Here is a 70,567-nt window from a genome sequence, read left to right on the forward strand (position 1 = left end):
AAGCTCTTATCAGCCCTATCACCGCGTTTACAATGTTATTAATAGTGGATACTTTCATGCGCTTCCATGTCCAAGTGTCTGCTATCAGACCCGTTGAAGTGCAGTTTCTGTTCATGTGTGCTAGTGTGTTAACCCTATAGCCTACCCTACATACAGTTAGGGCGAAATACATGACTTAAAATGTGATATTGTCCGCACACCTCTTGCGTTTCGTTTGGTCACACACCACAAGGTGTAACTGTGGCCTCAAAGCTTCAGCACTGCCACTCTGAGCTCGATTGCTGATGCCTGAGGTAAAACACGCCCCCCTTTTTTAGCATACGGACAAAGAAATGTGGAAATAAATAAATGTGGAAATAAATAAATGTGGAAATAAATAAATGTATAAATAAATAAATGTGAAAATAAATAAATGTAGACATAAAAACATATATACATAAATGAATGTGGAAATAAATAAAAGTGGAAATAAATAAATTAATAAATGTATAAATAAAAAAATAAAAAAATGTGTGAAAAAATACAATTATACATAAATAATAGGGCTGTAACGATACGCGATATAAAATCGAAATCGCGATACTCAGGTCCACGATCCTGTATCGCGATGTGAGAAGGCAGAATCGCGATCACACCCCTTCCAACTCCCAGAGTTATCCTTCCTACCACATCTTTAAATTACTATTAGTATTATTTGAAGTTAACATTATAAAATACGTAGACCTACACCACAAAACTAGTTGAGGATAAATTATTTAAAATTTGGCAATTTCATGGACGTGAAATTTGCAGCCAAAACTTGAAATATAAATTCTCAGAAAGTGCATTAAATTAATCCTCAATTGACCGGCAACACGTCCAACATGCAGATGCATATCCTACGGCACCATCCCGAAATCAATTTAGTTGGAGTAAAGAACACAACCCAAAAGCAGCAGCCTACACTGCCTAGTATAGTTTAATAATTTGCATAGGTATTATTGTTATTTGGTGTTTAGATTATACAGGTTTTTCCTAATGTTATTTAATAAAAATACCGGTATTTTTTCTTCTTCTCTCAAAATCTCTTTTTTTCACCACAAGCCCCGCCCCCTCAAGCCCCGCCCCCGTGATAGAATCGCGATACGAATCGAATCGTGGGTCAAAAATCGTGATACGAATCGAATCGTGGGTTTGGTGTATCGTTACAGCCCTAATAAATAAGGAAATAAAAGTATAAATACTCATTTATTTGTGCTTTTTTACATTTCTTTGTATATTTATTTATGTATTTTTGCTTTTTTACATTTATTCGTATATTTATTTATGTATTTATTTATTTTTAATTAAGTCAGCTTTGGCATTCCATAAGTGGCAGCTCCGGGCAGCTCGCGTACCCCTGAAAGCCTGGCCACTCCACAAATGATACGATTAATGATACCAAAGATCGCCCGTTAGATATACACAAGACGAATTATATCTCATGTTTAACCACTACTAGAGACGCCAGAAGCACTGGCAGAGGAAAGGCTGTTCCAGGCGGGGTGCAGAGCGCTGAGACCCGGTGAAAGACTGGTCCTCACAACTCCGAAAACGTCAGATCAAACTTTTAAATAGGCGCTATCTTTATAAATAAACCACAGATTTGAGCTTTAAACAACTACATTGTCGACTGAAAAACTATTAAAACTACATTTCGTGACACAATAACAGTAGTATTTTTAAATTTCGCGGCTTCTCTCGTCTTTCTTTTACTGTCTATGGAGAAAGCACCAGTGAATGAAGGATTGCCGTAAAGCAGGTTTCTGGTCGTACGTTGTGTATGACGTCATTGACATTTTAAAAGACTTTTTAAAGCAAATAATTGACTCTAAAAAAATCTAACACCCAGTAATGTGTAATTTTGTTGCATCTTCTTTCGAATACAACATTCAAATTACTAGACAAAAAATTATATCCTGAGAAAAGTGGATTTTTAGGGGTATTGCTCCATAGACCTCCATTCATTCTGCACTCCGCCTGTGAGCGCCCTCATATGGACATAAGGATTGCAGAGTGGAACTGCAACCAGTTCAGACCCCGGAAGTTTAATGTGAGTGGGAGTTCTCCCCATATTAGACATTCTCTGTCTAAACTCTGTCCCAAATGGCACACTTTGGACTTGTGGACTTCCTCAGAGTCCACACTTTGGTGACGTCATGTAGTGCAGACTTATAGTACTTTCGCAAGGTTTCCTGGGTAGTTAAAGTGTGTGGAGCCTGCATCCATGTGGGCTTCGCGGAAGACCGCTTCAAGGGTACAAAGGGGGCGCTGCTGAGCACAGCAGCACACTTTCAGAGCGATAAAGTGATTAATGGGACGGCCTACGGACTCGTAGACTCAGCAAGCACGCGCAATTTAAGTCCAGGAGTCCGAAAGTCCACATGAAGTGCGCCATTTGGGACAGGGCCTTCCCGGTTGCCAAGCCCCACTGTTCTCAACTCCTCCCTACCGGTGGAGGCAAATTTCCTACATCTGTATGTCTGTCTGTGTAAAGGTTAATCTCACCGGTGTAGCAGTCGATTCTGTTCATCATGCGTAGCAGATGCATCAAAGCACAACTGGAAGTACGGAAAGCGTAGATAAAAATAAGCTAGATTGAAATGACAGTACAGGAAAAACTCGCTTAGCCTATAATAATAACTTTTTTTTGTTAAAAAAATAATACTTTTTTAACCTTTTGGCTTCCCCTACATCCAGTTGTGCTTCTTGTCGTATTCAATTCTGATGGTACGTATGTTAACCTGATGGTAAAGCGGCAACTACGCACGATTTGTAGTATAATTGCGTAAAGGGAACAGGAATTCCGGAAGGGAACAGAATCGACTGCTTCACCGGCCCTAAGCGGAACAAGCTTCGAACTTATTTGACAACACTTCACCAGAACGTCCTGCTCCATTTGTATTTTCATAATTTGATGCTTACTGAAGATGGCCACAAAATGAGGTGGGTTTGTTTGTTGGATTAATGTTGAGATAAATGTTTTAGGAATGGTATGCCTGGAAACAGCAGACACAAACCTGCGTCTTTGAAAATTAATTGTTAAACCTATGTTTTTTTAGACGAGCTCATGGTGTAATTATGAATGCTTTTAGATTTTTGTATATCCTGTAAGTGGTTATTGGCTGTTGTCTGCTACATGTCTATATTTCGTCACAGGCTGTTTTACTTTCGAATTTTGAATTTTATATATATATATATATATATATATTGTATGTATGTATATATATATATATATATATATATATATATATATATATATACACACACACACACCTATTTTATATATATAAACAATATTATTTAAACCATGCTCTATTATTGTGTGTTTGTGTTTAAATGTGGTGTCTTTCTGTGTGCATTCATGTAAATGTATCTGAAAAGAACTCCTCCCAGAAACTGGAAAAAAACAGCTCTTCATGTTTACAGCAGTGGAAGTTTCAGTTTATTTTACAGTAGCCTACGTGTTACAGTGCTCATACCTTAGAAAGTACTGGGTAATATAAGGTAACATTGGTTAAGGTTAGGTTAACTATTATTATTATTACACAGTAACACGGACACCTTAAAATAAAGTAACCAAAATTTCTTTAGTGCTTTAGTGTTTCACACCGTGTGCACACTGTGACATACTGCTACAAAACTACAGTACATGACTCATATAAATAGAGTTTGTTTAAGTCATTTGTCTCAGCTTTTCTTCTTTTTTCAGTCTTGAAGGTGTTTTAAAAACCAAACTGCTTCAGCAGGAGTGCCATTTTACTTGGTCTCTAAGAGAAGAAGACTTTGTTCTCTGTGATTTACTGAATCGTCTGGAGGAACAGATTCAGTTGGAGTTGGAATCTAACGAGGCGAGAGTAACACGATCTTACAGCAGCTTTGGATTTGTTCAGTATCTTTATGGCAACCATCAGGAAGCACTTGCAAATCTGCAGAAATCTGTGCAGCTCGCAAAGGAATACTACAAAGACAGTGATGAAGTTCTTATTGTTACCTATGGAGACCTTGCCTGGTTGCATTATCATATGAATGATTTTTCTACATCTCAAGAGTACTTGAGAGAGTTAGAGAGGATCCATAGAAAATGTTCTGAAGGATTCACTCATATTGTTGATGTACTTAGAGAAAAGGGTTGGGCTTTTCTTAAATTCTCTCACAAATACTACAATGCTGCAAAGGAATGCTTTAGACAGGCCCTTGAAAAGAACCCTGATGACAGTGATTTAAATACAGGCTATGCTATTGCCCTGTACCGCACGACCAATGAGACATCTGACCCTTCAGACTCGCCAACAATAAAACAGCTGGAAAGAGCTATAGAGCTTAATCCAGATGATGGTGTACTATTAGTGTTGCTAGCACTGAGAATGCTGCATAACAGAGATGATATGAAGATGCTCAAAACTGCACAGCTGAAAGTGATTATGGCTCTGGTGATGTCCCCTGAAAACCCCCATGTCACAAGATATGCAGCCAAATTTTTCCGCCAATTAGGAGACACGGACGCTGCAATTTCTCTACTGAAAGAAGCCCTGCAGGCTACCCCAAACTCAGCCTTTATACACCATCAGTTGGCTATGTGTTTCAAAAACAAAAAAATATTTCTGGAAAAGAAATATAGGACACCTGGTAAAAAGGAACTTGATGTTAAAGAGTCGTATGAAAAACAGCAATACCTGGAGAAGTGCATCTATCATCTGGACATGGCAGTTTCCCTAAAGCCCTCTTTCGTTATTGCCATGGCAGATTTAGCACTGCATTACGGACAACTGCACAGACGTGGCAGCTTAAAAGCTGAGAGACTGTTTGAAGAAGCATTTAAAAAGGCTAATGAAAAGCAACACCTACAGGCAGTCAATTGGTTTTATGGCCAATACCAGCTCTACACCAAAAGATCTGAAAAACTGGCCATCTATTATTTCATGCAAGGTCTGAGGCTGCAGCCGAATTCAGAGCAAGGCCGGTCGTGTGAGGAGAACCTGAAGAAGGTGATTGAACGTCGTATGAAAAGGGTGAAAAACCCGAAAGACAGCAAGGTGTGTGCTATACAAGGATTCATTCATGAAGTGAAGAATGAAAAACTCAAGGCCGAAGAGTTTTATGAGCGAGCCCTAATAAGTGGGCTTGATTTTGGTAAATATTTTATACGTTTATATCCTTTTTTTACATTAAGGAATTTGATTACATGAAATACACTGGTCTGTTAAAAGAAAACGGAAATCCCAAAGGTACTAGAATATACACATCTCATCTATCTATCTATCTATCTATCTATCTATCTATCTATCTATCTATCTATCTATCTATCTATCTATCTATCTATCTATATATATATATATATATATATATATATAAATATACACAAAATGAAGGCATATGACTTTAAATATCTAGTTTTCAATATTTCAGATAATCTTGGAGTTCAACTATTTAATAATGTATTACAGTTTTTTTCAATTGTTTACACGCAATTTTGAAAACCGGGTTCTTTTTTTCAAAATATAATCACAATTATCCAAACACCACACTCAATTTCATAATTCCTAGATTGTTTGCAAAATGACACACTTCTGTCAAAACATACACACTTCAGTCAAAAAATATACACATATTTGTGAAAATGCTATTAGTTTTCATTTAACCAACACAGTCCTCAATGATCAGACACTATTGCAGCCAGTTTCACACGGCTGTGATAAATAAAAAACACATTTGTAAAAAAATTTGTTTTTAGGAAATAGCATGTGCTAGATTTTTGGCCAGACATTGTTATGTAAGGGATCATTTAGATGAAAAAAAAAATAGTGACAAACCCACAACATTCTTCATGATTAGTTTGAGATATAGGGAGAATGTACACAAATAGGCCTACTATAAACTTGCCAAGCACTGCACAACACTGATTTCTGCAGACTCATATTTCAAGTATTTATTTACAGTATTTCTTACCATAATCAGTTACAGTAATAAACCAACCAAGAAATCAATGAAAAAAATAAAATCTGTAGACAAATAAAAATTACTGCATGAAGTACATACAGTTTGACTCTGTAGAAAAACTACTGTAAAAGCAAAAAGAATACTGTAACTATTCAGTTACAGTATCAACCAGAGATTTGGTTGATCTCTTTGTCCAGCTTCCATCAGTGTCAGTCTATGGTTGATAACATGATCAATAAGTGTTGCACGGATTTCTTGAGTCAAATTTGGTCCTCGTCTTCTTTGTTCAGGTTCTATCAACTCTTCAAGTCCTTCTCTATCTCTTCCTCTACCTAGGCCTCTTCCTCTATCTCCTTCTTCTCCTCTTCCTCTATCTCCTTCTTCTCCTCTTCCTCTACCTCCTTCTCCTCTTCCTCTACCTCCTTCACCTCTTCCTCTACCTCCTTCACCTCTTCCTCCACCTCCTCTTCCTCTACCTCCTTCTCCTCTTCCTCTACCTCCTTCTCCTCCTCCTCTACCTCCTTCACCTCTTCCTCTACCTCCTTCTCCTCTTCCTCTACCTCCTTCTCCTCTTCCTCTACCTCCTTCTCCTCTTCCTCTACCTCCTTCTCCTCTCTCTCTACCTCCTCCTCTTCCTCTACCTCCTTCACCTCTTCCTCTACCTCCTTCACCTCTTCCTCTACCTCCTTCACCTCTTCCTCTACCTCCTTCTCCTCCTCCTCTACCTCCTTCACCTCTTCCTCTACCTCCTTCTCCTCTTCCTCTACCTCCTTCACCTCTTCCTCTACCTCCTTCACCTCTTCCTCTACCTCCTTCTCCTCTTCCTCTACCTCCTTCACCTCTTCCTCTACCTCCTTCTCCTCTTCCTCTACCTCCTTCACCTCTTCCTCTACCTCCTTCTCCTCTTCCTCTACCTCCTTCTCCTCTTCCTCTACCTCCTTCTCCTCTTCCTCCTTCTCCTCTTCCTCTACCTCCTTCTCCTCTTCCTCTACCTCCTTCACCTCTTCCTCTACCTCCTTCTCCTCTTCCTCTACCTCCTTCTCCTTCACCTCTTCCTCTACCTCCTTCTCCTCCTCCTCTACCTCCTTCACCTCTTCCTCTACCTCCTTCACCTCTTCCTCTACCTCCTTCTCCTCTTCCTCTACCTCCTTCTCCTCTTCCTCTACCTCCTTCACCTCTTCCTCTACCTCCTTCTCCTCTTCCTCTACCTCCTTCATCTCCTCTTTGAGCTCCCCCTCTTATTCTCACTCTTCTTCTTCTTCTTCTAGCTCCTTCCATTTTTGTTGAAGACAGGTGAACTCACCTGCTGCCTTTTATAGCACACCTGAGTGCTGCGTTTTCAAATTAGCACATGTGTGCTTCCACACCTGGTGGATGTGCATATCCAATTCATTCATTAGTGTGGTCAATGGCAAACCGGGGCTTTGTAATGACAAGGAAGTAACCTCACAATCCTTAACTGTGTCTAAGGTGTGAAAATGTGTGTAGAGTTTTACAAATTACTGTGTGTAATGTTTTGCAAAAAGGGTGAAGCTGACAACGTGCTTACAATTGTGCAAATCTAGGCTGGTGTTTTTGCTCCTTGAGTGTAAGGTTTTGCTAATAGTGGGAAAGTTTTCATTTTAGTGTGTAAGCAATTGAAAAAAACTGTAATGGACTTAGAAATTATATTAGACATTTTTATATTTTATATTTAACAATATCATTACAACATTTCTTTCCTGTTGTCTCTGTAAAGCTGCATTGAAACAATCTGTATTGTAAAAAGCGCTTTATAAATAAAGGTGACTTGACATCTTGAACATTTATGTTAAAATTCTTATGATCCATAACCTATTGATTAAGAATGTTGTCAAGTGTTATAGGAATGTTTCAATTATTCCAAACCAACATTTTCACATTTCTTAAAGAAATGTGTAGGAGTTTTCCCAATTTTGGCTACCATGATCACATTTTTCCTGCTGTAAAGTGTTTGATTAGTTGTTGGCTTTCTGAACGAATGGCTTCTAAACCGAGATCTTCAGATGAAACGCTTAAAGCTTATAGTGTTATGTATATTGGAAAAAATAAATGGTTTAAACAAGTATTTTTGAATGTCCTGGAACATCACAACCTTTTGCTATTTATGTCAGGACTTTGACCTGGTGATACAACAATATAGAAACTCTTCTGTTACATCCATTTTTTGATCAATTATATGTGAAATTATTTCATAGACTACACCGTCTTTTGTGGAATTTACAATGCATCATTTATTGGTTCCTTGATGAATAAAGTTTAGTTGTGGTAATTTTTTAATACAAAACACAGCAGGCATTTACAAAATAATTAAACTGTTTTCTATTCTTCCATAAAATTTTGTCCAGGTCAAACCTAAACAAATGACTCTCTTTTAAAGAAGCCATTGTCCTGAATAATTTATGCTGCATAGGCCTATTTATTATTGCTAAATCAATTTATTCAAGATCTTTAAACATGATTGGACTGTGAAATATAAGATTTAAGATTACATATTAGTAGTCATTCATGCAAAAAGCAAAATAAGTATTTTCAAAGTAATAAAAAGTTGTCCGTGTTTTAGGAAAGCATTCAGTGTATGCAAATTGAATGTAATTTAGGCATTTACATTAACATTGTCATGTTTTATGATACCATCTGTAGTTTTTTGTCACTGGTCATATCTCCTATGTGGAATTAAAAGATTAATTTTCCCATTAAAAAAGCAAGTTAATTAAGCCTCAGTAACGTGTAATTTATACAAATGTTTGTTTGTCTTAGGTGAAAGCTGTCTTCTAACAGAGATGAGGATTTGGCTCATGAGTTTCAGTGAAACAGAAAAATCCATCCTAAACCGGATTTTTGATGGAGGAAGTTATGATGAAGTTGGCAGTGGTAGGCTTAAGAGTTTCAAAGGTTCAATGAACAAGAAGATTGTGCACTTGGTTGATATTGATATTTGCAATGCCAAGAGGATTCTTAGATGGGAAAATCTGACTCCTGGACCTCATGCCATTCTGCTTACATTTTCTCTGCATGATGGCCAATTCACAGACCAGACCAAAGAGATTCTTGAAACCTTAGAGTTTCTTAGAGAGAAATTTTGGAATCACGTTGTTGTAGTATTTATAGAGGGAGACTGTAGTATAAACGATTATACTGGATCTCAAAGAAGCGTATTGGAGTGGCTTCATGAAAAATGTGGACACAAAACCTACATCTGTGGCTCTGAACCAGAAACTGCAGAAAGGAGAGAACTTTCAGAGAGGATACGGAGGATGATCTGGAGAAATAATTCAATGCATCTGGTCTTACCAGAAATTTCAGATGGAGATTCTCAGTCACCTTCAGACATTTTGAGGGTAGGTCACAGATTAATTTATTTTAAGATGATCTTTGCGGATGCAAATGTGGTTTTATGACTTATTTGTAACTTACAAAACAATTAAAAAGCACTTAAGCACTTTTTATTTTTCACAGAAGCTAGATGTAAGAGATTATTACTTCACTCCTGAGGTCATCTTTCAGGAGGGGCAAAGTAAATACAGGTATCTGTACTATATCCGCAAACAGGTGAAGTAAGCTAGTGTATCCGTTTGCATTCATATTTGATATTTTCTTTGAAATAGGTTACAGAGCAGCCATGCAGGCTGGTTCCACTGTGAGTTTACAAAGCTTGGTTTTAACATGAAGGGGGAAGGGGAGGTGCTGTACAACACTGTTCTTCAGGATAGCGACTGTCCAGTCCCTGCCAACCATTACCAAGCAGGACCCCTGTATGATATCAAATGTGTTCAGGGTGAGCTGTCTCAACTCAGTCTACCTCACTGTGAGACCTCCATTGGTGAGTTGGCAATCTTATTAACATTATGAGAGATAATGAATGTAATCTGTGAATAATGCAAAGTCCAAAAAAATCTACTTTAAATGTATATAAATATAACACTAACTTGCGTACATATTTAAAAATTTACTAAATGTAAAAGACGTAGCAAAACATTTGAAATGTTTTCTTTAATTATTTCAGAGGATGCCTACCACTTCATGTCCGCTATACATTACTCTAATCAGATTGTTGATATTATGAAACCTCAGGATATCACAAGCACACATGTTACAGTGAGCATCCCAGGAACATCAAAGTTTTTACTTTTGAAAACACAAAACTGGTTTACGGATCATTGGTTTAAGATATGTGGCCAAGTGATGCTGTTCTACATAAAGAAAGTACATAAGCTGCATGTGTTTCTACAGCCACGCAATGTGGACCCCAGAGAAGTATGTTTAATGTGTTAATGTGTTCATTTATCACCTTATTTTGGCTGACTTTATAAACAAATTACATTTTCTCTGGGGTTTTTTTCAGGTGAGAAAATGTAATGAAGATTATACACCAATCCAGTCAGCTTGTGAATGCATGCTCACATATAACTGTGAATACAGCATGTCCTGTGATCCTGTTGAGGAACATGAACTTTCAGAGAGGCCAGTATCAATGATACAACCGTTGGTCAGTATGATTCCATGGTGAACGCTTTTTTTTCTCTTTTACATTTTCTAAGGAATCATGGGGGAATCATGTATCAAATAGTTTATATACAACCCCATTTCCAGAAAATTTTTGAGATTCTATAAAATGCATTAAAATCAAGAATCTGTGAATTCTTTGTCAATTCTCTTGAACCTTGTTCAAAGAAAATATTTCCAATGTTTTCACTGACCAACTTTATTGTATTTTGTAAATAGAAACACATTTTTGGCTACAACACACTCCAAAAAATATGGGTCAGAAGCTAAATAAAAGTGAAGAGATTAGAATATCCAAGTTAAACTGTTTTAAAACAGTCCAGTAATGATTGGGTAGGAGCATCTCAGTTTTGCAAGCAAAGATGGGTCATGGCTCTCACCACTTTGTGACAAATTTCATGAGAGAATTGTCAAACAATTCAAAAATCACATTTCTAAATGCATGTTAACAAAGAATGTAGGTCTTTCATATTGTCAAATATTTCAGGGAATCCAGAGATATACCAGTACATGTAGGGCAAGGCAGGAAACCTCTGTTGAATGTGTGTGACCTTCAAGCCCTCAGACGACATTACATGAGAAACCATCATGCTACTGTGTTAAATACAGCCAGATGTGCGCGGGAATACTTAGGAAAACCATGGTCACTTAAAGGGATATTTCACCCAAAAATGAAAATTCTGTCATTAATTACTCACCCTCATGTCGTTCCAAACCGGTGAGACTTTCGTTCATCTTCGGAACACAAATGAAGATATTTTTGATGAAATCTGAGAGCTTTCTGTCCCTCCATGACGCTTTAAAAAGTTCATAAAGAGATTGTAAAACTAATTCATATGAATCAAGCGGTTTAGTTCAATAAGTGACTCGATCACTTTATATGATCAACAGATTGAATTTAAGCTTTTATTCACATATAAACATTCCTCAACTAACACATCAGTTGTGATAAACAGAAGCTCAAGCATGTTCACTTGATGTGTGAGAACCAATGAGGTTCACTCTCGTGTTGTGCAGCACATTTGAGCTTCTGAAAGAGGTTTGTTCTTTTGTGTCAAGCAGGTTCGGTTGAGCTTCTGTTTATGTTTGCTGATCAATGTTTATATGTGAATAAAAACCTAAATTTAATCTTTATATGTGGCTTTATATTTATTATTACAACTACAACAGACCCTCAATATCCCCAAACCCTTGATTATTTCAGCAGCAATATTATGGACCTGTTAAATATCACTATAGTAGTAATGTCTGTGTTATGTAACATACATTGCCTTAATCAAAAATGTTCATTAACTGGAACATTGAGTGATAAATTGAGGGAAAAGTGATCATTTTGATAGAAAATAAATATTGTATTACTTATTGTATTTATAGGTATTAGAAGTGTGAAGGGGAGACAATTACATTTTAAAGTTGCACTAAGCGATGTCACACGTTTTTTAGGCCAAATTTTTTTTTGTCACATACAGCAAACATCTCCTCACTATCCCCTAACTGCCTGTCCCCTGAAAACACTGTAAAAAGACGCGGTCTACCCAGGCTCCACAAACGGCAACAAAAACAAACTGGGCTAACCCGCACCGTCCACGAAACATAACAAACTGTTCCAGCCAATAACCGACAAGAACTGTTTGGGGGGTTAGTGCGCGGATGAGGAGGAGGGAGGGTCTAGCTAGCCTCCGTTTTGTTTGACAATATTAGAACGTCAACAAGAAGTGACGTCACCCGACATCGCTTAGAGCACCTTTAAAGCATCCACGTGAAAACAAACCTGTAAAGAGACTGAGGATTTGAGTTCATTCTAGTGAATCATTTATGGGATATATCGTAAATTTAATCGGGACAGCAGACCACAAATGTTGTATTTTTTCATACTGTTACAGCGGTATACAAAGGAAAAAAGAAAACAATCAGGCAGAATAGAAATGCAGTGTCTGAAAAGAGCTCTTGCCATAGATATTCTTGTTATACCAAGTCACATTAAAATACCAAGCATTATGTTATTCTCTTGACGTCTTGAACATGAAGGACATTTGACATACTGACGGATAAGGATTATTTGTTACACGACCTTATGATTTGAAATAATTTATTTAGGTCTAATTTTAAGCCTTTAAGCAAATATCTCTACAAAAGGTATCTCTTAGAAATGACCACATGCTCCTGCTTTTTTAAGTTAAGACTGTCTATGTATTGTATTTCATTGATGTAATCAAATGATACAATTATCAGTATAACAATTAACAGGTTTTTGAGTCTTGTTACAGTGCCTTTTAACATTTAAACTCGTTTGACCTCTCTTTCCTTTGTAAGCGTACAAAGCTTCGTTACACTAAGCAGTGGAAACCTTTCTATCCAACATTCGATATAAAGTTACCAAATGGCGTGATGAATGTGGGATTATGCCTGAAAAAGAAAAAGCACAAGAATGGAGAGCTTAAAGTTGAATGGAGTCTTAACATACCACTGGCAGGTAAATAAGATGTTTCTTACTGGAAATGTAGAAGGGTTTAGGAAGTAAATAACTGACAGTAATGTCCATCAAAGCCATTGGATACTCTTTATGTGTTCAATATAGGCCTACATGCTAGACTGCAAAAATATGAGCACTGCACAATGTAAAATCTGCATGAATTGTTTAATGATTATACTCATCGTTTAAATCAAGGGATTTATAGTTAATCTCTAAAGAGTTTAAATGAAGACATTACCAACTTTTTATCTTACAGACTATACAGCAGAAACCAGCGGACTGACATCAACCGATGAGCGTAAGAACATACATTTAACACAACTGTTTTATTTACATTTGCTATTTTTTAGTAGTCCCACTTATAAAAGCAAGTCATTAATTCGAAACCTAATATTGTTTTCATTCGGTTTTTGAAAGTTTCATTTTCACACAAGCAGAAGTTTCAAAACTAAACCGTCAATGTAAAATCTGCATGAATTGTTTAATGATTATACTCATTGTTTAAATCAAGGGATTTATATTTACAGTTAATCTCTAAAGTGCTGAAAATGAAGACATTACCAACTTTTTATCTTACAGCAGAAAACAGCGGACTGAAGCTGTCACCCGATGAGCGTAAGCACATTAAAAAAAAACAGAACAAAATATTAACTTTATTCTATCTTACAATCATTTGAATATACTATATTATTAATGATTGTTGACTATTCTACAGGTGTTTCCTTTCTGAAAAGCAATAGAAAAACCCTCATCCAAAGGGTGGGAAATGTTAAAGCTATTATAGATGGCCTTGTTGGCATCATTGCAAGCGAACTATTAAGTGAAATCAAGGCAATGCCAACATCTCAAAGTAAAATGAGGAGCATCTTTGAGATCATAGAAAAACAAGGTTTTTCGTCACAACTGATATTTTTCAACTCGCTTTGTGAAGTCGAAAAGGCTCTAATAGAAGACATAAGACAGAGACCAGAAAACAACTAAAGCAACAAATGCATGTGAGATGAACAACAGACTGTAATAATTTATGTTCAAACTTCTGCTATAACATTTGTCAAAAAAAAAGTAATATTGTCATTGATCAGTGAACCTGACAGTCTTTTAATATTTTGGGGTGTAATGCTACTGCTTTAAAGGGATATTTCACCCAAAAATAGAAATTCTATCATCATTTACTCGCCCTCATGTAGTTCTAAACCTGTATGAGTTTCTTTGTTCTGCTGAACACAAAAGAAGATATTTTGCAGAATGTTGATAACCAAATAGTTGTGGGGCTCCATTGACTTCCATAGTATGGAAAAAATATGGAAGTCAATGGTGCCCCACAACTATTTGGTTATCAACATTTTTCAAAATATCATCCTTTGTGATTAGCAGAAAAAAGTAAATGTATACAGGTTTGGAACAAATTAAGGGCGAGTAAATGATGACAGAATTTTTAGGTGAACTGACACTTTGTGTAATGTAGATTGTGATGATGGGTTTGTCCAGTACAATCACTTGTAAATAATTGCAATAATTAATTGAGTAAGTAATTGAGTAATTAATTCAGAAGTAGAAGTGAAATTTACAAATCCTATTCTGCTTCAATAAAAAGTTGCTGGTGATTTTTTAAATGATAAATGTTGATAACTCATATGTATATAACGTTATCAAGTTTGAAGAAACGATGTGTACACCGCTGAGAATGTGTTTTTATATTTTGTTCAGATATTTTTGCATTCATATTTGTAATTGAAACAAACAAAACTGATCTACCTGTTATTTTTTGGGACATTGTGTGGTTTATTCATTCAATAATTTGAATAGGCTAAATATAAAAACAAGTTCTTCAATGTTTCATTCATAAAGGCAGATGTCCCACTGTACTGAGGATCCTCAAGCCAATAAATGATGTTATGATTCTTTTTAGATAAAAATATAATATTTTTTTAAACCATTTTTAACCGTATTTAATTTTGTTGTTATCGAATTTGTACGCATGTGCATGTTTTTGTGTCATCGTTACATGGTTTGAATGCGATTAAAACAACAACTCTGTTTCCAGTGTCACCGGTGTGTTCAATGCGAAAACAAAACTCAATTTCCCATGAACCTCACAATCACGTTCAACCCCGGAAGTAGATTCTTCTCTTAGCATGCCGCAAATGAATACTTTTCTATAATAATTGCTACGACTGGTGAATTTGCAACTAAGTGAATTATAAGAATATGTAATTCCAACGTGAGAAGTTATCAAAAGAAGTTCTGAGTAAGGTAAAGTACGTTTTGTGCTTTTTAACTATCCATGCCTAAAATATTGGTAGCGTCAGTGCTAACCGACAGGTTTTAACTCAGAATTTGATTTCCCCACAGTTTACAGAATTTAAAAGGATTTCTCTTGAGTAAGTTGGATTTCTCTGTCATACTCATTTACTAAAGATGCTATTTTATGACAGCCAGGAAGCCTGTTTTATAAGATTAAGTCATCTAGCTACCATTAGTCCAATTCTGTATGAGAAATCAACAAGCAATTTTTTTTACTCATTTTCATTTTTTCAATATGTAACGTTACTAGTTCTAAAATTATTTCAGCACCTTTATCTGCATCATGGTCAGTGTTTCCCCGACCATTTGCCTCGCTTAGCTGTATTACCTCAGGTAACGTTCACGTTACATTTCTGAAACTCCAAACTAACTTACTAGCAGCTAGTCCCACTTGTAAAAGCGAGTAACGTTAATTCATTCAAAACCTAATATTGTTTTCATTCGGTTTGAACATGTTTCATTTTCACACAAGCGCAAGTTTCAAAACATAAGACAACTGAAACATGTAATGACACAATTTGAATTTACTAATAATTCCAGCAATCGTCTCTTTTTGCAATAAAATACTGTAAGTGTACTGTTTAATGTTACATTACATTACCTCATTAAATCATGCTCTAATATCAGAAAAAATGTCATTTAATCCCAGTGGCTGTGCACTTGTGTACTGTAAAAGTACAGAGCATCTCGCATAATTACTAGTATTCTTGCCTAAATAATCGTATGGCTTAATTTACCTTTGTAGACTAGGGCAAACTCAGTTGGCAATCTATGCCATGATAAATCTTCAGTTTACCACATGGTCAAAGTTCATTAGACACACCTCAGATGTCTGCTTCTTTGACAGTTCATGCTCACCTCTCTGACGGGTTTCTTGTTTCGGCTTGTATTGGTTTGTGCTCTATTTATTAAGTCAAGACACCACAGGTGTATATGGTAAACAGGTTTTACAGAGGGGGGAAACATGGTAGATGTTTTACAGCAGTAGCTGTATTAACATTAAGTGACAGGGAAATCTCTTTTCATCACTATATAAATCGACAGTCAGAAAATAAATTCTTTAGGATTTTATTTTAATAAAAAATATTAGGAATAAAATGTTAAAAGAAATGTTATTTGAAAGATATATTAACTCCTCTATAAAAACCTTGAAAATAATAATAAATAAAGAACAAAACTGTACAGTTTGGTGGTACTTAAGTAGAGATTTCTGAATCAGTGCACGAGGGGAAAAAGACTAATTTTGGGAAAACGGGCTTTAAAGATATGTATTGTAAATTGCAATATACAGACAAAGTGTAATGTAATAAACACTTGAATGTGTATTTTGGTTTTAGTTTAGTTTTCTTTACACTAGTCACTAGTAATGTTATGGAAGCAAAATAGCCCAAAATCTCAAAATTGATCAGTGCAAGTCGAGAACAAAATGGTTGCAGCATCTTGCTTTAAGAGAGGTTTGATAAAATGATGATCAGTTCTATTTAATTTACTAAGAATGTAAGAAAATGAAAAGTGGATTGTATTGTGAAAAGATGACAGGTATTTCTAGATCAAGCACTGCTTAGATGGTTTTTGTTTTTTAAACAGGGAATTCTTTTAGGGGATATTATTTATTTTATTATTATTGAGCATATTCCTCAATGTTCTGTATGTGATATGGAAAACAAACATAACACATGTTAATGTTTGAAGAAAAAGATTATTAGTGAGTTTTGTAATGTAGTATGATAATTGTTCTAAATGAAGAATGTAGTGTGAGTTAAATTTATCTTCCAGCCTCCAGTTAAATGGCTGCTGTTGTTGTTCACCATGACTTTACATGAGATCCAAGTAATATAAAATTAAACTATTTGCAAAATATAAATTATGCTCACCCTTTTTCTTCATGTTAATTTAGAAATTAAAGTCGATAGTCTTTTCTCTATTGTGAAACAGCTTCCTGAACAAGCAAAAATGTGGAGCGGGACTTAATTTTGTCCTTGGGGAATTGATTGGTTCACTGGATGTTTGTTGTTTGCTATTGGTGGATCTCATGTGATTGACAAGTTGATTAAAGATTATGAGGGCATATAAAAAAAGTAAAAAAATAAATGTGCACGAATAAATCATTTATAATAAATGCTGTAATATTCTATAAAAAAAAAAGGACCATGTTGTTTTCTTGTTGACTTCAACCATCTGTGAACCTTCAATGAAGACCTGTCATTCTCTTTTCTTTAGATTTGTTCATAATGGCGTCAGGCGTGGGAGAACAAGCACGCGGTGGCACGAGCTCCCAGTTATTCAGCAATGAGGAAGACACAGCCTTAGACATGACCACCAGCGAGAAGGTAACACACTGGCTATCATTACTCATTACTGAGGAACAGCACTAGTTATTGCTGTTTTTTTGTTTGTTGGAAATGTGACATTTGGCATGGATTACATTTTTCCATCAGGTGGTGGAATTGCTAAACCAGGCGGCCCTCATCTCTACAGAGGAAAAGCTTATTGTCCTCAAACAGGTTTTAAAATCCTTTCCATATTGTCATAAATATAAAAATCAAATGTTTAGTGTTCATGTTTATGTAGTTATGTCCTTTTATTATTAGGTGCAGGAGCTGATTATCAACAAGGACCCTTCATTGCTTGATAATTTTCTGGATGTAAGTTTCATAATCCATACAATCTTCACCAGCTTGTGTAAATGTTCCCTACACAGAAATTAAATGAATGTTTTCTGCTTTTATCCATTCTCAACAGGAAATCATCGCATTTCAGACTGACAAGTCAATAGAGGTGCGAAAGTTTGTCATCGGGTTCATTGAGGAGGCAAGGTGAGTGTTGGCTGGTGCGCTTGTAAGCATCCAGTACGTAATACTTTGACCAATACTTCATGACCAGTTGCTTTTTGTTAATTCAGCAAAAGAGACAATGAGCTTCTGCTGAGGCTGATTGCCAACCTGAACATGCTGATGAGAGATGATAGTGTGAATGTGGTGAAAAAGGCCATTCTGACGCTCACTCAGCTATATAAAGTGGCTTTACAGGTATCAAGTCGTTACACAGTTTTTATTGTTAAGCTGGGCTGATATTTTTAGGTGCCTGACATTGTCTTTATTTGTTCTGTTAGTGGCTAGTGCGAACTAAGAGTTTGACGGACATGCAGGAGCCATGCTGGGATATGGTGACCCAGATGAAAGAGGATGTTCTGGCATTGCTGGATTCCGATAACGACGGAGTCCGCACTCACGCCATCAAATTCACAGAGTCCCTCATCATCACCCTTTCACCACGGACACCCGACTCCGACACGCCCAAGAAGCAGGAGGGAGACATCAGCCTGGACAAAATCCCCAAAGACCACTCATATATTCGATATGGTTAGAGCAGAGCATCATTAATAAAATCAAATTCACACAGTCATACAGGGCTCTACGATCAATCGAAATGATAAAGAAATCGCGATATTGCTTTCAATATGATTATTAGAGCTGTGTGATTAATCATTAAAAGATGGTGATCTCGATTCAAACCCCCGCGTAATCTTATTCCCAAATGACAACACTTCGCCTGTGTCTATTAAACCTTTGACAAGGAGAGCTGTTGTCACGTATAAGTATGAAGATTCATTCATTCCAACCGATTTAAAAAAAATTATTCATTCAGGTTAATTAAACATTTTGGTAACACTTTATTTTAAGGTGACGTAGTTAACACGTTACTACATGTACTTGTAATGTAAATTATGCATAATTAAAAGTAACCCTAAACCAAACCCTAACTGTAACTCTATTGTAAGTACATGTAGTTGATTAATATTACTCAGTACAATCTAACTACGTCACTTTAAATAAAGTGTAACTAACAGTTTAAATTGACTGCAGCATTTAAAATATTTTCAGAACCTCTAGTAAATTACATGTTATTTTGTTTAGTTGTCTGTTCAGATTCATGGGAGAATCACAATCTCTTTTTTAAACAAAAAAAAACAATTTATTCAGAATTATGCAGCTCTAATGATTATCAATTTATTTAACTAAACACATGAGCTGCATGTTTCAGAGTGAAGCGTGGCACGCATGCAGTTCATGATCCAGTGTTTGCAGTGTGAAAGAGCGCCTCGGTTCACAGTAAATTATGCTTTACTTCAACTCTGGTTTACTTATAGCGTGCATTTGGGAGCATAACACACCATACAACCATAGAACCATTTCCTCCCCCAAACCATTTCCCCAAATGTTTGATGATGATTTAACATGTAGAAATTAGGACAGCCATAAATAGTAGATTTGTAATTTTACAGTTGTACTGAGTTGTGTGTTGATGCGCTAGATGTAAAAGATATTTTTTTTGTTTTCCTGTCAAAACAGAGTTCATTTGGAATTATTCAGCCTTTAATAGCATGCAAAAGCCACTGCCGGTTTCTTTGTTAGTGGGCAGAACTAATGCGCAAGCGCTCACCTATTACCGTCCCTGTTTTGATTTCAGCAAATCAGTTTGATCGAACACAGACCAATGTGATTAAAAAGTACGTTTTACAAATATATTTTAATTCTCTCCTCCTGCTTCCTTTGTTTCCCTTTTCTTCTCTCCTCATCTTCCTCACTTCCTCCTGTCCTGCTCTAAGACACTTTATGTGAGGAGGGTAAGTCGGCTTTGGAGCAGTTGTTAAAGTTCATGGTGCACCCTGCCATCTCCAGCATTAATCTAACCACTGCACTGGGATCACTGGCTACTCTGGCCAGACAGCGGCCCATGTTCATGTCTGAGGTGGTGCAGGCCTATGAGACGCTACATGGTGAGTTCTGTTTACTATCTTTATTCAGAGCTTTGAACTCAAATCTAATCATTTCTTTTGTTCTTAATCTCTTTTACTGTGTTCCCCAGCTAACCTGCCCCCGACTCTGGCTAAGTCTCAAGTGAGCAGTGTGCGCAAGAACCTGAAGCTGCATCTGGTGGCGGTGCTAAAGCACCCCAGCAGCGTGGACTTCCAGGGCCAGATTTCCACTCTGCTGCAGGACCTCGGCATGTCTCAGAGCGAGATCACCCGCTGCACGCCAGCCATCGTACAACCCCGTAAGAGACTCCACCATGAGCCCTATGTTGAGGGCAAGAGGATCAAGATGGGTGAGTGGCTGTTTTAATGAGCTGGATTGCTCGTTGTTTGGTGTGGATCAAACAGTTGGTATTGATTTTGAAAAAGAAGGGGAATAATGCCTTGTTTGTGCTTGCAGAGGGCGCTCTAGTGGAGGATGATGAGGATAAGGAGGAACCAGCTCCCGTGGTCACTCCAAAACCATCCTCCTCCGTTGGCACCCAATCAGCCATCGATCTCACTGCTGAGTTCCTGTTGCCTCTGCTGTCCCCAGAGAACGTGGCCAACCTGGTGCGTACTGTGGCTAATCTGCTCGGTCCATAACATGTCTGGTCTGAAATACAGTTAGCAAGTGTGTTGTTCCTCTTGAATTTTGTGTGTGGTAGGTTTGGTTTAGGAACTAAAAATGTGTTTCTTCAAATGCTAAAATAATAGTAAGAATAGTTTTTATATTATTATTATTAGTAGTAGTAGTAGTAAATAAATGTATACATTTTAATATTTTTTTTAATTATAAAATTATAATGTAATTATAAAAAATTAACAGTGCAATATATTTCTATTGAAATAATACAGTTGTACTTTAAAATGGAAAAATAAATATTACATTTTTAATAAAAAAATGTCACTACAAGTTAAAATACTAAAATGTCTTAAAATATTCCCTTTCAAATGTTAAATCTTCAAGTTATTTTTGTGGAAAACTGCAGGTTTTCTGGTTAGTTTAAGTTGATGCTTCTTGTTACAAATGGTAAAATGCAGAACATTTTTGGAAATTATATGAATGTGAAAATAAGTGACATGCAGAGATGGAGTTTGTGTGGAGCAACATTTCTTTTCCATTATTTTTATTATATTTTAACTGCACACATGTATACTTATGCATTTAAATATAACAGAAAGAACAGGAACAAAACAAGACAAAAAAACTCAGTACTTTACATTAATATTTATTCAGTACCACCTCTATTCTTAGTCGTCTGTTAGCACCTCACCAACTGTGTGGCTTTTACTGTGAACCGGGTGAACACAGTGCCACGCTTCACTCTGAAACATGCAGCGCAACAAACCAGTTTACAGCCGTTTTAAATGTAAAAATCGCACCAATGTGGCCAACCTGGTGGCCACATTATCACAATTTCAGTTTTATTTTGATTAATTGTGTAACAACTTTTTTCAACTTTTTTTAAACATTTTGACTTTTAAAAAGAACAACCATTTAAATCTAATTCAAAATAGAAAATCAATTTGTCAAAAAAGTCTTGGAACTCTGTGTTGAGTAGCAAACAAGTCTTATTACTGCAACTTGCATGTGTGTTAACTTTGCACATGTTCTGCTTCCTTTCGATGCAGGTGCTCATCAGTATGGTTTACCTGCCTGAAGTGATGCCAGCCTCTTTCCAGGCCACCTACACGCCTGTGGAATCGGCCGGCACTGACGCTCAGATCAAACATTTAGCCAGGATGATGGCCACACAGATGACTGGGGCTGGGCTGGGACCAGGTGAGGTGATGGATATTTTGAAGGAAGGAGAGAGAAACTCATTTAGTTCCTGTCAGCACAGCTGTAAAGATGGTGAGGGGGTTTGTGCATACTAGTGTAGCATTGCATGTTGAACAGCATCTCCTCTTACACAGGGCTGGAGCTGTGTAAGGCTCGAGATGAAGAGGTGAAGGAGGAAGAGGGAGGAGCGGCTGAGTCCAGCTCCAAAGATCCTCTCATCATCCGCAAGCTGTCTGCAGTGTCTCTCGGTCAAGCCATCTCAGTGCTGGGGGCGGTGGCTGCCTACAAGAGCCCTGTCACTGAAGATGCACCTCAGATCAAGAAGCTTCCAGAGCCCATATTGCCCACCTCACAGCCCAAGTAAGAGTGTTCCCATAGCACAACATATACACACACACTAGGGATGCTATATGCGCCAACTCACATTCTATGATTTGATCGGTAGTCACTAAATTTGCCCGATCTTACGAACCGATTCCCATTCGATTCGATTTAGCGCCACAGTCACCTGTCATGTTTTAAAGAAATATCACTCTCTATAGGGGCTTTCGCACCGGAGGAACCTTTTCATAGTTCCTAGAACTATTGTCGGAAGTACCCGGATTTTGGCATGTTTGCACGCAGCAACTAGGAGCGATTTTTAGTTCTAGGAACTCCTTTTGGAGGAACTAATTTAGCTCCTACTTCAGAGTAGGGTCTAAACCAGGATTATAGGAACTACCAGTGAGTAGTTCTACCAGCGAGCAGAACGTACGCGAAACACCGGCACTCGTCATTTTAAAAAAAAGCTGTGTAAACACACAGATTATAGCCTATATATTTACTCCACAAACTACATGAACATGAAAAACAGTGATAGATGGGCTTCTTAACCTTTACGCTAAGGAGAAAATCCAACGCAACTTTGGGGGGACCAAGCCAAACATGATTATGTATTTCTGCTCAGCTAGCAACACTGCAAACGCTAATACCTTTTCATATACTGTCTACTTTCTATGTATAACAGTTCTATCCAATAACGTATTAGACAGGACTTTTAGACAGATCGTAAACTAATGAACACGGGGAATGCGAGCACTGTGTGCTCAGGGTCTGGCGTTTCTCAGCGCAGTCAAAATAAAAGTCACAACAACAAGCGCGGCTTACATCACTTCAGAGTTCCTACTGGCGGTGCGAATGCAATCAGGAAAATTTTCCTACGGGAACCACCCTGATGACTAGTAAGTTCCTAGAACTACCTGGTGCGAAAGCCCCTTATGTCATGCCCCTTACCATAACCGCTAGTTTCAACACACTTGTAACACAACTCAGGCCACGGCCCTTTATTCTGCGTATGCCTTGGGTCTTTGCAGACCTTTTTCATGCTCAAGCAGTAAAATTACACCCTGTCGAAAGCATAATAGGTTGTCTTTAAATGCTGTCTAGTTTGGGGCTCACTACATTTTGAAACAGAAACATGTATTTGTGTGGTTTAATTGTCTCTTTGTTTTCCTCCCCATTAACCCTCATTCAGAGCTCTTGGTGCCAGTGGCAGAAAAAAAGTGTTCAAATTGGCGGACGTGGTGCAGCCATTTTCAGCGGCTCAGATCGAGAAACTTACCAACATGGCCATTAAGAGGATCCTCCTGTCAGAAAAGGCCATTGCACAGACTGGGATGTCCCATGTGAGTCTGCTTTTGGGGACTTTTCTATGCATAGTCTCAACCACTGTATCCATTCAACAGAGTCATCTGTGTGTTTTATCTTCTCCCAGGTCCGTGTGAAGCTGCTTGCACGCTTGGTGACCCAGTTTGAGGGAGGGAAGAAAAAGGACTTGTTGCAGTTTATCTTGGAGGATATGCGGAGCAGAAGTGAGCTGGCCTTTTCCCTGCTGTACCATGAGTACAATGAATACCTGAGTCTGGAGCCCTCCGGCTCTCTGGACAGCTATGAGCACTGTCTGTTCACACTTCTGTCTGGCCTGCAGGAGAAACCTGAGCAGAGGGATGGGTGAGAATCACCTCATAACATCACAAATTATTTATCAACTTGATACAATCAGTGAAATAAAATAGTTCATCAAAATGTTCACCGTGCAGTTTTTGTTTGTTTCTCTTACCGATACAATGTTGTTATACATTAGGGATTCTCAAACTTTTGTCAGACCTAAAATATTTAAGTTAATTTTTCAATATTTTAACAACACATTCACATGTTCACAATTCTCTGACATTGGTTAATGGTCACATGATATGCTGGTAAACGTAAAATAGTTCATCTTATTTTGGTGTTTTATTTTGATTTGTTTAAATTTTTTAATTATTTGTTTATTTTCACTTTACATATCTATTAATTAATTATTAGCGTTTCATTAACTCAATAACCCCAGTTAAACCTTGTCATACATTATACTGAACTAAACGTTTTCGGTTATCAATGCAGTTGTAGATATGCAGGCATCTTTGTTACCCATTATTCATTTTTTCCACTACTAAATGTATTGGATTATTGAGATGTATATAAATAAAACAAGTACCGTAGTACTCGACTGTTTATGTGATCTCAGCATGGCTGCCATCTTAAATGTGGATATTTTTTATAATCCACTGATATGATTGTAGTCAAAATAACATTTTAGGGAGAAAATTACTTGGCCAATTTATCTCTAAATGGGTAACATTCAAAGATGCATAATTTTTTTTTAATTACCTTGGAAGATTTTAGGTTAAGTTTAGTATCGTATTAAGGAAAGGGCATATTCTATTTCGTCGTTTTTAATTGCCTTCGTTAGTTAATTTTAAATGGTCCTGCATTGACAAATGAATTTTTTAAAAGTACAAATATTCCAGGTAGTCTCCCAATTAATTAGCATTTTGGCAACTATTTCTTCTGGATGCAGATTCTGTTTATAATAGTTTTGGATGTTTACATGTACTTGCAGGACATTTCACAAATGTTTCATTGTCAGCTATCCAAATTCAATGCATGTTTTTATGTGAACTAGAAAAATGAAACTTTGCAAGACTGTCTTTAACCTGTATATTCTGGCATGCTTAATATATCTGCACTATTCCTGAATTTCATTTGTCTCAGGCTTTTCACCAAGCTTGTGTTGGAGGCTCCGGTGATTACAGACTCGGCACTGGAGGTGATTCAACGCTACTGTGAGGATGAGGTCAGCCGTTCTTCTACACTAACACCCATAAGTTTCTGAAGCCATCATTTAAAAAGTTCTCGTGGAGCATCACATTTAAAATCATTGTTTCCTCACTTGTCTTCCAGTCGCGTGTTTACCTGGGTATGTCCACGTTAAAGGAGCTCATTCTCAAACGCCCCTCCAGACAGTACCAGTACCTCAATGTCCTTCTGAACCTCAGCTCTCATGAAAAAGAAAAGGTTAACCTCTAATCATCTGTCTTTCATTGTTGCATTAATTCGTTTCATAGTAGTATAATAACAATCCCAATGATGTTTAGGTGCGGTCCACCGCTCTCAGCTTCATCAAGCGCATGTATGAGAAGGAACATCTGAAGGACTGTATCGAGAAATTCGCTCTCACCTACATGCAGTTTCTGGTCCACCCAAATCCACCGTCTCTTCTGTTTGGAGCAACAGAGGATACAGGTTTGAAGACTTTTCCTACAATTACACCCAATTTAGGATATAATTGTACTTAAGTCTATGTGCTCATATATCAACTTTATTCAAGACACAGAGGTCCATCCATAGAGACAACACAGTACAGATATAAATATAAAAACAATACAAAACAATTAAGAATGATGCGGATGAGGCATCATTTATAGAACATATACAGGCTTCGGGTCCAATGTTTCCAAAAGCAAGATGTATACCTTGTGTCACTCTTAGAAACATCAGCTATGGACACAATGATCATATTCGTAGACCCTGTCAGTCTGCACATGAATCTATACCAGGGTTCTCAAGTCTCACGCATTGGCCGTGAGACACAAGCAATTCAAACAGTTCACACGCTCACACGCCACACCATGTATTTCTCACGCTGAAAAGGCAATGCCAACCAAGTTGTCCTGCAAGCTTTATATAACGTTGTATACGAGGCGCAGGCACACAAAGTGAAGTTTCCTGCTGCCAGCGCGTCCGTATCTCGGCCAGATTGCGTTCGTTACTGGGCAACATAGATGCACGAACACAGGGAAGTTGACGGAACATTCTCGGCCATCGCGCAAACGTACCATAGACAGTAAAAGAAATGGACACAGCGACCCCGTTGATTTCAACAGAGAGAGTTGAAGCCACACATGGGCACTCACTTCCTGATAGCCAAGCGTTCTGCGCAGGCTCAAACTGAGCTTGACGACGTAGTTGTCACGTGAGCAACCGTTCTGACCTTCTAGTAGCTGTGCCGGGACAAATCTGAATTGAAATCTGAAACAAATCTGTTGTTGAAATATTTTGTCCCGTTGCTTTTATGAACTCTCTATCTATGGGCTTCTCCCTTGACTTTATGCCTCCATGTCCAAGCGGCAACATTCTAATCTGAAAAATGAAGCGTACCCGGAAGTGCGAAAAACTGCAATACATTGAAAATCCGCTAGAGGGAGGTCCCAAAAGGGAGCAAATCTCCATAGACCCGCATGTTAAAATGTCAGTTTTCACAGCATAAATTCATGTTTTTACAGGTTGGTCCCATGGACTTTTATTGTATTTTTCGATAGGTTCCGAGTGCCTGACAACTGTGAGGGGGGTGAATTTTTTTCTAACTCGGTAGTTTAGATCGTATTTAGATATAAAATGTATGACAAATAAGCGCATGATTGACAGCTGATAACGGGCTGCGCCGAGTGGAATTCCTGAAATTTGACGTCTCGGCCATGATCTGACACAACACATCATACCACCTCTGTATCCTTTCTGAACATTTGTATTTGAAATATCGTAAGATTTTACAAGATGGCACCGCCCATACCCCCCACAAACAGCCTCAAAACAGTTCTTCAGAAAGTCTATGGGTGACGTCACAGACGCTTTGTCCATATTTTTTACAGTCTATGCTCCATGTCCACCCGATTGCCTCATAGACAGTAAACGATTGCTGACAAGCTTCTACTTCTGTCTATACGGTAATTTCTCTACTGTGCGACAGAGCGTCCCGTGGTTATGACGCAATCGTTAGCCTATTTTTTACAAGAATGGCTTCTACGGGGCCATAACGTAAGATACAAAGTAATGGAGCCTTTTATACACTGTCGTGTTTCTTTAGAAATAAATAATGGACAAATGGAGTCTTTGGACGCCTCAGATGTAAAGTTATTTGCTGTCAAAGTGACGCCAAAATGAATGGGAGTCAATGGGATGCTAACAGCAGTTGATAGCCAGCTACAATGGCGGCCCCAGGAGGTAGCTTCAACGCACACACATTCTCGGCCACCGTACGTTCGTTACTAGGTAACCAACAATATCGCGCGAACACACGTCGTGATCATAGGTCGTGATGGAGAAGGTAAGTTGGAAGAAAGCTCGTCTAACATTTTTAGGCTAGAACATTTAATATATAGCCAATTGTATACATTATTATTGATGCAGTCAAAAACTCTACAACTAATTTGCAACCAAGCCAGAAGCTTTTGCTAAGGGAAATGTTAGTGGGTATGGGAAGGAATTAAGTTTATTGAAGAATTAAATTTTATTTTAAATTATATATTATACTGTATTAATAGTCTTTCTAGTTACATTAAGGCTACATGTATTAAGGCAGAGTGCTCTGGGTAATATGTTATATCCTGTCAAAACATACATTAATCATTGCCATTGCATTTGTATTTTTCAAAGATGTCAGGGAAAATGCAAAAAGATTTGTTTTTCCAAACTGTTTGGAGTAATTTGTTATATTTTAGTAATTTTGAAATATAACATTAAAGAGTATATTTGATGTGATGAATTGCTCTGTCATTTATCAGATTTACCAATTGTTATAATTTTAATTTGTGCTGGTTGATTATGAACAATGGGTAAAATTGGGGGGCGGGTCTCCACTGGGGCTCCTCCCCTTTGGCTCCTCCCCTAACCGCATGTGATCTCACTCCAAGCTTTTGATAAAACTTGAGAACCCTGCTATACATAAAATTTCTTAAAACAGCGTTTAAAGTGGGCACATTGTTAGACACAAACATTTCACTGGCACTACTCCACCTAGGAATTTTAAGCACAATTCTCAGTGCATCATTATAAGCCACTTGAAGTTTTTTCATTTTCGACTCACTAAAATTACACCACAGGTGGGCAGTATATAGTGGAGTGCAATAGGTTTTTCATACTAGTTCACAGAAAAATTAACATTATCTCATATTGTTCCAAACCGATAAGATGTTTGTTCATCTTTGAAACACAAATGAAGATGTTTTTAATGAAATCTTGTAGATTTCTGTCCCTCCATTGAAACTCTGACAAAAATGTCTTCATTTGTGTTTCGAAGATGAATGTCTTTGGGTTTGGAACGACATGAGGGTAAATGATGACAGAATTTGTATTTTTGGGTGAACTAACCCTTTAAGTTTCCTTAATTGAGAAAGAAACTTTGTTACTCAAATTTTAACTAGTGTAAATAAACTCAATGGTGTACTGTGCTCTAAAATAATGGTGACTTCTCAATCCTGCTGTGTCCTCAGAGGTAGCATCTCCCTGGACAGAAGAGAGTGTGCGGCAGTGCCTTTACCTCTATCTGTCTCTCCTGCCCGTCAACCATCGCCTGGTGCACGAGCTGGCTTCTGTTTACACCGAGGCCATCGCCGACATCAAGCGCAGTGTGCTCAGGGTCATCGAACAGCCTGTAAGACCTTCTCGCCCTCTAGAGACCCCCATATAATCACTGCAAAGTTTATTTTTGTTCTTTGCTTAGGGGTAAAAAGGAGTTTGAAGTGCATGACCAGCAGCACACTGTTAGTGAAACATCCTGACAGTGCCTACTATAGCTGTTTGTGCCACGTCACCATGTAACATATTTGCATAATACCTGCTGGCTCAAACTAAGGACATTTTAAGATCAGGAAGAATTTATTGCTATGTCAAGGAAACAGTTTCTTTTCTCTGTGAGGGCAAAACATCATTATATGGACTTGGGAATTGAAGAACCAATAGTTAAATTTTTTTTAAACAATATTCCTCAGCAAGCAGTACAACCACAACCTGTGTTCTCACCATTTTTCTAATGACTGCTTCCTGAACCATGCATTTCAGTGTTTTAAAGGAGGAATGACACATCTGAAATGTAAGAAAAATACGACTGTGGAACGTGGTGTGAAGTCATGCTTGCAAAAGTGGTTCTGGTCGTTCAGCTTATTCTTCTTGACATTGTTAGTGGTCATCATAGCGTAGTTACAGTAGTTTTTACTGCACCTGTTTACAGCACTGGGAGCTGAAATGCAGCAGTTATGGTAAAGGGGCGTTACAGTTCCGACACACGCTCTAAGTGGTTGACCAGACTGCGCTTTTCAGAGATGAGTTTTAAAGAAACTTAAACAGAGCAGTCAGACAGAGAGTGAAAACAGGATAAGAAAAGTGTTTTTTAACATTAAATCATGTAACATTCTAGTAGACCCACTAAACAAAATTATTAACCTAAGTGAGCATAACTAAGTTAAGTTAAACAAGTTGTTTTTCCATCTAATATTTAGATTTTTTTTTCAGCTTCACTTCAATTACCTAATGATTTTTAATCGTTTTAGTTGAAGTGCCACTATTGTGCTATTCTCCTAAAATAGGTTTACATGCATCCAAGGTAAAAAAACAAACACTTTAATTTTCTCATAATATGCATTGCAGCATCACTTTTCTCACAGTGTCTGAAACTTCCATAAAGGATTTGGTCTTTCTAAACCCCTCCTTTCCTAGAGCATATTCTTCTCTGATTGGTTAGCTGGACCAGTCTATTGTGATTGGTCTACCACTTACTGTGTGTGTCGGAAATGAAACGCCCATTACTAAATCTGAATTTCAGCTCTTCCTCAGGACTCGTATACACAGTGACACATAGAGTCCTGATCTTTTTGAAGTGCATGCAAAGTGGATTTGCTTTCGCAGCGCAGAAAACAGGATCTTCTTGACATGTCCACAACATGAATCAAACTCTTCCAGTCTCAGCTACAACTAGTGTTTCAGGGTCAGCTACAACTAGTGTTTCAGGGTCAAAGTAGACGTTGTTCTCGGCCAGCCAATGAAGACCATAGACTGGCATTATGCAAATGTGGAATGAGACTCGAATTACTGATGATTTCGTTTTGGTAGTTCAGAATCAAATCTTTATTTTAGGAGACAATAGCTTTATATGTTTTGAATTGTTTTTTAAAACTTTTACACACTACATCCAAGGTGATACTAGAAAAAGGGTATATGGGTATATTATTAACAATAACAGCATTGGTATTCTAGCATATAACTGGCTTCACAGCTAACAGACAATTTTATTTATTGCGTTCTTCATTTAAAATGGTTCAATATGATGATTTTAATTGTTTTGTTTAATCAATGTTTTTTCTATAGATAAGAGGAATGGGAATGAGCTCTCCTGACCTGCTGCTCCTGGTGGAGAACTGTCCTAAAGGAGCAGAGACGCTGGTCACTCGCTGTCTGCACATACTCACTGATAAAGGTGTGTGTGTGTGAAAGAGAGAAAGAGTGTGTCTGTATATGCATCTCTGAATAATAAGTGTAGATTGTATTGTCTATATATTTTTGGATTGTATCGTTTCCACAGTGCCTCCATCTCCTGAGTTGGTGGAGAGGGTGAGGGATCTTTATCATAAGCGAGTGCCAGATGTTCGTTTCCTCATTCCAGTTATCAACGGCCTGGAGAAGGTTTGTCTCATCTCATCTGATTCTGTCCTAATTATCAGAGCGAATCACAAATACACAGCATTGGTGAAATAATTAAGGCCCAAGATTCTGTGTGTTTGCCATAGTTTAGGTGTTGTTATGTGTTGTTGTTGTGCCTGCAACTCTTTTACACATGATAAAAACAATAACTCACGGCCTTGGGAGTTTAAAGTCACTCTGAACAAGGCTCAAACGCTTATATTTTAGAGCCAGAACAAGTCTGTCGATCTGTTAAAAAAATTATTATTTGTACAGATTTTTGGTATTAATCGCACCTAAGATTAACATTTGTAATCATAACCGCTGCAGTGATGTGTATTTTTGTAGGCCAACCTGGAAATCCTGACCTAAACGTCAAATTATCAGATTTTTTAAAATCTATAATTTCTTATTAATTACAGAATATTAAAAGTATTTCAAAACTTTAACATGGTCAGTTAATTTTTCCCTACTTTCAATTTTATTTTACGTATCCATTGTCACAACAACAAGTAATACATTTATTAGTTAAAACATCAGCATCGCTATTATTGGTACTTGCACACACACCTGCATGCTGTAATCCCTGAGACAAGCAAGTTACTGACAGGATCAAAAACAGGCAGTCTTAAAATGTGTGAGCATCCTAGATCAGAATAGCTACTTCAGGAAGTGAAAAAAATTATTCCTGTGGTTATTGTTACTTTTAATTACTTTTAATCCTAGATCAGCATAGCTAGTTCAGCACAGCATAGTTACTTTTAATCTCAGAAATGAACACATTAACTGCCACATTGCACTTTAAAAGGCAGTTAAAATGGCTCTGTGCAGACTGCATTGATAATGGTATCTTGATTGTGTCGAACAGAACGAAGTGATCCAGGCTCTACCCAAACTCATCAAACTCAATCCCATCGTGGTGAAGGAGGTGTTCAACAGACTGCTGGGCACTCAACACAGTAATACCTGCTATCTCTCTTGTGCATGGTGCATGTTTTGATATTGATAAAAACAAAATTACGTGGTTTTCTTCGTATTTTATGTATTATAAGTTCTTTTGAGAATGATGTCATTTCAGTGTCATGTTTAGCTGTAGATCAGTAGAATTGTAGTGAACTAAAGGGATTGTCTGTTCTGTAGGCGAGGGCAGTTCCTCCATGTCTCCACTCACTCCTGGAGAGCTCCTCATCTCCTTACACAACATTGACTCCTCCAAGTGTGACATGAAGTCAATCATCAAAGGTATCCCTGTCCAGTCTTTTACACAATTTTTTTAAATTAAAATATATAGTCAAATGCTTCGTTCGTTACTGATTTCATCTCTTTTATATACATTTATTTATTTATAATAATTATAATTTATGTCTGGCCTGGGACAATGTATTCAAATATTGCTTAAAAAAAAGATTTTGTAAGCATTTTGCGTAGTTGTGCTTGGAGTCAACCGTTTTATTTGTGATGCACTTTTTCTGTATAGTTAAATCAACCCTGTAGCTGTTTTTGCTAAATAATTTTGTTAGATAAATAATACCTTTACCAAGTTTAGGCCCAGATTTACTAAACAGGGCAAAGTAGTTTGAGAGCGCAATTCCATAAAAGCGCTGATGGGAGTGGAAAGTTCTGCACATGATTTACTTACAAATTAAAGAACACAGACTCAGCCGGATAATTTCCATAACGACCAACGCAATCTACCAAGAGCAGCGCAAATTAGCGTCAGGTTTAAGACGTGCTTTTTTTGGGCGGTAAATAATGGCGCAAACACCAGTAAATTGACAAGCGCAAACCTTAGCAAATCACAAACTAAATTAGTAATTTAAAAAATTCTCTCCTCCCATAAATGTTGCGTCTGAAAGGGAAACTCCTACAAATGCATATGCAATAATGTCAGCCGCAAAAATAACCGTGTCCACACCTTTTCAGCGCTCATTTTTCACTGCGGCTGTAGTAAATCCTGACTAGTTTTTTAACGACAAAAGAGGGTTTGCGCTGGAGCAAGCTGTTAGTAAATCTGGCCCTTTGTGTTTTGTTCTTCCCTCATATTTAAAATTGATTTTAAATAAAGAAAATGGTCAATTCGGACATCACTTTTGATCGCTACTCGATATATGAATGTGTGGCTATATACTGTATGTATGAATGTTTAATTAGTTGAATTTAGTGTAGTTTAAATGACATTTCATATATTAATAATCAAAATGTGAAAAGATGCCCATTAAATGGCTCCAATGTGGAGAGAACGCTTTCATTCCCTCTTTTGCTTTTCTTCTCACCCTTTTTAATGTTTTTTGCTGTTGTTCTTTCCCCCTGGTCTGTAGCCACGAACCTGTGTTTTGGGGAGAAGAACGTGTACACGTCCGAGGTGCTGGCGGTGGTGATGCAGCAGTTGATGGAGCAGACTCCTCTCCCCATACTGCTGATGCGTACGGTCATCCAGTCCCTCACTATGTACCCTCGCCTGGCTGGCTTCGTCATGAACATCCTAGCTCGACTCATCCTCAAACAGGTCAACGGACAGAACCCTTCACACACTCACAACCGGCACAGTTATTGGCCAATGCCAGTAATCTCAGACTCACCTCTCATGTTATAATCTTGTGCTGATAAACCTGTACACTGATTGACTGTTGGTTGATTGTACAGGTGTGGAAGTATCCTAAAGTGTGGGAGGGCTTTGTGAAGTGCTGCCAGCGCACCAAACCCCAGTCCTACAATGTTCTCCTCCAGCTGCCTCCTCCACAATTGGCCAGTGTGTTCGAGCGCTGCCCGGAGATGAGGGAGCCCCTCCTGCAGCACGTGCACTCCTTCACCCCTCACCAAGTGCGTATCACGAGAGTGTCAGGGTTTGTCCCAAATATGTGCCATTTGGGAAATTAATGGCTACTGAGACTGAAATCATAAATATATACACTGTTGAATAAAAGTATTCATTCATTTAATTAAATATCACTTACCCCAAACAGTGGAATGCTGGTGCATCATTGTTTTCACAAAAAAAAAAAAATTAAACTGTATCAACTGTTTTCAACATTGATGATAATAAGAAATATTTTGAGGCCCAAATCAGCATATTAGCATGATTTCTGAAGGATCATGTGACGCTGAAGACTGGAGTAATGATTATGATGAAAATTCAGCTTTGCATAACTGGAATAAATTACATTTTAAATATATTAAAATAGGAAACTTAATATTTTACATTATTACTTTTTTACCATACTTTTATTTTAAAAAATGCAGTCTTGGTGAGCATACGAGAGACTTTAAAAAAAACATTAAAAACATTTATTATTCTTAACTTGACTTTTAGTGTGTGTGATATTAAACTAAAACTGAAATAAAATAAAGCTAAATTAAAATATAAAAATTATAATGAAAAAATGACAAAAGAACATAATATTATTTAAACTGAAAATAACACTAAAATTATTTTTAAAAAGTCAAAATATTGGTAAATAATACTAAAATAACACTGTTGCTTCATACATGAAACATGCACAGCATGCAAAATATTTGTTTCAAATTGTATTATAATGCTATTCCAAAACATTGATATGAATATATGACAAGTGGCAAAAGTTTGTGCATTCAGTGTTTTAGATGAGAACTTCAGTTATTAAAATTTTACTTCAAAATAATTTTAATTATAAAATATTTTACTGTTTCTGTAGCAAGCCCACATTCCAACATCTATAATGACCGTTCTGGAGGCCAACAACAGGAAGCCGGAGCCAGAGCCGGAGCCAGAACCACAACCACAACCTGAACTTCAACATCCAGAAGTCATTGAAGAGAGAGCGAGAGAGCGAGAGGTATCATGTTATGATGAAACTGGAGTAGTGACAGATCTTTTCTTCTATATTGTGACGTACATCTGCGTGTAAGAGATTATCAACGAAGAAAAAATGGTTCTATTCATTGATTGTTGATTGGATTTTGAGATGTGGGCGTTGCACTTAAATGTGAATGCAAGATGGCAGTTGATTGTAGAGGGGCCGGGTTAAAGCAAACTAAGTTCAAACTTGGCAGGTTTGGTTCGATTGAAATGAACTCTGGTGTGATTGCTCTGTTAGGGTGTGTTCACACTTGTAGTTCGGTTCGTTTGGTCCGGACCAAAAAAAAAGAAGAAAAAAAGTAGTTTTGGTGCGCTTAGCGTCAACATTGGCATTTTAACACCGAACCTAAAGGCATAGGGATACGCTCACAACCTGATTGTTCGGCTTTTATGACGTATATTTTGTTACAGATCTTACCAAACATCCAACATTTGGTGTGTACCGTGGTGCACACCAAACAAGTTTGAGATCAGGTCTCAGCCCCACTTCCAAACAAGCTCTAGTGCAGATTGACTGAAATATGAACACAACATGGACCAAAGACTTTACAACAAACCAAAACCAGGACATGATGACGCATTTAACCCAGCACAGGATTGTTTTGGATGTTCAGTAAGATCCTTCGTGAAATATATGTAATACAAGCATTTGTTTTGTATATTTAGGTTCGGAGTTAAAAGTGACAGTTCGAACGCTAAGCGAACCAGGAGTTCGCTTAGGTGTTTTTACTGGAAGATTGACCTGTGACATTCTAATGAAATAATCAATTTTTTTTTTTTTTTTTTTTTTTTTACCTCTATAAGACTTATAACATGCATTTACAAAATAGATGGGGTGAATTTTCATTCCACACTGACTTTGTGCAGTCACATTTACTCTTGTTTGTTTTCATGGGTGAAATCCAGTCATTTCAATAGGAATCCACACAATTATCCATTTTGTGTGAAGGTAAAAGATTTCCCAGATTTCGCAACCAGTTTAAGTTGTTCATGTGAATTCGCCACGTTGACCAACTGAAAGCTGCTTTCTTTGAAAGTGACGACTTTGTGAGCTGTGCTTCATAGTCACTACACTTGATAGTAGACAAATTTTGCTAATGTGACTGTGTCGTGATTCAAAAAGGTCCGTGGACACAGTCTTGCTACACAGAATTATGTTGATAGATAATCTCTGGATAATGTGGAAATAAAATGCTCTTTCTTGTCCACTTATGTTTGTTAAGGTGCCAGTACCAAAGCATATATCAATGCCTGCACCAGTATCACAAGCAGAACCTCCAGCCCCGACACCCATAGTGTTTACCGAACCTCCAGCACCACCACCACCACAACAACAACAACAGATCCCAGCCAGGAGGGAAGAAGTAGAAGAGCCCATGGAGCAGGAAGAAACAGCCGAATCTACTCTGGAGGACTCGTCTGAAGAAGCATTGCAGGTAAAACGTTATCATCATCATCATCATCATCACAGACCAGTACAAGAGTGAATAGCATGGCTGACCAATGACTTTAACTTTAAGCAGATGGAGGTGTCTGAGGAGGTATCACAGTCCAACTCCATCACAGAAGAGACAGACGAACCCATTGAAGAGTCAGTTGCTAAACCCGTGGATGTGGATGCTGAACCTGAAGAAGAGTCTGAGGATGTTGACGCAGAAGCAGAAGAAAGCAGTGTGGACTGATGCCATTTCAAATGAGGCTGAATGAAGGCACTGACTTTGAGTCGACGACTCATTCTCTACTGCTTTGTTCAGTCACAGTGTATTGTGTATCTGAACGTTAGACGTAAATATAAAAAAGAATATTTTGGTTCTTTTGAGGTTATGACTTGTTTAAATTAGTTTGAGAACAAATTTTGTATGTGCCACAGTGGTTTCATTTGTAGAATAAAATATCTCAAACCAACAAAAATGAGAAACAAATCATTGGTCTCTGTGCTTCATTGTACTTCAGTCTGTCATGATTGTTCATTTTGACAGCATTCGGCCAACTACTCGGCAACACGTTTGTTGTAGTTACACAGCAGTTCCATGGCAACGGAATTGTTATGCGGAAATGCGCTGATGTTTGTGTGCATGGAGATTTGCTTTAAAATATAAGCGAATATCCGTGAAAACGGATTAAAAATATCTATATATAAGTTACCGTTTGTTTTTAATTAGTCGACGACAATTTTAAATTTTACCAAAATGGAGATGACCGAGGAAGCGTTGAACAATGAGCGACTGCAGGCGGCGGCTCGTTTTAAGGCTTTCATGATGAAGAACAGCACTAAAACAAACTTCAATCTGTAAGTAACTGTTATATCACATTAGTTCTATTCAGTATTTCGCCTTTTTAAAGTTATTACAATTATTAATTCATTATAAAGCACCGTTATCTTAACAGACGCTAAACAGAGAACTGTAACGTTAATTGGAAGACAACGAACATTCAGTTCAACACACATTTCCACCGTTATTGCCAATATATCTATATGAAAAAAATATAACCGTATATTTTGATCTAGTGGGGCACGTTGTCACAATGGGGACATGCTGTTTAACACTGAGTAATCCTGTGGCTACAAGTCCTGGTGTTCTTCGACAACGAAAAATGCTGCCCATCACTCCCAACATTACTATGTGGTTTGAGGCTTTATTAGCCCTAACGTTACCTACCCTACACCTACAATGAAAATATAGTTTTGGTAGCACTGTCTGATGATAGGTAGCATTATTTGCCAGAACACTTGTCTGAACTTACATTTATGTTAGCAGTTAATATATTTATTTAATTGTAATTGTCATTGTAACTTTGTTACAAAAATGCCGATATTTTGGAGAACAGAAAGGTTTAGTTCACCCTAAAATTAAAATTGTCATTAATTACTGTTCCTAACCTGAAGACTGTCGTTCATCTTCGGAACACAAATGAAGATCTTTTTAATGAAATCTGAGAGCTTTTTGTCCCTCCATTGACAGCTACTGCAACTACCACTTTGACGCTTCAAAATGGAAGCCTAGGGCATAAAAAAAAAAAAGTTTGGTTCCGGTTGGTTGTCAGTTGAGGTCATGGGTCAGTAGGGATTTTTTTTTTTTTTTTTTCAGTGGCAGCAGCAAGGGGATAGGTAGGAAATTATTCAGGGCTCGACCTTAAGCCTTTTCATGTGCTTGCCCTCCGAACAAGTAAATCTGTCATTCACTTGTCAGAGTAAAAAAGTTGCTTTTATTTTTTATTTTTTATTCTGAAGCGATGTTCTCATCAGTGTTCAATCAGCTTTGATATTTAAATCGGCATATTGTAATATCTGCACCTTTGAAGGGCATCCCCTCCCCCAATCTTATTAAATGCCCTATAGTGTCATCTTATTCTAAATAATTGAATTTATTGATCAAATTTAGGAATTTAAAATGAAAGATGAAGCATACTGTTACCCTAGGTAGGGCTGATCAAATTAAATAATTTACACTGAAAAATTACAATTGCATAAAATAACGTTATGGAATTTATTTAAATATACAAATAAGAAACATTAGAAAGAAGTATACTAGGCTACTTATAAACATAACACTAAACTGCCAATAGGTGGCGGCAGGCGGCCGTATTAATGAGTGAGTCATTGATTCATTAATTCAAACGATTCGTTTAAACGGTTGATTCATTCAAGAATGAGACAGATGTTAATGAATGGGTCATTGAATCTTTGACTCAACCGATTCGGTCAAAATGCTGAATCATTCAGTAATGAAAACAGGATGAGTGTTCCTGTGAGATGCGCCGTGGTTCTGCTGTGATTTTTGTTTGGAACTATTTTTGCTGCTAAAACAGAACAAAAACAGCCAATATTCATTGCATCTAAAATGTAAGTGACTTAATTTTAACTGTTTATTGAACTGTTGTAGGAAATCAATGTCACATTTTCAATCGGGATATGGTATTCAGGAAAAATAATTGAGGCTGCTTAACACATATGTTAAAATATAGAAACTCCACATTTAGATTTTTATAGGCAGTATGTTGTTAACTGAGTGTGTGTGTGCTGCACTCATGTGTGTAACGTTAGATTTCTCCTCGAGAGGCTACGCGAGCGTCAACAGCGCAACCTCACCGTCAGTAGACTAATACATATCCACAATCGATCGCAATTTATAATAATTGTAATAAAATCAGAATCATTCTCTCGGTTTAGTGATTCCCTAGTTATTTTTTTGTTTGTTATTGATGTTCTAATCAGGCTAAGTTACTTGTCCGTTCGGGGAAGTAAAATTCTCTAACTTTGTCCTTCAAAAATCCATTTGTCCCGGACAAGTTAGACGGGCTCTGGAGATACGAAGCGCGGCAGTTTAGAGTGTTTTGGATTGCATAAAAGAAACGAACAAATACATGGCGAAAGAAGTGGTAGACAGCTGAAGAGGGGATTGGGATTTGGGATGATTTTTAATGAAACTTGGGAGGTGGATGGAGGTTACTCTTTAAAAAAAAAAAGACTTTTATATGTATTATAGTTCAGTTTGACGAACGATGTGTGAACGATGTAGCTGCCTCGTTTGTTTTGCTGGAGGACAACAGGCATCTTGCATCGCGTGCTATAAAAATACGGTGCTGTACAAAAACTTAAATTATAGTTCGCCTCAAAGTTTTTTATTAGTGTATTTATTTAATTTTTATTATTTATTCCCCAAGCTCATAAAATAAATTTGGGTCGCACATAAATTAACAGGGTCGGTCGGAAACCGGAACCAAACAAATTTTTTTTTTATGCCTAATAAAGAGATCGAAACCGAATGCATATGAATTGAGCGGATTAGTCCAAATTTTCTGAAGAGACTCGATTGCTTTATGATTAACAGATACAATTTATTCATATTCAAACATTGATCAGTGAACATAAACAGAAGCTCAACCGAACCTGCTTGACGCTGGAGAACTAACCTTATTGGTTCTCACAGAAGCTCAAACGTGCTGCGTAACATGAGAATTAATCTCATTGGTTCTCACACATCAAGCGGACATGCTTGAGCTTCCGTTTACCACAACTAGTGTGAGTTGATGAATGGTTATATGTGAATAAAAGCCTAAATTCAATCTGTTCATCATATAAAGCGATCGTGTCTCTTCAGAAAATTTGGACTAAACCGTTTGATTAATATGGTTTAGTTTTACTATCTGTTTATGAACTTTTTGAAGCGTCAAAGTGGTATTTGCATAGCTGTCAATGGAGGGACAGAAAGCTTAAATTTCATCAAAAACACTTAATTTGTGTTCAGAAGATGAACAAAAGTCTTGGAGGTTTTTGTTCTAAACTGAACTTCTTTGTCCAGCTATGACCACCTTGTACGACTGTTAACCAAAGTTATGGATGAGCGTCCAGAGAATGCTGTCGATGTGATCGAGGACATGAGTCGCGAGCTGAAAGGAAGTATCCTTCAGGAGAAGCAGGACACCTTGCGTGACAATCCATCCTCATCCTCAGCTCTGTTGCTGGCTGAGCAGCAGAAGACACTCTTCAAACGTGCGGCAGGCGGGGAAGGTGATCACGAGGAAGAGCTTGTAAGTTTCTCTCCTGTGGGCCCATATAATGCTTTTTAAACTGTTAAAACCTAACCTTTTTTGTTAAATGCTTTGCTTGAAAAGTGTACTTGTGCTGTCTATTAAATCAATGCAATTAGATTATGTAAGTAGTCATCTAATGCAATCACATTCAGACATTGTGGAGTGTGATTTAAAGGGATAGTTCACCCAAAATTTTTAATTCTGTCATTACTCACCCTCATGTCGTTTCTAACCCTTAAGACTTTCGTTCATCTTTGGAACACAAAAGATCTTTTTGATGAAATCTGAGAGCTTTCTGTACTTCTGTTGACAGCTACGCGACTACCACTTTGACGTTTCTGTAATACATTCTTCTGTATCATTTTCAGGTGGATTCTCCTCTACCGAATGTTGCAGAACTGGCGTTCTTCTTTGAGCAAGCTGGTGTGGGTCTGGGGAAAGAGGAGATGCAGAGAATCTTTCTGGCTTTAAAACAACTGGTGGACACACAGTGTCTCCAGCGCTGTCGAATCTGGGGCAAGATCCTCGGCACACAGAGCAACTACCTGGTGGCTGAGGGGGAATTCAGAGAGGGTGAAGGGGAGGAGGAGGAGAGCACAGAACCATCAAATGAGGATGAGGAGAGAGAGGAAGAGTCAAAGGAGGACAAGGATGAAGCAGAGCTTGTAGAAGCGGTAAGTCACAAAACGGCAACTGAAGTAAATGAAACTGCTCTAAATATCGTACAGTCACATTTGTGAAATTTTGTAGGCAAAAAATGTCCATTGTTGACCAACAGAAAGCTGCTTGGTTTGAAAGTGACTTCTGTGTGAGCTTTATACATCGCTACACTATTGACAATAGAAAATAACGAAAGCTTGTTTCCGCCACGGAATAAAAAATGTAATTGCGACTTTTTGCTTCTTTTATATTTTACAGTATATTTCGCAGTTCAGATTTTATAACTCTCTATTGTGAGTTTAAATCTCACAATTCCGATAAAAAGTGTCAGAATTGCGAGTTATAAAGTCCGAATTGTGATATTTAAACTTGCAATTGTGAGAAAAACAGTCAGAATTGCAAGATAAGAAATCACAATTATCTTTTTATTCCATGGCAGAAACAAGCTTCCATAGATAATGGTTTTGGTAACGTCATCTGACCTTTAAAGGGATAGTTCACCCAAAAATGAAAATTCTGTCATCAATTACTCACCCTCATGTCGTTCCGAATCCAAACCCGTAAGACTTTCGTTCATCTTCGGAACACAAACGAAGATCTTTTTTGATGAAATCTGAGAGCTTTCTGTCCCTCCATTGACAGCTACGCAACTACCATTTTGACGCTCCAAAAAGTTCATAAAGAGATAGTAAAACTAGTGCATATGAATTGAGCGGTTTAGTCCAAATTTTCTGATGAGACTTGATTGCTTTATATGATTAACAGATTGAATTTGTTGAATTTAAACATTGATCAGCGAACATAAACAGAAGCTCAACCGAACCTGCTTGACATGCGAGAACTAACCTCATTGGTTAAAAAGAAGGAATCGCCGGTGCAGCACAGATGTCTTCTAGTTAATAAATGTATTTAAGGTGCATAACAATGACTAACGTTTCGATGTAAAGTTACATCTTCATCAGAGTCCTTGGAGAAAATGGGCAATGAAGCCAATTAATAAGGATCATCAGCAGGTGTGACAGTGCGTAAACAGGGCGTAAGCCACCCAAAGACACACCCATCTAAACCAAGTTGCCACATTCACAAATCATTCATTAAAGAGCAAGTGCCCACGCACAAGTAAAAAACATAAAATGTTCACAATACAATGAGAATCGAAGTGTCTTAGTCACATTTGAGTGCATTTAAGACACTTCGATTCTCATTGTATTGTGAACATTTTATGTTTTTTACTTTTGCGTGGGCACTTGCTCTTTAATGAATGATTTGTGAATGTGGCACCTTGGTTTAGATGGGTGTGTCTTTGGGTGGCGACTGTGTCTCTTCAGAAAATTCTTAAGACTTTGTACATTCAAACTTGACAAAAATGATTGAACTCTACTTGCAGGCTGATCCACCCCCTAAATCAACTTACAAGCCACCTCCGCCAGTGCCAAAGGAAGAAAATCACACTGGCGTCAATAAATTCACTTATTTTGTGTGTCAAGAGCCCGGCATGCCGTGGGTCAGACTGCCGGTGGTCACCCCCGCTCAGATCACAGCAGCACGGCAGATCCGCAGCCTCTTCTCAGGCAGGCTTGATGCTCCTGTTGTAAGTTTCCCTCCCTTTCCTGGCAATGAGGCCAACTACCTGCGTGCCCAGATCGCACGGATCTCAGCCGGCACGCACGTCAGCCCTCTGGGATTCTACCAGTTTGGGGAGGATGAAGGAGAGGATGAAGGACTGCGAGACAGCTTTGAGGAGAATCCTAACTTTGAGGGCATTCATGTAAATGAGATGGCTGAGTCTCTGAATCTATGGGTCCATCATGTACAGCACATACTTACACAGGTAAGAAACAGACAAATGGTGTTGGGAATTCATCCACCCTAAAATGTCCATAGTAGTGGATATTGGAGTACGTTTTTGGTAACACTTTGTTTCTGCAGTGTCCCTTTTACATATGTTATATATTACCATAACAATATATCAATCATTAGCCATGTTTCCATCCACTTGTCAAGCAAATTATCTGAAGTTTGGTCAAAAAAACCCTCATGCGAATAAAGCTGGTGAAAGTGTGTTTCCATCAAACGGCTTTAAAGTGGATAAAAACCTGTGCGTAATGACGTCACATGCTGTTTTGCTATCAAATTGGTATATCGAATTGATTTGAGACATGTTAAGGTGTTTCCATTCATTTTCTCACCGAATTGCACAACATTCAAGCAAACATTTGCGAACAAAGTTTTACTCGGCAAAATGGATCGCGCCATAACAACGTTTCCATCCCCGTTTATCGCATAAGCCGTATATCGATCAAGATAAAATCCGATGAGACCGATCGTATTTCATTCGAGTCGATATTCATGAAATTCAATCGATTTTTACTGTTTCCATAAGACATTTTTCATTCGATATCACTTAATGCGGATAAAAACGTGTGGATGGAAACATAGCTAGTGTGGTCCAAATGGTTTGGAAAAATAGAGAAAATTACCAGATTTGCCAAATTTGAAAGAATAAAATAAAATATAAACTTTCATGGGCCCTCAAATAACTCAATAAAATAACTACACCATAAATTCATGGTCACTTAAAATTCAGTAGTCATTTTTTTTATGAAAATAAACAATAAAATGAACAGTATTTACATTAAATTCATTCACTCTTCATGGAATCCCAGACGGACTCGATAATAGTGAGGTCAGATTTCTGTGTGGATCATATTGTCTAATGTCCGACTTTTTGTGCAAATATCTTTATACAAATATCTCACTGGATAGTCCACAAAAAAAAAAAAAAAAAAAATCATCATTATTTACTCACCCTTATATTGTTCCAAACCTGTATGCATTTCTTTCTTCTGTGGAACACCAATAAATATATTTTTAAGAACATTGAAAACCAAACTGTTTCTGTTTCCACTGACATCCATTTTTCTCCATAGAGGGAACCGAAACTTTCTTCAAAATATCCTCTTTAATTTTCCACAGAAGAACCAAATTCATACAGGTTTTTGAATTACATGAGGGGGAGTAAATAATAGAATTTTTATTTTGGGGTTGACTGCCCATTAAATGGCAAAATGAATGCTTAGGTATGTTTGATTTTTCACCATAAAAACATTTCCAAGACATTTGCACATTACTGTACATGTGAATATTAGGGCCGCTGTGTGTGGGTAAACATAACTAAGAAGTCAGCGGATGACGTTGATGAAGATGCCGAGGAGGAAGAGAAGGAGGAAGAACCTGACGAGCCGGAGCCTGAGATTGGCCCTCCTCTTCTGACGCCTCTGTCTGAGGATGCAAGTCAGTCACACTGCATCACATTTACATACAATACACCTCCAGCACAGTTCAAATGATCAGCTCTAATGCAGAAAACGCTCTGTCCACAGAGATTCATGACACCCCACCTTGGAGCTCCATGATCTCCTCCTACCTCATTCCTCAGTTTTCCATCGCTGTGCTGCGCTCCAACCTCTGGCCTGGAGCTTATGCTTATGCAAGTGGCAAGTAAGAACCTTACTTTTTAAAACTAAATACCTACTAACAGCCCATCTAACCATCTCTTTTAATCTGATGCTTTTTCTGCTGAATTAAAGCATTTTTCTGCTCCCTCTCAGGAATTTTGGAAACATATACATCGGTTGGGGGTTGAAATATATCGGAGAGGCCTACACCCCAATAATGCTTCCACCGCCCCACAGCGAATACCCCAGCGGACCCGAAATCACAGAGGCCCAGGACCCCAGCGTGGAGGAAGAGCAGGCTTTGCAAGCAGCCCTGGAGGAGCAGACGGCGGCCCTGGAAGAGACAGAGGATCTGGAAGATGAGGAGGAGGATGATGATGGTTAAAATGGAGGTGTGACTCTGAAATGGACAAAAATAAACCTGGAGTTTGTTCAGATGTTTAACCCTTTGCGTACGATCACACCTTTTAGAACGTTCAGTGTATCATACAGACTATATAAATTGACAACGTGTTTTATTGATATCAGATACACATTGTGTAGGTATTAGGTAACTGGGTCATTCTACAGAAACGTCCACTTTTGGTATGGCAAGATGTCTTAAAATGTATTTCTTTTTCTAACATTTAAACTTACACCACATTATTAGATTACCCTTTGACTTTATGAATATGCATACATGACAGCTTAATGATCTTTTATATTTTTTGTGCATTTATTTAAAGATCGCATGTACCATTTTTTTTGTCACTGGTGTTACCTTACTACTTTGGCAATATTCAATTTTTTTATGAAATATTATTTCAATTTTTTTTCAGCACATGTAGTCAGAGTTACCAAAAAATAATAATAATGCAACAAAAAAGGAGATTGTTTTATTTATTTTTGTTAAAAGTGTGCTTGAATGAGGTTAGTTCATTTGCGCAGCCTTGTTTTTGCTATAACAATTAAAATATTTGAAAACCAGTTCAAATCAAGTAATGATGCAATCCTTTAAATCTTAACGTTTGAGTGTAGCAGAATTAAATGGATGTGAAATTATTATCATGTCACATATGGCATTGTATTTAATGGGAAGACGGTAACACCAGTGACACACCAATGACATGCATAAGACCAAATATCATTATTCTTCAACTATAATTAAGTAGATGAGACTAAATTGTTACATTTGGCATATAATCTAAATGAATAGCTTTGAGTAAAGTTGATCTATAAATGGGAGTTACCCATAAGAAAGGACACCAGTGACAGTAACACCAGTGACAATTTTCATGAAAAATTCATTTTACAAAATGGCTGCTGCAAGGTATCAAACCACATGTTGTCAATCATGGTATACTAACTAAATTAAGTAGTTTAATCCATTTGTATTCTCATTTTTTTAACTTTCAACTAAAAGCTTCATATGAAATCATAAGATAAATGAGAATATTTCTGATAACTGAAAAGAGACTGAGGATTTATTATGGGCTTTTCTTCATAGAAATTCAGGAAATTGGAAGAAGGAAGTCAAGTGATGTCATCAGTGTGATTTTTATTTCAAAATAAGAGATTTTTGTTTAACGGTAACACCAGTGAGTAAACTCCAGGGGACCACTACTTTCATTATAAATTTTATAATATTTATTCTGCATTTTTTTTATGTCATTTACATAACATATTTGATAGTTATGTATACATTATTCTATTTTAAATGGTGTAAAAACCTGTTATTGACCTCAAAATAAAGCATTTTCCCTCTGTGCATGACTGTGGGGACGAGCACTTCTGTAGTGCTTGGAATTCTATATAATTAATAAAAAATAAAATATTGCCACTTGATGGCTCAAGAAGGTGTAATTGTTCAAATAACATATTGTTTGATTTTAAAATGTAAAGAAATTGTAATTCTAAAGTGTTTTTTTTTAAGTGTAATATTTGTGTAAAGGCTAGGGACAGAAAAATGGACATTTCCGTAGAATGACCCAACTATAGAATTTACTCTAGTCTTCTCCCACTTTATCGGCCACTTACTTTCAAGTATTTCGGGAGAAGTGGATGAATTGACATGTTGTAAATCCGACAGATAATATTTTCTGAATTGTGGCACTAACATGGCAACGCCCATCGCGCGTTATAGATCAGCTAACATAATCATTATAAAGGTTTATAATAATGATGTGATGCATTCTAAAATAACGGTTGCCTTAAATCACACTGGGTGGTCAGCTAGAATATTTTAAACTTACATGTGAAAGGATATTTAAGGTCAGATTCATTAAGGAATCTAAACAGTGTCTTTGTATATGTTTGTGTATATATCGATGAAATAAGACTTTACAAAACTTGAGGGAATCATATAATTTATTTGCTTTTAAAATCAGTTTAACATAAGAGCTTTGATGAATACACGCATGCGTCGACTGTTGTAACACCTCGCTCCAAACACTGTACTTTGTGTTACACTTCATTTTTTTGTTACATTAAGCTTATTCAGTCATGCTTTTTTTCTTCATGCTTATGTTCATGTATTGGTACACAATTAGTCGTAAGCATCTATGTGTATGCAGATAAAATTGTCATCCAAAAAGCTCCAAAGATGATCAACTTTATAAATAAGATGCCTATAATTTCTAGTGCCTTTTAGGTAACAAACAATATGATCCTATTAGTACTCTAACATCAATAAACTAAACTCAGCATGATATTAGCTTAAATAAAACTGACAAACTTCATGGCAAGCTCGTTCCTCAGGTACGAATTTCTTTTCTTTCTTTTTTTTTTACAATCGTTCGACCATATTTCTCAATACTTGGGTCACTTTTTCAAAACTCTTCACACAGTTTCAAGTCATTCTTCCATAACATTAGTAGCCTACACAAATGCACTGTCAACCATAAAACAACAACCTAAAAAACACTAGCAACAAGTAGCATTACACAGTTTTCTTTTGTAAAATTTCTCTTAACAAAACAAAAACAACATTTCACTGCATGGTCCATGTTTACATTACAAAATTATTCCTAAATGGTCCCTTTTGTACAGATGGTGAAATTGAAAAAAAATCCAAGGGCTGGTTCACACAGAACGCAGTTTTCCATTACACTGCGCTACTTTTTCTATGTAAACACGCGCTAGACGGAAGTGATTAACTGTTGTGTTCGCGTCATTTGTGGCGTTCAAGTTAAAATAAGTTTAACTTTTAAAGTGCACGTTTTTTATAGAGTTTTTTTGCTCCATTGACCTGCGTTGCGTCGTTCTGTGTGAATGGCTCATAAACGCCTATGTAGGTGTTCAGCTCTATCAAATTGTTTTGATAGTATTTAATTTTTTAGATTCAGAAAATTTCAATGTGGTATTACTTGTAAAAAATGCAGCTAATTGCCATCTTATTCATTTTTGTGTTTTTGTTTTTAGCTTAAGTTTTGAACTTAAGTTTAACAGTTTGGAAAGAGTATGTAAATGTGCAAACTGAGTTTTATCGGAGGTTGTGTCTAAGTGAGAAACGACTTTGTCATTTGAAAGTAGCCAAAGCAATGAGCAATGATCCACAGTTTAGCCCAAATAGACTGCATATGAGTTCTGAAAACGTGACCTAAGTACTAAAAAATGTGTCCTAATGGTTGTTAAAAACCGATTTAATTCACAATACATCATAAAGAAATTGCACAGTTAGTCATGAGTGTGTATGAATTTCTTTCTTCTGCTGAACACAAAAGAAGATATTTTGAAGAATATGGGTAACCAGACAGCTAATGGACGCCATTGACTTCCATAGTATGGAGGGGGGAAAAATACTATGGAAGTCAATGGGGTCCATCAACTGTTTGGTAACCCATATTCTTCAAAATATCTTCTTTTGTGTTCAACAGAAGAAAGAAATTCATTCAGGGTTGGAACAACTTGAGGGTGAGTAAACGATGACAGAATTTTAATTCTCAGGTGAACTATCACCCAAGCATGTCCTCCATAGAGGAAACCAAGACAATGGCAATTAGTGTTGTTTCAGCTGATTCTAGCTGATCATAGTTACAGTATTTTGCACAATTTATAAATACTTAATTATAATCATTATAATCACTGATAATAATAATTATAATCACTAATAAATTCTACTAAGTATTGTTGACACATACAAAGCCTTGCGACTGGATCAATAAATAAAAAAAATAAAAAGTTAATTTACAACCGTTAATAAAAGAACGATAAATAAAACGACTACTGAAGCTGCACACACATGAATGAAAATGTTAACACATAAACAATCACATTTCTAATGAGTTACATTTACCACAAGGGGAAGTTGTGGTCAAAGCTTGTAACATAAATCCTACCCAGTATCATTCTAGAAGACTTCAAAGTGTTCTAGGGGATAAAAGTTATATTTCCTTTAAGACTGTAGGATTTGGGAGAAAAAGGCTCAAGACAAAATGTACGTGACCTTAATTTACACTGTGAGAAAGAGAGAGGAAGGACAGGAGAACTGGAATCATGACTTCACATTAGCGAAGGTCATTCTCATCGTCCTGAATGGTCTTCTTGATTCTTAGTAGCATAGTGGTCTGCCACTGATCAAGCCTGGAGATGGATTCAAATTCCCTTACCTAATGAAAAATAATAATAATAATAATAATAATTGCAGAATATTGCATAGAGTAAAGGCCCGTTCACAAGGACTATAACTATAGAGATATAGTTCTAAAAACCGTTCTAAATACAAAAGAATAGCAGAGTCCACACCACAAGTATAACGATAATGGCAGAGAGGAACGATATATCATTGGAATCACAGAACGATTTTTTTCCAGCTGATGAACGATAAAAACATTGGCAATGTCAATCAGAATCCATTCCGCTTTAAAGAGCTCGAGCATTTAAAGTGACAGGCGCACAAAACTGCAGCACACTTAGAATAAACAGAATGATATCGTCCGCTGGTGTGGATGCTAATGTAGTTATCGTTTTTGGCGTGAACGGGCCTTAATTCATGAATGAACTACCACTGGTAAAAATGTGTGCAGGGAATTATGTAAAACCTGAAACAATATACAAAGAGAACTTACTGCATCAACGTATGCGTCAATATTCTGCTCTTCATATGCATCAAGAAGTTTCTGTTTATTGTGAAATGCAGAAACATTGTGATTATTTTGTATAAAGCGTCACAAAATGTTCAAATACTTCCATTCAAAAGTTTGAGATGGTACTTTTTTTTTGAAGAAGAAGAAGAAGAAATACTTTACTTACTCAGCAAGGATGCATTAAATTGATTTTCTGTTTTTTCAACATTGATAATAATAAGAAATGTTTCTTGAGCAGCAAATCAGCATATTAGAATGATTTCTGAAGGATCATTGGAGTGATGACGCTGAAAATACAGCTTTGCGTAACAGGAATAAATGACATTTTAAAATATATTAAAATAGAAAACAGTTATTTGAATTTGTAATAATATTTCACAAAGATTTCGCTGTATTTGTAATAAAATGTAGTCTTGGTAAGCAGAAGAGACTTCTCAACCCCAAACTTTTGAACGGTAGTGTTTATATATAAAAATATACAAAACAATTAAAAGAGACAATGGAAACCTAATAGATAAAGATAAGGATTTGGGCAAAGCTTCCACCTTCAATCTCAACTGATGTTGACCCAGAATCTAGATGTGTTTGGTTGATCGATCACAAGTGGACGACACTAAATACAGGCGTAAATGGGGTCTAAAATGTTTTGAGCTTGTCCACTTCTAACCACTTCCAGAGGTAGTCGAAAACGTATTAGACCGGATTGCTTTCGTAGTGTAAACGCTCATGTGGTCGAATGTGTTCAAACTGTCACAAAAGACCGTCTATTCTCCGCCTTCTGACCTAATGTGGAAAGATTATGGGAAGTGCGCAATACAGGCGCGATTTAAACTTTGTCGGCTGGAGACCCAAGTTTGGTTTGAAGATGAAAACGTACCAAGCACAATGTTCTCTCAGCAATCCTGATTTCTAACACACACTCACAGCATTTGGTGTGGTCTTACGACTGTCAGAGCGGAAACGAAAACTGATGCTCTCCGTATGTTTTTCCGTCGTCAGTGTGTGTGTTCATATGTAAATTGTCCAAGCTTATTTCTTCCATTAGATTGAAAGATCTGAAAAAACCCTACATAATCCCGCCCATAGACCCCCACCTCGGAGAAATCAGGACAGAAGTGGTTGAAAGTGGACAAAAGCGACGGATTAAAACACCAGGTGTAAACGGGAATGAGTCTCCCTCGTCTACTTATATAATCTGATTGACCAAAACGCATCTTAATACCAGGTGTAAACAGGCCCTGAGATCACAGTTGAAGTCTATGGAATAAACTAAGGAGAAAAGACTCACCTTAAGAAGTCTGCACTCTCTAGCATCTGAGAAAGCTGGAAAGAGTTCTTCATACTTCTGTACAGCCAGCTATTGAAGAGAACACGGATTAAATAATGATAAAGCAGAGAGTTGCATTGTAAATATCATTCTTCTTCAGACTGTGAACAGGTCAAATCAGTCACCTTGCAGTTGAGCATGTCCACACAGAAGTGACACAGCGCTGCTTTGAAGAAATGGTCTTTAGCACCATACTTCAACAGGGTAGTGTCCATGGAGTAAATCCCAATCTGAACAGACACAATATGCCACTCAACATGAAGGGTGAAGAAAACAAATGAACACAGGTTTTCCACAGAAGATCACACAGACCTGCTCATATATTTCAATGGCTTTCGGGTACTGCTCCATCTGAGCCGCATAGGTCGCCACTTTGACAAGACACTTGTTGGCTGCACTACAGAGAGAGAGAGAGAGTACAAGAGATTTTAGTATGATAACATTAAATGCAATCATTTAATTACAACACAACTTCTTAGTTCAGACCTAATTTGTTCTACAACACTTCTGATAAATGTGAAACATATAAAAACTATAGTATAGTACCTGGTGGATGACTCCCCTTTGAAATAATCGGCTGCCTGTTCATAATGAACAATGGCCTGTACACATAAATAAGTATTTTGGGACCAAATAATAACAAATGAATGAACATTAACACTATTTTTCTTTTATAAGGGGGCTCTCTGTAACGTGACAGGCTCAGTATGGATCATCTGATGCATAAGCAAATACACTACCATTCCAAAAGTTGACATTAAGAATAACTATTTTTTTATTTTAATATATATATTAAAATGTCATTTATTCCTGAGATGGCAAAGCCTAATTTTAAGCATAATTACTCCAGACTTCAGTGTCACGCACTCTTTCAGAAATTGTTCAATGTTGATTTGCTGCTCAAGAAACATTTTTTATTAAAAATGTTGAGAAACGTCTTAAAAAACAGCATCCTTGCTGAATTAAAAACCACAAATTGTAGTGTATTTTTATGCTTTTGACATACTGTCCATATTCATCTGAACCACTTACTGATAAATGTGCACCTTTCCATAAAAAAAGATCACTTCCAACTTACTTTGTCTATGTCCAATAACTCAGATTCATAGATTTCTGCAATAGATATGTGGTGTTTGGCTGCAATGTTGAAACGCCCCTGTGGACACAGATGAGAATTTCTAAGGAATATTCAGAGAAGTGTATCACTATAGACAAAACAAAAACAAGCACCCATATTACATATACAATGTTGAATTGTGGTTGAACAATTCATATGAATTATACAATCTCTTTATGAACTTTTTAAAGTGTCAAAGTGTGGTAGTTGCGTAGCTGTCAATGAAGGGACAGAAATCCCTCAGATTTGACCAAAACATCTTCATTGTGTTCCGAAGATGAACGAAAGTCTTGCGGGTTTGAAACAACATGAGGGTGAGTCAATGATAACAGAACTTTCATTTTTGGGTGAATAATATAGTTTTTCTCACCATATCAGTGTAGATGTCAATGGCCTGACAGAAACAGTTTACAGCCTCTGTGTAGAGAAGTTGTAGGAGAGCCATTATACAAATTAAACTCCTTTTGAAATAGAAACACTACATACTTTGAGATTTTTATTGTTCAGTCTTTAAAAGTAACAATGAGAGCCGGACCTTGAGGATCAGACTTTTTGAATGCATTTCCAGCATCAAGAAAGTTAACGGCTGCGTCGTGCTTGCTTTCCACCTGCAAATGGAGTTGTGCGGCTTTGCAGAAGGCATCTCCAGCGGCTTAAATAAAGAAGAAAAAAAAATTAACAATAGAACTGCCATGTGCTTATTGTACACCTTAAAGGGATAGTACACCCAAAATTGCATTCGTTTATTAATTACTCGCCCTCACGTCGTTCCAAACCCGTAAGCCTTCTGTTCATCTTCGGAACACAAACGAAGATCTTTTTTATGAAGTCTGAGAGTTTTCTGTCACTCCATTGACAGCTACGCAACTACCACTTTGATGCTTCAAAATTTATAAATAAAGAGATTGTAAAACTAATCCATATGAATTGAGCGGATTAGTCCAAAATTTCTGAAGAGACACAACCACTTTATATGATGAACAGATTCAATTTAGGGTTAGATTTAATTTAAACATTGATCAGCGAACATGAACAGAAGCTCAAACGTGCTGCGTAACACGAGAATGAACCTCATTGGTTCTCAAACGTCAAGTGAACATACTTGAGCTTCCGTTTACAAATGATGAATGTTTATATGTGAATAAAAAGCCTAAATTCATTCTGTCCATCATATAAAATGATTCAGAAGATTTGGACTAATCCACTCAATTCATTTGGATTAGTTGTACGATCTCGTTATGATCTTTTTGAAGCGTCAACGTGGTAGTTGCGTAGCTGTCAATGGAGGGACAGAAATCTCTCAGATTTCATCAAAAAATCTTCATTTGTGTTCTGAAGGTGAAAGAAAGTCTTACAAGTTTGGAACGACATGAGGGAGAGTAATTAATGACAGAATTTTCATTTTGGCGTGAACTATCCCTACAGTGGTGCAAAGGTTGTTGTGTATCGTACCACTCCAGTTCTTAGCCATCTTGAACATGTTGGCTGCTCTCACGTACAAGTCACAGGCCTCCTCGACCTTGGAGGAACTCCTTCAGTACAATGAACAAAAGCGAGAGAGGAGATTCACTCAAACCATTAGGCGGCGCTATTAACATCTGTCGTCCCCTGCACTCATACAACGTGTTTTCAGACCTGATATGGCCAACATGAAGCAAGAGGACCCAGAAATCAGTGTGAAAACACAGGCCCGATATTGTTCAATAGCCTGGAAGTACTACATTAAAAATGAGAGCAATGCCACTGTTTACTGCAGGCTGTGTAAGACGGACTTTAAGTTCTCCTCAAATACTGCTAACATGATAAAACACCTCAGAGTGAAACATCGACTGAACATCCCCGCAGTAGCCAGCGGCGGAGAGAGACTGTGCGCGGAAGGGCCAGGCGAAGGCAACATGGGTGAGTTTCAAAAAAGTATTAAATCAGGGCAAAACGAGCAACATTACTTAGTGTGCATTGGGTTTGAGTAGAGTATGAATTAAAGCGACAAGGAAACGCTTCATTCCGTGCGCCCAACTCTATTTATTATGACGCTTTATGCTTGCAGTGCGATGCTAACGTTACTTGGCTAGCTGACCGAATCACTTTTGTGCAAAATCTGCGGATAACTATAGTAGATTTATGACAGCTTAATGCGAACAACGTTATATTACAAATAATGCAATTTCAAAAGTATTGCTTTTTAATCCAAATTAATAACAATGATCGATATCAATATTGTTTGTTGCAAACGGATACTAATTAATACCAATCACTTCAGTTAGATTTTAAGAAAGATTTGCACTTTCAATATTGCAGAGATGCAAAAAATAAATAAAAATAAATAAACATTAATAATAGATTTACCCGAAAAACGTTCCTAACAGCGAATGCGACGTTTTCATTTTCTTGTCTGCCTCAGCCATAATGGCCAAGGCTTCCTTTTCTTTTCCAGAATAATCCATTTTGTCAGATTAGGCTTGAACTGGACTGTATGGAATGATATCCAAGCTATATCTCATTCACGTCGCCTAGAATGAAGTTATTTGTTTTATCGACACATCATGCGGAAATCGGAAGTAAATTCAACTTTAGGGACTGTCGGTAAATAGTTGTTTTCAAAATAACAGTCGACAGTGCTGTGGTATTATCTCGTTACTTTTTTGTACATATACGTTATTAATTAATTAATTTCAACAAGTAAACGTTTCCTACATGAATAGTGTCGCGTAGTTATATAAACCTGTGAATGATGGACATTGTTCGCTTTGCTTGGCTGCGAACAACTTACCCTTGTACCCTAACGGGCATCGTGCTAAACACATCCAGTGTGTAGGTCGCAAACGCGCGGAGGTTGTGCACGGATTCTGAGATTTTTTTCAAAATATATATTACTAATAAGATATTATTTATTTTCAGATAAGAAAATAAGGTGTACAAGTTATTGTCGGTGAATCGTGTACTGTTTAATGGAGGTAACACAGGCAGGAAGTGGATGAAACCATAATGGCCCTTTACACGCCCGGAAGAACATCCAGTGACGTTTGATGTAAATAATAGCGGATTTGTTTCATTAGTATCATGTTGCATGGTTATTGTTCTGTGCCTAAATACTCTTTTGCTGTGATTGATGTGGAGTCATTATCATAATACAAACCTTATAATTCATTCAAAATATTTCCGCTAGAAACAAAAATGTTTTTGAATTAATTTGAAGCGGAGACGGCAGAGTCTTGCTGTGCGACATGCTATATTCATCTACAGTTATTTCTCAACAGTTTCTGTTATAATTAGACAGTTTTATGAAATACATTATTATGAGTGACTACTACATGGATTATATACTTGTAGTTTTAAGGACTTTTTTAATATTAAGTCACTGAGTCTGGGGAAATATATATATATATATATATATATATATATATATATATATATATATATATACCTAAAACCACATTCTCTTATACAAATATATGTTCTTTTATAGTTTTTCACAGTGCTGCAGTTGCGACTGTAAAATGTTCTACAACCAGCCACATCTGAGATAAAAAAATAATTGAACCAAGATGTGATGGGTAGTGTAGAATTAAAAACAAACTGCAACACGAAAGCTATATTGTAGATGTAAAAACCTCTTAATTTTATATAACCAAATGCAAATATTTTGTTTTGGAAACAGTGTAGCTAGCTAGAAACTCGGTGAGCTGAGACTTTGGTGAGCTGAGACACTCTATGACAAAAGATTTTTAAAAAACTGTATGTGAGTAATGTCATAGCAACGGGTCAGAAATTAAACAAATACACACAGTGCTAATTCTTTAGTTTTACGTGAATTGTGTTGACCCTCAGAAAACATCACATATTAACCTTGACTTACCATTTCTATGGAAAACATGTATTGGTTCCAAAAAACCTTGACATCACATTAAGGATTTAGGATTAAAGTTTTACCATAGTTTCTTTTAGTGTCAATTTCAAGTGTAATTGTGCTAAGTTCCTGTGTAATCCTGTTTTACTCGTTTTAAATGTATTTTTGTTTTATGCTTCACCACAGACATGGATCTCCCACCACAAAGGCATCCTGAAATCCTCAGCGGTCAAAATCTAAGAAGGAGAATGCAGCGTTTTTTGCCATTTTCGGATCGCCGCACGTCGAAAGTGTGGAACCACTACACTCAGCTAAGTCTGCATCGTGTCGAGTGCAACCATTGTAAGAGACAGCTTTCCTTTCACAACAGCACTACTTCCATGAGAGAACACTTAGGACGCAAACACAGCATTCGGGAAGGAGCGGTACCCCCTCACAACACAGCAGGCATCCCCACCCCTGCAGCATTACATTCACACATTCAGACCGCTTTACAAGCTAACAGATACAACACCGCAGGCAATGCTGCGTTTCAACCGGCACTACCTGTTGCTATTAAAGAGGAGCAGGTAGAAGTACTGACAGCTGAGATGGGAGAGACCAAACCTGCTCGGACCACATACGCCCCTGACTGTGCGGCCGGAAGCGGTACTTCGAATTCAAATGCCATTGTGCACCAAGATACAGATGTGGGCTGCCTAATGTATAATTTTCCTGCGGGGGAGATGAGCAGCACTGCTGGAGGCAGTAGCATCCGCACCGGCACAAAAGCCTGCAGCAACAAGCGAGCTGAGGTTTTGACCGATCTTATCTTGGAGATGGTCTTCAGAGACCTTCAGCCATTGTCTGTGGTGGAAGAGAGGGGGTTCAAGCTCTTACTGAGTTGCCTAGAGCCTAACTACCCCGTGCCGTCTCCATCTCTGCTTGGCAGTCTACTTTGGCATCGTTACCACATCCTCAAGCAATGCCTTCAGCAGCATCTTCAGGCAAGTCTAGCTTCTCACTGTCTGACCCTCTGCACCGAATACTGGCGATCCGTAGATGGATGTGGGGTTGGAGGGGATGGTCAGTACTACCTTACAGTCAGTGCGCATTTTGTCGACCCTCACTGGCGCCTGGCACGATGTGTGCTCGAGACCCGACCGATAGCAGAATTCAAAGGAAACCCATCAGAGAGAGGGCAAGTCAGCGTTGCAGACACCCTGAAAGGAGTCCTCACCGAGTTCCAGCTTCCAGAGGACTTTGTTTTCTGTGTTGTGCATGACACCCCAAGTGGATCCGAGTCTGGTGGGCAGGAGAATATGACCATCGATCCGGAATATCAGCAAGAATTTGCTGGACCCAGCCATCCTCCCCCCAGTAATCTTCCGGAGGGATGGTCACCTCTGCTTTGTGCAGGACAGGCCCTGAAACTATGTGTCCAGGAGGGACTTTGCGTGGAGACTGTGAGACAAGCTCTGGCAGATGCTCGCACCATCGTCCTACACTTCCAGCATGATGTGAGCGCTTCGACAGCACTGAGCCAGAAAGCTGAGGCTGTTAATAAAGAGTCTGTAACCCTGGTCTTGAACGACCCAGGGCGCTGGACCACGGCCATTGAGATGTGTGAGAGTCTTCTGGAGCTCAAGTGGGTAATAAGCTCCGTCTTAGAGGAGCAAAAAGTTGCAACAAATCTGGCAGATCACCAGTGGCGCCTTATACATGAACTGGTCCCTGTGCTCAAAACGGTTCGCATTGCGGCATCGTTTTTGAGTGAGGACATCAATGGACCCATTTCAGCCCTGATGCCATGCCTCCAAGGAGTGTCTAGGCTCCTGGGACAGAAAATTGTGGAGTGTACGTGTCCAGTGGTGAGGGGAGTTATGGAGAGAATTCGTGCTGGTATGGACAAACGCTGGAGTCTGAGTGATGAAGATGCTCTTCTGGACTGCCATGCCGTACTGTCCTCATTTCTGGACCCACGTTTTAAAGAGTTGCGGTTTCTCAGCCCACATGCCCGTAGCAAGCTTCATGACAAGGTGAAAGAGCTGCTATCTGTTCAGGCTTTCACAAGGAGCGAAGGAATGAATGGAGAGAGAAGACAAAGCGTGCAAATGGAAGAGACTGTGGATGAACGGGAAGAACCTGTAGATTTTGTATTGGATGATTCTTTGACACTGCCTGTAATGGCTTCTTTGGATTCTCCTGAATCGTGCGGCTCAGCGGAGGAAGGTGACAGCGTTGAGCTGCAGCCAAGCGAGCCCTTCGTTGCCATATCATCTCCAGAACAGGTCAATGAAAATGCACTTGAGGTTGTTAAATCACCTTTCAAGAACGCCAATGAACGTAAAAGACGTTCTAGTGGGACCAGTTTGACCTCGCCGCTGAGGGGAGATTTACAGCACACGCCTCGAACACGAATAAGTCCTCTCCCACAGAGCATGTACGATATTCTTCTGGGCGAGGACCCTACTGAGCGAATGCCCGAAATTCACCAGCAGCTGGAGAATTACATAGCAGAGCCGCTCTGCAGACGCAGCCTCTCGCCTCTGCAATGGTGGCGCAACAAGGAGCATCGCTTTCCTGCGGTGGCCAGACTGGCACGAAAATACCTGTCCATACCAGCAACTGCTGTTTCCGCCGATCGGACCTTTGCCCCTAGGGAGTCTCCAGTGACCCAAAGAAGGGCCACATTGGGATCTAAACACCTTGATCATATTTTGTTTCTCCATCAGAACACTGATTACGTAGATCAGCTGAAAGGTGGACCCTCTGTACGTGAAATTGACCAGTGGAACAATGTCAGTGGAAACCAAAGCAGAGAAAGTCTTTACCAGACTCTAGTGTCTTATGAAAGTAAGGTTCGTGTGCCTGAGGAAGAGTCATGATCACTGTTTATTTTTTGGTTACATTTTTGAACAGTTCTGTCACATCCCACAATAAGCTCCTTTAATTACATGGTTATCTGATCACTTTCATTACTGCTATGTAAATGAGTTTAGAAATAACACATTCCTTGTACTAGGAATTTGTGACATTATCGTTTAATATCGTCTGGTCTCTAAGAGGTCTGAAGGTTTGTGTAGTTAATGTCTTGTGACTAATATAGATACTGTTTTACTAAATCTGTTTTACTACATTCTTAACTTGTCTCTAATGAATTACGCAATATGAGCACGAGCAATCAAGCTGCTGTTCTGAATATTAGCTGGGCTGTGCTTTGGCCATAGGTCATCACAGTCATGCAGATATCAGGCTTTTTTACTGAACCGTTCACATACTTTGTTTAGGAACACCGCAAATCAAATTAGGTTAATTCCAGGCCAGGAAGTAACTGTTGTATTTGTTTAAATGTGATTTGTTATTTCAAATTCTGCATATACTGTTACTTCAATATTATTGTCACTTTACACAATGTTGCAAGCATTACTTAAATGCATTGTCAAAATCATGCATGCATTTCAACATGATCGCTTCCTCCTTTATATTATGGGGGATTGGATATGTACATGCATATGAGGTATTACTAATCTTTTTCATACTTGCAACTTTAGAATTTACAGTGTATTCTATCGGTAGCATGATCAGATTAAAGTGTTGTTTGAAATATTCTGTAGTCTGGAATTGCAGATGGAAAAGGCTGTGTTTTCATTTCTTGTTTATTTTAACAAGTTTAACATTACTATAGTAAAACATTTGTTCAATTAGAACAGCACATAAAGGAGAACTCGGACAACCAAACACCTTATAGTAATATAAACAGTAAACGTGTTATACATTGACATCATCAGCTGTTTTTAATGACATGTGATAGTAAAAATGCAATTTAATAACTTTATTATAGGTCACATGGATTGAAAATGACATCAAATGGGAAAGGGGAAAATCAGTTGACTTGTAAAACTATGTAGATTTTTAATGAATTGGTAGGATTTTACATTTTTGTTGCACATTACTTTCATTTAAATATACCACTATTTTACTGCAAAAAAGTGATAGGAATATGAATTGATACATAAATCTGAACTAAGAAAAGAATATTGATCCCAAACGTAAAACCGTCACAAACAGTTAAACATGAAAAAAAAAAAAAAAAAAAATTTGTATGAAACCCCGTCATACTACAACAACTAGTCTGGAACATTTTAAGAACTTCACATATTGTTAACATTTGTGCATTGTGCACTTCTCTAAATTTTAACAGAACAAATAAACTGTTGTAAATTCACTTCAAGTTGGCTACTCTTTTGATGAGAACAATTACAATTATGCCTAATTTCAGGGTCCATGTTAATTCCTGGACAGTGAGTTGTATATTTACTGTAGTCTAAAACACAATTCAGCACTTCACACAGGATTCTTCTGAAACACTGGGCTTCAGTTAACTTCGGGCTTCAGCTCTGACCTGTGTTCCTATTGTCATCTGGAGTTTGTATCTATCCTGATTGAGGGGGATCTATGGCTCTACACATCTCTGTTGGATTTAAAAGGTAAAGTGAATATTAATGTGCCATTTTGAAGTTCTTCCTAATATTTATTCATTGAATGCAAATGTGGGTAAAACTGTCCTCTTATTGGTCAGAGATTCTTCTGCGTTATCCATATATGGATTGACAAGCTCTGCGAGCTTATTTTGGCTTTATCTGTAGCTGTCATGAAACACTCTTTATTATTACTACTCTTAACATTATTACTATTAACTGATAGATAAAATGTATTTTATTTTTATATTATTTGTTTATAATGAAGTTAGAGCTGGAATCAAGGCTTCATCGGGACTGTTTTAGCAATGCACAGAGGAGCAATTATACATTTTAAGACGAATATTTCTTTTTTATACTACGGGGTGTTGAATGCTTGAATCTGATTGGTTGATGAATGTTCTAAAGTAACTACAATTACAGGTCCTTTTAAAAAAAAATAGCATATTGTGATAAAGTTCATTATTTTCCATAATGTAATGATAAAAATTAAACTTTCATATATTTTAGATTCATTTCACACCAACTGAAATATTTCAGGTCTTTTATTGTTTTAATACTGATGATTTTGGCATACAGCTCATGAAAACCCAAAATTCCTATCTCAAAAAATTAGCATATCATGAAAAGGGTCTCTAGACGAGCTATTAACCCAGTGGTTCTCAAACTTTTTCGGTCATTCCCCACTTTGGACAAGGGGGAATTTTCAAGCCCCACCTGCCCCCATCGCCCCGACACAATGCTAATGAAATACGTAACAAGCTTAACATGTTCCAATTTATTGAAGTAACAAGTAGTATCAGTATAGTAACAAGTTGTATCTAAATACAAACTAACTATCTACATCAAATAACAGCAAGTTAAAAAAAAAAGAAAATAAAGTGCATCTGTGTCATAACTTGCATGAAATTCAAAAATAGAGAAAATAAAAGTGCCTCAAAAATAGAAACGAAATAAAAGTGCCACTTTGCAATCCGTTTAAAAAAGAAAAGAAGAGAAATCCATTTGGCAAGACAGGTCTATTTATCCCTGCATTATTGACTGCAATGAGGCTGTTTTGCATTGCACAATTTCTCAAAGCAGGGTTGCAGGCTTGATACTGCCACTCTCAAATCATGTTCAATGTTCAGAGAAATTTCATATCTTGTCGTAAGCCACAACATAATGACGTCACATATTTTCCAACCCAGCCCTCAGCCCCCACTTACGCATGAAACAGCTTCCAGCGCGCCTGGCTACCCATAGGCGCGAAACATAGGCTACATATTTATGGGCGCAAAAGTTTGTTCTGGTACAATTAATATGCCGACGTCACGTCAATCATTATTTTGGGGGTGGGGAATTCCTGTTACTTGTTGTCGCCCCCGGGGGTGATCGGTCTAATAAGCGGCAACACACAGCTATAAGGACGGTTTCCTCTTACACACACTGCATTAATAGTCACACACACACACGCACGCGCGCGCGCGCGCAAAGTCACTCTCTACTCTAGTGCGCGGTCTTGCTCCAGATTCCGGGTAGCGCCGAGCCCAGGTCAGGCGCTTCTGCCGCTGTTTCTGGTTCAAAAGTGGCTTGACCTGGGGAATGCGGCACCTGTAGCCCATTTCCTTCACACGCCTGTGCACGGTGGCTCTGGATGTTTCTACTCCAGACTCAGTCCACTGCTTCCGCAGGTCCCCCAAGGTCTGGAATTGGTCCTTCTCCACAATCTTCCTCAGGGTCCGGTCACCTCTTCTCGTTGTGCAGCGTTTTTTTGCCACACTTTTTCCTTCCCACAGACTTCCCACTGAGGTGCCTTGATACAGCACTCTGGGAACAGCCTATTTGTTCAGAAATTTCTTTCTGTGTCTTACCCTCTTGCTTGAGGGTGTCAATGATGGCCTTCTGGACAGCAGTCAGGTCGGCAGTCTTACCCATGATTGCGGTTTTGAGTAATGAAACAGGCTGGAAGTTTTTAAAAGCCTCAGGAATCTTTTGCAGGTGTTTAGAGTTAATTAGTTGATTCAGATGATTAGGTTAATAGCTCGTTTAGAGACCCTTTTCATGATATGCTAATTTTTTGAGATAGGAATTTGGGGTTTTCATGAGCTGTATGCCAAAATCATCAGTATTAAAACAATAAAAGACCTGAAATATTTCAGTTGGTGTGCAATGAATCTAAAATATATGAAAGTTTCATTTTTATCATTACATTATGGAAAATAATGAACTTTATCACAATATGCTAATTTTTTGAGAAGGGCCTGTATTTTCAGGAAAACGCACGGCTGAAGTAGTTACAGGCTGGTCTTGACTGCATTACAGTTCCATATCACTTCGCTAAGAGATTTCAGTTATTTCAAAAGTTATTACCAAAACCCACAACGACACTGACCGAGCAAATAAATATAGTAAACAATAGGATAAAAACAACAAATTGTTTCCATGTTTTTTGCCACAAAATTACATTTTATGTACGGAAAGCACATACTCTCTTTCTCCCGCACTCAAACGCGCACACATACAGTACGGACACACACTCGCACAGAAACATGTCGTCAGTGCTGCTCTGATGATTTTAACAGTATAAATAGCAACTTAAAAGCTACATGACATTTCTCACTAGCGATGTAATAACAGCTCTGTTCTTGGAGCAGATAAACGTACAGTTTCGCTACTGGTGCTACAGTGTTGCTGTTGCCGAACACTGTTGAGAGACGCACACAGACTTGGGTAATTCATACACGCTTGATCTCTCTCCCTCTAATAACTGCATAAGTCTGCTATCAATGGCTCAAGCCTCTGTAACTAGCTCTAAAATGACGTTTTGGGATTAGATGCGTAAGAAATTAGTCCTACACACGAGTGTTTTAAGGACAAAACCTGCCAAATGTCTTGAAATACATCATCTAAACAATGTTTTAAGTTGTGGTTACCGTAGTATAAGCAGAATAATTGACTCCGGGCCGATGAATTATTGAAAACTACTGTGCACCCGAGGTGTAACGGTGCATTACCAACTCGAGTGTGCATTATTCCTTATAATTCAACGGTCCGTCATCAATTATTCCTTGCATAACACATTTCTAGTTATGAGTTATGATACCGCTTGGTTTATTGGGTCGGATTGTTTTCTCCCCTCAACCGAACCGCTACAGTTTGTTATTGTGTTATTTCATGTATTTGAAGGCATGTAACTCATGAGTGTGCTGTAGGATGTAGTGTCTCTAACCTGGCACACGACTTGCCCTCAGCAGCTGTTGTCTTCTGTCACGCGTTTCCGTCTGTCTGCTCATGTTGGTGCACTTGGAAGCAATTGAACACCTTCTAGAAAATAGTAGTAACGAGGGCAATAGTAAATGAAGACAAATTCCACTATCATCTATTTAGATGATGTATATGCAAATGTAATAGCTAATAATGTGTTCATGTACTGAAATGAAACATACAGCATTCTCTCCACATCCATCCTTTTTATTGACGGCTCGACCACGTTGCTTTAACTTTTTCAGCTTCTTCATGTTATAGTAATACTCCACACACTGAGCTATTGATTTTGTCTGCAACTTAAAAACAAACATCAATTTAGTATTTAGAGACATTTATTATAGGGTTAGTTCACCTAAAAATCACCCTCACCCTCAAGTTTTCCAAACCTGTATGAATTTCTTTCTTCTGCTGAACACAAAAGATATTTTTAAGAAAGTTGGTAACCAAACAGTTTACGGACGCCAATGATGGAATATACCATGGAAGTCAATGAGGCCCATTAACTGTTTAATTACCGACATTCTTTAAAATATCTTCTTTTTTGTTCAACAGAAGAAAGAAATTAATTCAGGTTTGGAACAACCTGAGGGCAAATAAATGATGACAGAATTTTCATTTTGGGGTGAACTATCCATTTAAGGCAATAGAGTGCTGCGGGGATGATGTATTTTTCTAGGCCAACCCGGAAGTTAGCATCACCTTGGTTCCCTCGACAAAAATAGGATTTTTCCATTAGCTTTTGGATTACTGCAGAAAATAAGCCCTGTGACCAACAAAAGTTTGATTCTTGCACGTTTTGTTCATCAAGATAATCTTCAAAAATGAGCATAACTTTTATGAATTTTGAAGCCTAAATACAAGAGAGTGAATATAAACACAGGGTAGCAAAAGCAGTTGAGTAGTAGATGACTTTTCCTGTTCGGCATGATGTTAAATCCCCCCGACAACCTTTATAATCCCATTTAGACACTCGTTAGCAACAGTCTTTTAAGACAGGTAAAAAAAAATCACAAGTGGGGTGACTAATGTATTTTATGTCGAATAATAAAATGTGAAAATGTCTTGCTTGTGTTAACCATAGCCATTTAAAGTGCCCCTATTATGCTTTCATGTAGTGTGTAATATACAGTAACTGTTTGTGAATGTAAAAGATCAAAGTGCATGACAAATCAAGTTCCAGTCTAACTTCCTGTTACATACCTACGTACCGTAATTCCTCAAATAAAGACCGGGGCCTTTATTTACCTGAACTGCAGATGGTAGCCGGCTTTTATTTGAAGCAGGCTTTTATTAGAGGCAGGCCTTTATTTCTAATTCGCGATCCCCGCCCGCCCGCCAGCCAAGTTTCCATGGTGACGCGTCATGCTTGGCGCGTGTTCACCACAGCCAAAATAGCGCTGTATGACAGATGTAGCGCTTTTATTTCTAAATATTAACAAACTTGCTTACCATGTCATCAACTATCTTCTATTCTGACTCTCAAATCCGTGTAAGTGAGTTTGTTTTGTCGTTTAAAACCCTTTATAAATTATCTTGATATGTAACGTGAGATGGGCACCGCAGTTCAGAGATTCCTGTCTGTTGGATTTGTTACGTTACAGCGCGTGAATTCTTCAGTTTCTCCCGAAATACATGAAAGTAAGTGGCCGGTGAACTGGGAGAAGAATAGAGTAAACTTTATAGTTACTTACACTGTGTATCTGATATGAATAAAACACGTCGCCAAATATATTTGAATGGATTGTTATTGCTGCTTCCATAGACACCATTGTGTATTTTACAAACTATAAATGTATTGTTTTGCTATAAATCATATCTATTTAAATGTCTGAAACCTAAAATAAACATGTGGTTAAAAACACTGAATAGTTGTGATATGACAACCGCTGAGCGAGTCCGTCTTTGAGTGTACACTATTTTTTCCCCGGCCTTAATTTGAGACCGGCCTTTATTTGTCCGCGTTGACCACGCCCCCGGCCACTATCAGAGGCCCGGCGTTTATTTGAATACCGGTCTTTATTTGAGGAATTACGGTAACTAACAAATTTGCACAATGCCAGCCTATGGTCTTCATTGGCTGCCTGCAAACAAAGTCTCCTTTGACCCTCAAACACAAGTTGTAGCTGACTTGTGCTGGAATTGATACGTAAAAAAACAACAACCTCGTTACTGTTCGTATTACTGTGTATCAAGCGCTGAGGAAGCCTCTGGAGCTGAAATTCAGATATGGTAATGGTTGTTTAGTTTCCAACACGTGCTGTAAGCGGTAGACCAATCACAACAGACTGGGCCAATGCCATCTGACCAATCATAGTGCTATAGTGCTTTCACATGCTGCGTTTGCAGTGCGCAACTGATCCGCCGCTGTACCACAAACACATTTGAATTTCAAATCCAGAAGTTACCAGCTACTTTTATTTTAAAAAAGGTTTTGTCACCAGTGCGATTCTCTTTGTACACATTTACACTCTTTAATTGACGTTTAAATTCAATGCATTACTTCTATATAAAATATATATTTTGCTCAAGCAAGTGGTAACATTTAACCATGTAGCCTACTTATATTAAAATCACAAACATTTTATTATAATGCATAAAAGTCTAGTCTAGAAATGGCATACCAACCTGTGCTTTAAAAAAAAAAAATGTAAAAATCGAGAATCGAATCGAACCGTGACCTTAGAATCGAAAATGAAATCGAATCGAAGATTTGGAGAATCGTGACACCACTAATCATTATGCTACTCGTCCATCTTCATTTGTATTACGGATATGAATGATACATCAAATTTGAGGAAAGGTGTGCTATTACTTTTATAACCTATTAAACTTGTGATTTCCTGACAGTATCCAGTAAAACAGGAAAGTTCCATAGATTGACATTGAGCAAGGGACTTCGGCTATATCTAGAGACCAGAATATCACAGAGATATGGGGTGGGGTCTTGCACTAATTTAGGAATGACTTATTTTCTGAACTCAATGTTCATACCACATTATGAATCTGTTGAAAGTCCTTGTCATGGTCAACCAGAGCTTTCTTGAACACTTTCATCTCTTGAGCAGTCCACTGGTCTGACCCTGCCAATTAAAATGAGCAACATCAAGTTTATGAAGGACTTATGAGTTTTATTTATTTCATGGGAGTCCAGTTCTGCTCCTGGAGAACCATTTCCCTACAGAGTTTAACTAAAACACGCCTGTCTGGAAGTTTCTAGCAATCCTGATGACCTTGATTAGTTGTTTCAGGTGTGTTTAAGTAGGGTTGGAGTGAAACTCTGCTAGAAGGTGGCCCTGCAGGAACTGGACTGGACACCCGTGATGTATTTGTGTATTAAGAGCTTGTACCTGTGTAGTGGTAATCATTCAGCGGATGCCAGGAGGTCCGATAATCTCCTCTCATTAGCAGTAAATCCAGTGCTGCCTGAAAGTTGAATAACGTATTAAACATCTATAAATAAAACTCTCAGTGTGATGAATAAGCTCACCATTACGTTTCCTTGGACATCATGAAGGCAGTGGAGAGCGAGTTCGATGTTGGTGCCTCCTCCGGGTAGCACACTGGAACAACACATGTCTATAAGCTCTGTGACTGAAGCACAAAAATGATGCGTGATCAGTTTTAACCTTTTGCACATGCTAAAAGAAAAAAAAGCAGTGAGCTGGGTTTAACCTTTATGTAAGATTGTGGCCAAAACTGGTACTGCAATCACTTTCAAATTACTATAGAGTGGTGTATCCCCTCCCCCTCCTCCCTGACTCGAGGTTGCCAGATGGGCTGCAGGATCCAGCAGGAACGTGACGAGCTGCAGCTGTGGTAACTAGAGAAGAGCTGGCAACCCGGATGCCGCAACACTACTGACTTCATGATTGGTAGATAGGTGGAGGGTGGAGCATCAGACCCAAACACAACATGACAACATCAACATCAGTTGAGGGCTGCAACTTCACTTTTTAAATGACAATATCCTGGCTGGACTACTGTTGTCAGTGATATAAGTATTTGAAATGTACATGATTTCTTAATGTCTAGTGACATATCAGGGCCATTTTATGATTAGTTGAAATACATTTCTTACATACAGCTCCTTTAACAAGGTTCAAATGTCATTTTGGAAAAACATGGTTACATGTTGGGCCTCATTTACAAACTTTTGCGCAGAAACCGTCCTACATCTGAAACTCCTCGGTGGCAAGGCACCGGGGGTGGATGAGATCCGCCCTGAGTACCTCAAGTCTCTGGATGTTGTGGGGCTGTCTTGGCTGACACGCCTCTGCAGCATCGCGTGGCGGTCGGGGACAGTGCCTCTGGGATGGCAGACCGGGGTGGTGGTCCCTCTTTTTAAGAAGGGGGACCGGAGGGTGTGTTCCAACTACAGGGGGATCACACTTCTCAGCCTCCCTGGGAAAGTCTATGCCAGGGTACTGGAGAGGAGAATACGGCCGATAGTGGAACCTCGGATTCAGGAGGAACAGTGCGGTTTTCGTCCAGGCCGTGGAACACTGGACCAGCTCTATACCCTCTACAGCAGGGGTTCTCAAAGTTTTGATAGGTGAGGGCCAATTTAGGAACCCAACATTGAACTGAGGGCCGCCAAAGTGGCGGGGGAGAAAACGAAGAAAAAAAAACTGAAAAGAAAACCCCATTTGAAATTATTTTAATGACCAGGTTGCATCTCTACAGTTTACATTAGTTGCAATTAACACATTTTAATTCATAACTGAGGCTAAACCTGGCAAAACTTGTGAAAATTTTGGGGGGGAGAGAAAGAAACTTTTAAAATAGAAGCTTACCAAACAAGTCATCATCATCATGCATTTCTATCATTGCTTGTCAGTCGCGTTTCCATTATTGCAGATTTGCATATTTTTATCTATCTTTTTTAACCCGTAACTGAAAAACGAAAAATGAACGGTTGTTGTCTTTTTAAAACGCAAAGTTGAACAAAATTTTAATTTGAACTGGCTTCACCAACTGCTGCGCAAAAAAGTAAATATCGACAGACTTTTTCAGATTTTTGTTTAAATGACTTTTTGCCCCTTTAAATATTCACAAATTAATATGGAAAACATGTCGATTTTACTGGTTTTCTAAGGCCAAATTAGAACCTGGAATTTATATTTTTCCCGCAGTGATGAATGAGAAGAGTCATATAGCCTGTACGTGTCTGATCTAGCCTGATTTATAGGTGAGTTATAGGCTAATGATAATAAATGCGTCTGAAAAAACAGCGAGGCATTTTAATTGTTTATTAATAAACTATTGTTTTCTAAGTGTCGGCTAAAAACATATCTCCATCTCCGCTGTTAAGCAGATGCGCTTTTAGAGAGAAATCCACCTTTCATACGGATTACATAATCAGGTATTTGCTTTCGATTCGAGTTTGTTTGTTTAAAAGTGCACATTTTAAGCTTTAGCCTACATAGGCTATATTTTGTTTCAGTTCTCGCGCTCCAGTTCACGGAGATCATGAAAGCGCGTAGTAGCCTAGGCTACTGATTGTTTTATTTTATTTTACAAAAGCACGTTTTCTTGTTATGAGTTTACACAAATAAAAGTAGTTGCGAATAATGCATTATTATTTTCTGTATGACCAGAAATGATAGACTAGTTTAAGTTGTTTCCACTGTTGATAGGAAAATGCAAGTGTTCGCGCCCGCGAACATTTTGAAAGGTAATGGAAACGCGGCTATTAATAAGCTTGACATTGTTAAGATTATTATTAAGTCACATTGAATATTGATTAGGCCCTACTTGGTCAACATACCCTTTTAAATTGCAATGGGATTTGTGGTGCTGGTTTCGGTTGGCCACGATTCCTATTCCTGTGTAGACAACCACTGTTCCTGGTGGCCTTGGGAGTGAGGTCAAGTGCGATCGATCGGTCGGACCATGTAATTACCGCTTATGCCTATGGATGCCGCTAAACACCACTAAACGGAGATATTCATTTTTTCAAAGCAATAGTTTTAACAGTTTTACAGATGTTATCGCGGGCCGCCAGAAATGTTTCGGCGGGCCGCCATTGGCCCGCGGGCCGCACTTTGAGAACCTATGCTCTACAGGGTGCTGGAGGGTTCATGGGAGTTTGCCCAACCAGTCCACATGTGTTTTGTGGATTTGGAGAAGGCATTCGACTGTGTCCCCCGAGGCGGCCTGTGGAGGGTGCTCCGGGAGTATGGGGTCCCGGGTCCTTTGCTAAGGGCTGTCCGGTCCCTGTATGACCGAAGCAGGAGCTTGGTTCGCATTGCCGGTAGTAAGTCAGACTTCTTCCTGACACGGCATGTTGGACTCCGGCAGGGCTGCCCTTTGTCGCCGGTTCTGTTCATAATTTTTATGGACAGAATTTCTAGGCGCAGCCAGGGGCCGGAGGGTGTCAGGTTTGGGGACCACGCGATTTCGTCTCTGCTCTTTGCGGATGATGTTGTCGTGTTGGCCCCCTCACACCAGGACCTTCAGCATGCAGTGGGACGGTTTGCAGCCGAGTGTGAAGCGGCTGGGATGAGAATCAGCGCCTCCAAATCCGAGGCCATGGTCCTCAGTCGGAAAAGGGCGGCTTGCTCACTTCAGGTTGGTGGAGAGATCCTTCCTCAAGTGGAGGAGTTTAAGTATCTTGGGGTTTTGTTCACGAGTGAGGGAAGGATGGAACGGGAGATTGACAGACGGATCGGTGCAGCTTCTGCAGTAATGCGGTCGATGTACCGGTCTGTTGTGGTGAAGAAAGAGCTGAGCCGTAAGGCAAAGCTCTCGATTTACCGGTCAATCTACGTTCCTACTCTCACCTATGGTCATGAGCTTTGGGTCATGACCGAAAGGACAAGATCCCGGATACAGGCGGCCGAAATGAGCTTTCTCCGCAGGGTGGCTGGGCGATCCCTTAGAGATAGGGTGAGAAGCTCGGTCACTCGAGAGGAGCTCAGAGTAGAGCCGCTGCTCCTCCACATCGAGAGGGGTCAGCTGAGGTGGCTCGGGCATCTGTTTCGGATGCCTCCTGGACGCCTTCCCGGTGAGGTGTTCCGGGCACGTCCCACTGGGAGGAGACCCCGGGGAAGACCTAGGACACGCTGGAGAGACTATGTCTCCCGGCTGGCCTGGGAACGCCTCGGTGTCCCCCCGGAAGAGCTGGAGGAAGTGTCCAGGGAGAGGGAAGTCTGGGCATCTCTGCTTAGACTGCTGCCCCCGCAACCCGGCCCCGGATAAGCGGAAGAAGATGGATAGATGGTCCTACATCTGATCTTACAATAATTTCTCAAATGTGCGTACATGTGATTCTGAGAACGAACGTATGCACAAAAAAATGTGAGTACGCCTCTCTTCCAGAAGTGATATTTATAAATTGCAAACGATCTTGAAATTGTGCGCAAG

General features: G+C 38.3%; 6 protein-coding genes across 8 annotated transcripts in view; 4 read left to right on the top strand and 2 right to left on the bottom strand.

The window, feature by feature from the left end:
• The first annotated feature begins 2,959 nt into the window (after window positions 1-2,959).
• LOC130082419 (uncharacterized) lies at window positions 2,960-13,936 on the top strand. Its single transcript, XM_056247273.1, has 11 exons — window positions 2,960-2,964; window positions 3,731-5,151; window positions 8,737-9,317; window positions 9,436-9,503; window positions 9,585-9,799; window positions 9,983-10,233; window positions 10,322-10,465; window positions 12,796-12,955; window positions 13,212-13,253; window positions 13,535-13,570; window positions 13,671-13,936. The coding sequence occupies exons 1-11, from the start codon at window positions 2,960-2,962 to the stop codon at window positions 13,934-13,936; spliced, it is 3,189 nt and encodes a 1,062-aa protein (XP_056103248.1).
• Window positions 13,937-15,060: 1,124 nt separating this feature from the next.
• On the top strand, window positions 15,061-36,408 carry sympk (symplekin). 2 transcript variants are annotated; one of them, XM_056247314.1, is made up of 27 exons: window positions 15,061-15,208; window positions 17,480-17,589; window positions 17,698-17,763; window positions 17,851-17,904; window positions 18,002-18,075; window positions 18,162-18,288; window positions 18,372-18,621; window positions 19,869-20,039; window positions 20,129-20,368; window positions 20,476-20,627; window positions 21,690-21,840; window positions 21,975-22,200; window positions 23,354-23,504; window positions 23,594-23,829; window positions 24,913-24,994; window positions 25,102-25,215; window positions 25,296-25,443; window positions 28,470-28,630; window positions 30,340-30,448; window positions 30,554-30,654; window positions 31,520-31,610; window positions 31,792-31,893; window positions 32,970-33,157; window positions 33,295-33,471; window positions 34,323-34,463; window positions 35,710-35,922; window positions 36,007-36,408. In XM_056247314.1, the coding sequence occupies exons 2-27, from the start codon at window positions 17,491-17,493 to the stop codon at window positions 36,166-36,168; spliced, it is 3,786 nt and encodes a 1,261-aa protein (XP_056103289.1). In that variant the 5' UTR covers window positions 15,061-15,208; window positions 17,480-17,490; the 3' UTR covers window positions 36,169-36,408. The 2 variants fall into 2 exon arrangements, with proteins under 2 accessions (XP_056103289.1, XP_056103290.1); XM_056247315.1 differs by having other exon boundaries at window positions 36,010-36,408.
• A 220-nt stretch (window positions 36,409-36,628) lies between these two features.
• On the top strand, window positions 36,629-44,574 carry rsph4a (radial spoke head component 4A). The gene is made up of 7 exons (XM_056247316.1): window positions 36,629-36,776; window positions 39,790-40,018; window positions 40,390-40,695; window positions 42,069-42,512; window positions 43,831-43,975; window positions 44,065-44,182; window positions 44,293-44,574. Exons 1-7 carry the CDS (start codon window positions 36,676-36,678, stop codon window positions 44,522-44,524), a joined length of 1,575 nt encoding a protein of 524 aa, XP_056103291.1. The 5' UTR covers window positions 36,629-36,675; the 3' UTR covers window positions 44,525-44,574.
• A 4,037-nt stretch (window positions 44,575-48,611) lies between these two features.
• Window positions 48,612-54,207, bottom strand: napaa (N-ethylmaleimide-sensitive factor attachment protein, alpha a). Its single transcript, XM_056247320.1, has 11 exons — window positions 53,993-54,207; window positions 53,099-53,178; window positions 52,182-52,298; window positions 52,017-52,063; window positions 51,608-51,685; window positions 51,076-51,131; window positions 50,842-50,926; window positions 50,655-50,759; window positions 50,491-50,559; window positions 49,185-49,235; window positions 48,612-48,725 (listed from the first exon to the last, which is right to left on the bottom strand). Exons 1-11 carry the CDS (start codon window positions 54,088-54,090, stop codon window positions 48,624-48,626), a joined length of 888 nt encoding a protein of 295 aa, XP_056103295.1. The 5' UTR covers window positions 54,091-54,207; the 3' UTR covers window positions 48,612-48,623.
• On the top strand, window positions 53,230-58,445 carry si:dkeyp-117b8.4 (uncharacterized). Of its 2 annotated transcripts, none has more exons than XM_056247318.1 (2): window positions 53,230-53,545; window positions 55,680-58,445. In XM_056247318.1, the coding sequence occupies exons 1-2, from the start codon at window positions 53,287-53,289 to the stop codon at window positions 58,358-58,360; spliced, it is 2,940 nt and encodes a 979-aa protein (XP_056103293.1). In that variant the 5' UTR covers window positions 53,230-53,286; the 3' UTR covers window positions 58,361-58,445. The 2 variants fall into 2 exon arrangements, with proteins under 2 accessions (XP_056103293.1, XP_056103294.1); XM_056247319.1 differs by lacking the exon at window positions 53,230-53,545 and adding an exon at window positions 54,433-54,674.
• Window positions 58,446-63,178: 4,733 nt separating this feature from the next.
• Window positions 63,179-70,567, bottom strand: part of znf541 (zinc finger protein 541) — a 17,535-nt gene continuing 10,146 nt past the window's right edge. Inside the window, exons 10-14 of the mRNA XM_056247274.1 lie at window positions 66,690-66,793; window positions 66,550-66,625; window positions 66,194-66,282; window positions 63,382-63,498; window positions 63,179-63,259 (exon numbers count right to left, since the gene is read on the bottom strand). Coding sequence (XP_056103249.1) covers window positions 63,203-63,259; window positions 63,382-63,498; window positions 66,194-66,282; window positions 66,550-66,625; window positions 66,690-66,793 — 443 coding nt within the window. The 3' untranslated portion in view covers window positions 63,179-63,202. The remainder of the gene's footprint in view (window positions 63,260-63,381; window positions 63,499-66,193; window positions 66,283-66,549; window positions 66,626-66,689; window positions 66,794-70,567) is intronic.

This window comes from Rhinichthys klamathensis, unplaced genomic scaffold, assembly GCF_029890125.1.
Source record: "Rhinichthys klamathensis goyatoka isolate OS25496 unplaced genomic scaffold, OSU_Roscu_1.1 h1tg000046l_1, whole genome shotgun sequence".
In the NCBI taxonomy this organism is placed as follows: Eukaryota; Metazoa; Chordata; class Actinopteri; order Cypriniformes; family Leuciscidae; genus Rhinichthys; species Rhinichthys klamathensis.

What these genes read in the sequence shown, in the direction of transcription:
- LOC130082419 (XM_056247273.1), top strand. An exon ending in CACCTTCAGACATTTTGAGG is followed by an intron (nt 9,318 to 9,435) that starts GTAGGTCACAGA and finishes TATTTTTCACAG; the next exon opens with AAGCTAGATGTAAGAGATTA. An exon ending in GCAATGTGGACCCCAGAGAA is followed by an intron (nt 10,234 to 10,321) that starts GTATGTTTAATG and finishes GGTTTTTTTCAG; the next exon opens with GTGAGAAAATGTAATGAAGA.
- sympk (XM_056247314.1), top strand. Translation starts at nt 17,491, where the DNA reads ATGGCGTCAGGCGTGGGAGAACAAGCACGCGGTGGCACGAGCTCCCAG. An exon ending in CCACTCATATATTCGATATG is followed by an intron (nt 18,622 to 19,868) that starts GTTAGAGCAGAG and finishes TCCTGCTCTAAG; the next exon opens with ACACTTTATGTGAGGAGGGT. An exon ending in GGCCTATGAGACGCTACATG is followed by an intron (nt 20,040 to 20,128) that starts GTGAGTTCTGTT and finishes TGTGTTCCCCAG; the next exon opens with CTAACCTGCCCCCGACTCTG.
- rsph4a (XM_056247316.1), top strand. Translation starts at nt 36,676, where the DNA reads ATGGAGATGACCGAGGAAGCGTTGAACAATGAGCGACTGCAGGCGGCG. An exon ending in ACTAAAACAAACTTCAATCT is followed by an intron (nt 36,777 to 39,789) that starts GTAAGTAACTGT and finishes TTCTTTGTCCAG; the next exon opens with CTATGACCACCTTGTACGAC. An exon ending in GCCTCTGTCTGAGGATGCAA is followed by an intron (nt 43,976 to 44,064) that starts GTCAGTCACACT and finishes CTCTGTCCACAG; the next exon opens with AGATTCATGACACCCCACCT.
- si:dkeyp-117b8.4 (XM_056247318.1), top strand. Translation starts at nt 53,287, where the DNA reads ATGGCCAACATGAAGCAAGAGGACCCAGAAATCAGTGTGAAAACACAG. An exon ending in GCCAGGCGAAGGCAACATGG is followed by an intron (nt 53,546 to 55,679) that starts GTGAGTTTCAAA and finishes GCTTCACCACAG; the next exon opens with ACATGGATCTCCCACCACAA.
- napaa (XM_056247320.1), bottom strand. Translation starts at nt 54,090, where the DNA reads ATGGATTATTCTGGAAAAGAAAAGGAAGCCTTGGCCATTATGGCTGAG. An exon ending in AGTTATTGGACATAGACAAA is followed by an intron (nt 51,132 to 51,607) that starts GTAAGTTGGAAG and finishes TTATGTGTACAG; the next exon opens with GCCATTGTTCATTATGAACA. An exon ending in GAGAGTGCAGACTTCTTAAG is followed by an intron (nt 49,236 to 50,490) that starts GTGAGTCTTTTC and finishes CACAATAAACAG; the next exon opens with AAACTTCTTGATGCATATGA.